The sequence below is a fragment of the Magnolia sinica genome, chromosome 18, assembly GCF_029962835.1.
Source record: "Magnolia sinica isolate HGM2019 chromosome 18, MsV1, whole genome shotgun sequence".
NCBI lineage: Eukaryota > Viridiplantae > Streptophyta > Magnoliopsida > Magnoliales > Magnoliaceae > Magnolia > Magnolia sinica.
In genome coordinates this window covers 15,716,586-15,780,994 of record NC_080590.1, presented here as the reverse complement: position 1 = coordinate 15,780,994, position 64,409 = coordinate 15,716,586, and the positions used below count along the sequence as shown (strand labels likewise).

The 64,409-nt window shown below is 39.7% G+C and overlaps 3 protein-coding genes and 1 long non-coding RNA gene across 10 annotated transcripts; 3 read left to right on the top strand and 1 right to left on the bottom strand.

Annotated features, from left to right (window-relative positions):
* Positions 1-21,631: 21,631 nt before the first annotated feature.
* Positions 21,632-30,015, top strand: LOC131233800 (LRR receptor-like serine/threonine-protein kinase SIK1). Of its 2 annotated transcripts, none has more exons than XM_058230599.1 (27): positions 21,632-22,101; positions 22,351-22,489; positions 22,577-22,648; positions 22,740-22,811; positions 22,905-22,976; positions 23,083-23,154; positions 23,404-23,475; positions 23,998-24,069; positions 24,174-24,245; positions 24,337-24,405; positions 24,699-24,770; positions 25,973-26,044; positions 26,135-26,206; positions 26,286-26,357; positions 26,452-26,523; positions 26,597-26,668; positions 26,837-26,908; positions 27,025-27,096; positions 27,191-27,262; positions 27,398-27,469; positions 27,561-27,632; positions 27,721-27,792; positions 27,904-27,977; positions 28,060-28,191; positions 28,265-28,603; positions 28,690-29,063; positions 29,160-30,015. In XM_058230599.1, exons 1-27 carry the CDS (start codon positions 22,005-22,007, stop codon positions 29,502-29,504), a joined length of 2,937 nt encoding a protein of 978 aa, XP_058086582.1. In that variant the 5' UTR covers positions 21,632-22,004; the 3' UTR covers positions 29,505-30,015. The 2 variants fall into 2 exon arrangements, with proteins under 2 accessions (XP_058086582.1, XP_058086583.1); XM_058230600.1 differs by having other exon boundaries at positions 21,634-22,101; positions 28,693-29,063.
* Positions 30,016-35,259: 5,244 nt separating this feature from the next.
* On the top strand, positions 35,260-39,475 carry LOC131233803 (guard cell S-type anion channel SLAC1). Its single transcript, XM_058230602.1, is given in 3 exon segments — positions 35,260-36,497; positions 37,431-38,236; positions 38,871-39,475. Coding segments are annotated over 3 exon segments (1,713 nt in total). The 5' UTR covers positions 35,260-35,999; the 3' UTR covers positions 39,280-39,475.
* A 987-nt stretch (positions 39,476-40,462) lies between these two features.
* Positions 40,463-54,521, bottom strand: LOC131233804 (protein TPX2-like). Of its 6 annotated transcripts, none has more exons than XM_058230606.1 (19): positions 54,105-54,509; positions 52,281-52,433; positions 50,361-50,495; positions 49,535-49,637; positions 48,981-49,089; positions 47,007-47,057; positions 46,710-46,795; positions 46,522-46,600; positions 46,368-46,430; positions 45,950-46,036; positions 45,669-45,766; positions 42,536-42,614; positions 42,388-42,453; positions 42,243-42,302; positions 42,001-42,072; positions 41,831-41,875; positions 41,558-41,664; positions 40,901-40,953; positions 40,463-40,679 (listed from the first exon to the last, which is right to left on the bottom strand). In XM_058230606.1, exons 1-18 carry the CDS (start codon positions 54,274-54,276, stop codon positions 40,935-40,937), a joined length of 1,584 nt encoding a protein of 527 aa, XP_058086589.1. In that variant the 5' UTR covers positions 54,277-54,509; the 3' UTR covers positions 40,463-40,679; positions 40,901-40,934. The 6 variants fall into 6 exon arrangements, with proteins under 6 accessions (XP_058086589.1, XP_058086588.1, XP_058086587.1 ...); XM_058230605.1 differs by having other exon boundaries at positions 40,463-40,657; XM_058230604.1 differs by having other exon boundaries at positions 40,913-40,953.
* LOC131233807 (uncharacterized) lies at positions 41,829-42,204 on the top strand. Its single transcript, XR_009165354.1, has 2 exons — positions 41,829-41,903; positions 41,992-42,204. It is a non-coding gene; the product is annotated as an uncharacterized LOC131233807 (long non-coding RNA).
* Positions 54,522-64,409: the final 9,888 nt, after the last annotated feature.

Sequence of the window (64,409 nt, the reverse complement as noted above, 5' to 3'; positions counted from 1 at the left end):
GCTGTCTTTTTCTAACTGCCCGTTTTGAAGCACTCAAAACGGTGGGACCTTTGGTTGGTAGGCGTAGTGCACTAGTGCTACAGTCAGATTGATTAGACTGTCCTGATCTCAGAGTAATGGACTGTTGTCTATTTTCCTCGTTCTTTCATTCATTCGTTTGTTCTTCTAGTCATCCCATCAGATATCAGTAACTAGAGGCTGTTATGGTTGCATCCGGTGGACTTTCTGTTATTTGATTCATCCATGATGGGCACATGACAAGTATACCATTTCTGTGATTTGTGTGTGTGGACTAACCATAATCTGCCAGAATATCCCTAATTATCTCCACAAATACATATCTATGATATGATCTGTGCGTTGATTGGCAGATGTGAATTAGCCTGGTACCGGCTCAAAAAATGAAGTCCCACCCAACTTTGGATAGGGCCATGGTCCATGGACTCCCTTTTTCTTTGAGAAAATGGAGTTAATTGGCTATGGTGCTAAGTTCATGATCAACGGCCATGTACGCTTTTGTAGACACTAGAAATACAGTCTCAAGTCCAACCGGTTGGACTACAATTTATGGTCCACCCATCAAATAACTTCCAACGTATTCATCTCCGTCTAGACATCCAACTCTTCTAGTATGTTTACCCCACTACAAGGATCGCAGTTTCCAAAAATAGTGTCTCGCTATTGATAGCCATTTCATTAAGCCACGCCATAGAAAATAGTGTCTCGCTATTGATAAATAGCAAAATACAAAATTCAGTCTACTCGGCCAGTGAATGTGGATGATTTTTTATTTTTTATACACAAGATGATCTTCATGATGCAGAAAAACCTAGAGGACTGGTTGGATGTCGATTATTTGCTGTGCGGACAGTAACTTACGATATGCAGACTTGTGGATAAAGGGTTTACGGATTCCCAGAAGGAAGCAGATGCGTTAAGTAAATCATATACATGTACAAAAATGGATAGAAATTGGGGTGTAAAAGAGCCATTCAACTTCATTATTGATCAGGCATGGGTATGGGAACATTAAGATAAGTGAGTTGACTATGTATCAGATTGATGACATTGCAAAAATGGTACGTCAAGATCATGTAGTAGTCAAAATCATTTTCTTAATTGGGAATTGAAGACTGGACAACAGAGTATCAGCCAAGATCTTGTTCTTAATTGGGACTTGAAGGGTGGACAAGTAGAGTCAAGATCATGCTCTTAACTCGGAAGTGAAGGGTGGACAACAAGTAGTAATCAAGATTATGTTTTGTTTACACCAATTTTCGGTGCCCTAACGTGAATCAATAAAAGACTACCACGTGTTGACATTACGCGGCTAGTATTGGCAGAAGTCCTACTCTCACCTGAGAGTATCTTCATTTGATTTTCCTTTAGCGTTACACATTATGTTATTAATATGAAGGTACAAACTCTTATGCCCATTGTTAGGAGAACGAATCAGCTTTGAAGTTATCTCCCATAGCCCTTTTTAAATGGGATATCTTCTTAGAGAGTTAGAGACTCTCTAACATTCGAGAAGGTTCCAAATATCTGGAAATCAAGCGATACTTAGGTGAATCTAGTTTTGGTTCAGGCCTAAGTAAAAAAAGATAGATACAACAACCAGATCAAGTCTGAGGCTACACATCAATCAGAATCAAAAAAATATGAGAGCTTAAGGACTTGATCCTGTGGCTAAGGCCCAATTAGGATCAAGAATTTGGGAGCTTATCCATGTATCCCTACTAGCACTCCAAACCATCGAAGGACAAAGACCCATGATCAAATGTAGGAGGTAGTTTGATCGGGACCATCCAACACCTCGAAGTAAAAGAGACAGAGAGACCGAAGATATGTTTACTCGCCATGATTGATTTGAGATCCGAGATTAGCTCTTGAGGCATGATCTCGAATCCATTTAGTGGGCTACGAAGATTTTCGAAACGGTATCGGCTATGAGAAGAAAATCTGAGAAGCCAACGTTTCCAAATACATCCAAAAGATTCCCATATTTAGAAAGCACGGAAAATCCAAGATTAGCAAAGAAATCCAATGAGAGTTTTTCCATCTCGATGAGCTATAAAAAGAGCAATCAGATAAGAGCTCGAGGCCTTATATTAAACACATTTATGTATTTTACATTTATCTTAACATAACCTAACCTGGTTCTAGCTTAGATTGCTATTATTTAGCAACTTCCGCTACAGTACCTTAGGAGTAGATTTAAATATCATCAACCTTATGTTATAGGATAATAATCAATTAAGTTTCGATTTAATTGACCATACTTATTTGGTCACATCCTGCTAACTACTTGTCTCTGTCGTTTGTTCCAATGAACAACTCAGGTATTTATCTTTCTCTTTCATTTATTTCATTTGGTTGATTAACATTTTGTTAATTATAAAAAGTCATACCTTTAAATATTAATAAAATTGATATTGTTTAGTCTTTTTTTATTTATTAGTACACACTTGTTTCTTTTAGAAGTATCGAGCTAAAAGTACTGATGAAAGAAAAAGTTCAAGTCTATAGGCTCATGTCTTCTAATGTCATAAGGCAAAAAAAATCTATTCAAAATGACTGACTTTTACCGTTTCATAAATCGTCTAAACACTGAGTGCAATTGGTGGTTGAGAGGATAACTGAATCCTTCCTCCAGTATCCAATCTATCCATCTCAATGCGGGAAAACACTAGCAATTTAATTAAACTTTGAGTTGAGTAAACTTTGGCACGCCTGTGCATCATAATCCAAATACAGGCCCTTGATCACACCTGGGGCCTCGTGTTTGATTGAATTGGCATCAACATGTTCTTAATTAAAAAGTGAAGGGTGGCCAATTGAATAGAAGTCAAGATCATGTTCTTAATTAGAAATTGAAGAGTCGACAACTAGTAGTCATCGAATGATTAATTTCTATTTCGTCATGTATAAACGGAATTATTTGTTTAACTATGGTTCTACCAATCCTATTATGCATTTCCTATTCATTGATTTAACCTAATCACCAGGCACAGAGCTATCTTATCATATGTGACGACATTATATGTTGATCCAAACCGTTCACCTAATGGGTCACGAGATGGACATGACACATCTGGAAATTACCAATAATCTTGAAAATGGATGGTGATCTCTGGAACCCATGTATATGTTAACTCTTCTTGGATCTTCGGTTTGTAACTTTGTATGAGTTTGGCCAATGGCTTCGTTATCCAGACCATGACCTGCTGGGTGGCACCATGGTTGGATGATACCCAAACATAAATAAATAAAAATCATTGCAAGGACAATGGAAAAAAAAACCACGAATATTTATAGGGCATGGCCCATCCATGATAGGACCTATAATACCAAGTGCAATACAACTAACCTATGATCATTCTAAGATTATACCACTTGATGGTTGACACATATAGATGTTTCAAACTTCAAACCAAGACAGTTTACAGCTTGCGATGATGAGTCTTCCTTGAAATGTTGATCCACTCTTTATGTAGTCTCCATGAGTCGTCGAAGAACACTTTCATGATTGCTTGTGATCCATTCGGAATTACGAAATTTGACAACTTTTAAGTATAAGCACTTACAATGATTCTCGTTCAACAAAAAAAACAAGGCCACAAATTGGATTGTCATTATATACGGTTCTAGGAGATTTTTGGGGATGTCCCCAGCCACATTGGTGGCCATCAGATCAACGGTCTGGATCAGTGCACAACTTGTACAAACCCACCTCTAGGAATACATATAATTCCTAAGAAAGAGAATATCATCAACTTGTACAAACCCTTGAATGCTCCTAATATATCTATTGATCAAGTGGACCACAGATGTAGACATGAAATAGACGCCTGAGAGGAACGAATCCATGTTTCTAAATTCAAGATGCATGATTGACTAGTTGAGGATGGGAACGGCATATTTGTAGGATATATAACAAATGTACATTTGAAAGCAGTTTGGGCCGGTCTGGGTTCGACTAATACGTCTTTAGCACAAACCATCCAGTAAGTTCAAACCCAAGTACGGCCACAAGCCAGGATAATGAGCCAATCTAATAGGTCTGCATTGAGCTCGTTGGGCCAGGCTGGCCACTCGGTCTGTTGTCACCCCTATCCATAAGGACAGTGCAGTTGCGAATCAGGACATCCCAACAATACGATTTGGGTTTCATTCTTCTATTCTATTAGATTTATAGACATGAAAGAAAGGGAGAAATTCAAATTTCAAGCAAGAGAGATCTAGGATAATTCCAAATCCATTATGTCTGGTCAGGCCCATTTCTTGAGTGAGGCCCAAACACGCAGGACTTAACAAGCTGAGTCTAGGTGGACTCAGCAGTAAAGTAGAAGAGAAGGTAACTAGGACCTGTCAGACCCCAGGAGACTGGGTACACTGACCTTAGAACTTTGATGGGTTATGGGTTCAACCCACCATTATGGCATCTGCAAGCCACTCTCTCAGTATTTTAATGTGAGATCTGGCTCCATCATCCGTTGGGCCATATGTGTATGTCGAATCTGGACTTTTTTTTCAAAATTTCAACCACTGTTACATGTGTTAAGATCTGTGGAGCCTTATCATCAGAAATGTACTATTCATTTAGCCAGCACTTGTACAAGCTGAGCCCTAGTGTTGAGCCTGTTGGGGTTACAAGAGCAGTGTCCTTTGCTTGGGACCTGCTTGGCCAGCTGTATTAGGTGAGATTAAGGTGGATGGAATTGTAAAAGTTACAATAAATGCATGCGTAAGGTATTGTCCTTGAATTGGATTTATCACATGTTTTCTAATAATGTGTTTGGAATGTATGCATTAAAAAATAAATCCTAAGATATACTTTCAAATTGCATTTGGATTGAACATGGATGCAACAAAAATCCATCATATGTAGGATTGGTAATCTCATCTTACACTTTCCAACACAAGGCTCATTTTTCAAAGCCTACAAAGTTAATTTTAATCCCATCTAACACTCCTTACAAACATGCTGTCCTGAATTTCAAAGTAAGATTAGTAATGCAATCTCGTTTAATACAACTTAATACCATTGTCCAAACAGGCCCTTAGGATCTAGGGCTGCAACAGCTATCTCAAAGGGCAATTTTGTAATTTGACATAAAATTTTATGTAAAGCCTAGTTCATTTGGAATAATATGCATTCTGTTGTGAGAAAGACAATCACTTTTAAGTAATATATATTATGTGATGACCTAGAAATATCATTGTATTGAAAGTTGCTTTTCTTTTACCTTTTAAGTACAGTGGATTGGTGTGATTGTGTGAATGTATTGAAAGAGAATTTATGTGGTGGTTTTGTATTTTTATTTTTCATTTTTCTTCTTTTGATTTCAATATTGGTGTGTCCTAAAAAAAAAAAAAAAATCTTTTTCTTAATTAGGTGGGTTTGTAATATAAAATAGATTACGTGTAGCCCACCCAATCACTGGGCAATCGTGATTTTCGCTTCATGGCAGGAAAATGCAAGGACCCACCAGATGAAAGGTTGTCATCTGGCGCACACACGCCGAAGTGCAGACAGCATTCCAACCCAAAATAGAACATTTGATTAAGACCGAATCGGATCTAGGGCTATCCTGTCGGGTCTTCATTATAAGTTGCGCATGGCCCCGGCCCATATATTTCCTATGCATTTAGCGGGCCTTGCCATCAACGAAATGGGCCATTTTCATATACAGGTGGAACTAACAACTTTAGAAGTGGCAAGTGGGCACATGGGATCTGTGGCTTTAAAGGCTTTTTTAGTTGGAGCTTTGCTAACACTGCATCTGTACACGTGGCCACACGCCACATATTGCAAACATCCCAGCCATCCATTAGGTGGAACCGCCGTAGATGGACTGTTTAAAAAAATCAAGCAAGTCAACTCAGCAGGTGTTGCACACAAGTACAAAAAACAATGGATGGACTACAACCTTCGACACACACGTGTTGCCCACCTGATGAGATTCGCCTGACTTTTGGATCAATGAATTATTGTAGAGAATCTATAAATTTTCTCCAAGAAAAGCTTACTTGAGTTCTCTAATACTAGTTCGGTGCCTCAGTTATTGTGCACCATGCACGTTGCAATGATCTCAACCAGCCATCCCGCGGGCCTCACCATTGGCTGGCCACTAACCCAAACTTAGCTGAATCGGAATACCCTAAGTTCCTAATTGTTGTGATTCAAGTCAGACATATGGCCATACGTGTAACCAGCTACTCAATCTTGAATAAGTGTTTGGTGTACTAAAATCGTATTTGACTCAAATTAAACTGAATGTCTTATGACCTAGGCATTGAGATAGATCATTTAAGACTTGATACGTGTAGATTGGTTAGGTGATTAAACGATTTATGAGTGAGAGGATTATTCAATTTGATTTACAAGCATCTCGCTCATTGGTTTGGACTACCTTAGTCCGAGTGTCAACGCTAAGAGCCTATTTGGCCAGCTGCATTATGTGAGATTAAGGTGAATGGAATTGTAAAAATTACAATAAATGCATGTGTAAGGTATTGTTTATCCCATGTTTTCTAATACCATGTTTGGAATGTATGCATTAAAAAATAAATCTCAAGATTTACTTTCAAATTACATTTGGATTGAACTGGCTGAAGCAAAAATTCATCATCCACGGGATTAGTAATCTCATCTCACACTTTCCAATACAAGGCTTATTTTGCAAAGCCTACGAAGTTAATTTTAATCCCATCTCATACTCCTTCCAACCATGTCACTCTAAATTTCAAAGTAGAATTAGTAATGCAATCCCATTTAGTACAACTTAATACCACTGTCCAAACAGGCCCTTACCATCAAAATAATGTACATTTTCTCATGAAATGGTAGTTGTAGCTGATTTGTAACTTTTAGCATCCACTTGTGTTTCAGTAATTAAGGTCCAAAGAGTGTGACATTTTGTCGTATGGCCCGATCACTGTTACAACGATTGAATGAACGGTTCCAATCTTGTTCAAGTACATGTGCAGCAGTGACCCGATGCCTCCTCTAACTCGAGTCTAATTACTTTTCAGTTAGTAACGATGGAGATTTGTTATATAATGCAAGACGAGTGAATCACTCATGACCCTTTAAACGCTTGCACAAGTGAAAACATCCTAGCCTTCCTTTTGCTGGGCCCCATCAAGCAGATGCCTTTTCCTACAACTCCGAAAAGGGCACAACGAGATGAATATGATGGATGGATAGACCAAGCCATGGCCACAATGCATGATAGAAATGGACAGTGGACCACCTGATGAACAGGCAGAACGTTGCATGTATGCAGGTAAGGATCTTCCTCACCCTTGGCCCGCCCATACTGGCCTAGCTTTCGACCTAGCAATGTGGCCCATGGGCTGGGCTTGGTCCTGCTAAGCATGGTCTGGTCAATTTTCAGGCTGAAATGCTTTGGAGTATTATAGGGAGTCCTATTTATAGTTATGTAACTCCAATTTTTGTTCCGAGATGAAAAAATCTGAAAACCTTCAATGCTATGAATAACTTTCGATTGAACCTTCAATGCCATCGAAACTTGTTCAGAATTGTCCAATTAATTTGGCTTGAAAAGTCATTTTCTCCCAGCCCAACCTGGCCTCACCTGACTTCTATTTCTTGTACATGTGTGGCCCACTCGATCAATGGATGGATTAGGAGTTGAGTTGAAAATAGAGATTTAATCAAATTTGGGTTGGTTTGGTGCGGCGCGAATCAAATTTTCAGGCTTGGGCTAATGCCTACTTTGATAGGTTCCTACCCGGCTTGGACCGTACGCTTGATAGTGTCAGGCCACACTGGCCCGGCTCATTACCACCCTTAGATATAGCCCACGACAGTATGAAATGAATCAATTCATCAAATTCAAAGCTTCTATCTACTACCATATAATCAATCTTTTCTGATATTTGTTGATTTTGTGCATTGATAAAATAAAATCTACACCGTAGGATGAGTACAAATTCCAGTGTGATATAAAAATTAGTGGGGTGTTTGGAGGTACCTTGAGACCATGTTACTGGCACCACCTGAAATGGAAAAGATGGATTCCACATTGATTTTGTGCTTGTTCTTGCCTCTAAAAGTCAGCCCTACCAAACTGCTATTTGATGACATCCAAACGAATTGAGAGGATGCTTGTTTTGGGCAAAATAGCATCCGAGAAAATCCAAATATGCTAGTAAATGCAGAGGTACAAAAGAATCAGCAAAGCTCAACCATCCGATTCTCTCTCATTTTTTTCTCATTTATGTGACAATATGTGGCTATCAATGTGCATTGCCATCACTTCATAGAATCGTTACAAAACACTTTTTTCCATGTTTCTTCTTTTACAGTTGGGGACAACTAAAGCTGCGTTTGGGTCACTTCATGAAATAAATAACTAAACCAGAGCATGGATTTAAGACAGGAGTGGCGAGTCGGGCCTACTCGTTTTATCACAAGTCAAGACACGATTCATCCATTCAAATCAACCTGATCATGTATATTATTGTTCGAATCTGACTGGTTAGATGTAGTTGCTTACAGAGGTATGTATACCTACAACAACAATATGTAAGAGACAATGGGTGCCGATTGCAGCCAGAAACCTTATGATGTCTAAGTCAAGGGGGCAAATTGAAAGTAGAAGCGGGACTTGAGATAGGGTTTTTTTGTTACTTACCTTCCTCCAATTATAATGAGTATACTTATAAGGTGTTTAAGCAGTTAGTGGAATCTGATGGATTCGCCGATCAATCGATCAAGTGAGCCCTAGATTATACAGATTAGTCTATGCATAATAACATGATTAATCAATTAACAAGTTCGGTCAACTGATTGAGAAAGATTGGAAAACACTTGTAAACTCTTTAGACCATTTTGAGCTTGTTGGAGTGATTAAACTCGATCGATCCATATTTAGATTGACGGCACATATAGTTTTGCGTAATTGTACAAATTGTTTCTTATTTAAAGTATTATATAAGACTAGAAAATGATTAAGAGAGTTTAGTCGTTTTAAAACAATTTCTAGAGTTTTTTGAAGAGTTTTGCACCTGGAAATGGATATATCTCTTGTAATATTATTTCACGGTGAATTTTGCTGTCGCTTTATGCTGTGATTTTTTCTTTTTTGTGAAAATTTTCCACATAAAATTCACATGTTTATCCGCATGCTTTGTTATATTTACCTTTTGTGCATTTGATTCGAATTTAGAGTTTGCCTTCACAGTGCCTCAACACATAACACATGTATGATAATTTCAAATGCATTTAGCACAAAACCTATACATGTGAAAATCTTAAATATGCATTACGACACATGGTACACATTAAATTAATGCCTGAAACATAAAAGTTGGTACGTACAGATGTACAACAACACTTGTGGTGCATCGTCTCCTATTGCATGTGTTGCATAAATATATCTCAACTAATTGTATTAATGTGAATTGTAACGGCAATAAGTAGATCCCAATCATTTTAAAGAATGAAAAAGTACTCTCTTACAACCAATAAAAAATATTAAATTGTTTTTATTATTTTTAGGTTAGACCATATAAAACAAATATTTTATATGGACAAACCAAATTAGAACTGAACATTTTTTTAATGTCCGCTTTGCATGATACATATTTGATTTTAAATGAACAGCAAGCAGTGGTTTGGTAAATGTGTTGAAGAAAGTTATACTGATCTACTTTATTCTGAGTCCGTATCATAGTTCTAACCCCATTACTTAGCCAAATACGATTGATTTCTAATAAACTAATAATAAAAGTAAAAGATTGAAGAATTTCCAACTCAAAACTTACACGGAAATAAAATCGTGTAACTTCACGAGTGTTTGGTTTGCTTCGAATCAAGAGAAGGCTAGAATTGAGTTTTCCAAATCAACGGTCGTTTCTCATTGGGAAATATCTCCACTAACTCACCTGAGGAGGGAAGCGGATTGGCTGGAGTATCACACACCACTGATGTGGCAGGTATGTTGACGTCACTTTTGTGGGGTCCCATCATGAGGTATGAGTTATTTCGAAACCGTCCGTGCACTCGGTGATTTCGTCCTAAGTCTTTAGCCGAAAAATAGAATATCCAAAAATCAAGTAAACCACACTATAAAAAGCAGTAGAGGATTAAACTCATATCATTGAAATCCTTCCGGGTCCCATAAAATTTCAGTCAATAAGATATTTGTTTTTTCTATTCATTTGGGTCTAAATGTTAAAGTGGAACCTTTGAACGTTTTAATAGTGAGAATCATTATCCCACTTCTATTTGTGATGTGGTCCACTTAAGCTTTCCATATGATTCATTTTTAGTATCATGTTCTAAAATGATCTTTCCAAATTAGTGAAAAGTGTCATTGTAATCAATATATTATTTTGGGGACATTTAACTTTGATCTCCTTTAAACCATTGGTGCAACTGGGAGCTCGATGGGACACGGATTTCTGCTAAAAAGGCTTTCCCATGAAGTTCCTACGCTGGGAGCTCATGTGGGACCCACTGCAATGTTTGTGTGAAATCCTCCCCGTCTATCTTTTTTGTGAGTTCATTTTAGGACCTAAAGTTAAAAATGAACTATATCAATGCTCAAGTGGGCCAAAAAAGTGATAATTGAATCTCCACAGTTGAAATATTCGTGGGCCAACAGAAGTTTTGAATCATGCTAATATTTATTTTTTAAGTTCATCCCAGTAGGAATGACGTTATTAACAGTATGGATGTCATGTAAACATCACTGTCGAACCCAGAGAGGTTTCAACGGTAGGAATTTACCTAACTACCTTTTCCTTGAATACAGCCCACTTAAGTCCTGCTCACTTTGTCTCTCATGCTCTAAAATGATTTTAAAAAAACGGATGAACGGAGTGGATTCTTGACAAACATCATGGTGGGCCCCACCTACGATCCCAGGCAGGAGCTTCCTGTGAAAGGCTTTCGCAAGAAATCCACGTCCGAGCTCAGGAGCCCGCATCAACTCTCATCTTAGCACGACACGTGCCCATAGGGCTGTACACAAACCGGGGTAGTTCAATTAGCTCGCTCGACTCGGCCCGAAAAAGCTTGACTCAGCTTGACCCGGAACTGAGGTCGGGTCGGGACAGGCCATTTTCTTCGGCCCGAAGCTGAGTTTGGGCCGAGTTCGGTAGGTTCAAGTTCGGTCCGACTCAGCCCGAAACAAAACTCGACATATATATATATATATATATATATATATTCCTAAATTCTTGCCCAATTAAACTAGTCGGGTTCAAGCTGGTTTGGCTGGTGATTGGGCCAGGCCAGGTTGAGCCCAGTTCGACTCAATTCAACCCGATGTACACCCCTATGTGCCCACACCAGCGTGTAGTACACGGAGGTGGATTGCGTCCTACCCTTGCCCGGGGAAACAGATTAGCTACTCCCCCTGACACCCACCCGCCAATAGCTAGTGGTCAGTGCTCTATGGGGCTCACCATGACGTATGTGTTTCATCCATGCCATCAATCTATTTTTATAATCACTTTACGGTATGAGACCAAAAATGAGGTATATCTCAATCTCAATTAGACCACATTACAGGAAAACAGTGTTGCATGAGCCTCGACTATTAAAAACATTTTGGGAGCCATAAAAATTTTGGATTAAGCTGATTTTTGTTTTTTCCTTCGTTTGGGCCTGTATGACCTAATCAACAGATTGGATGTCAAATAAATAGTGCAGTGGGCCTTAGGAGGATTTTAATGGTGGATATCTAATCACTATTTTTTTTCATGTGGTGTGATCCACCTAAGATTTATATACCTCTCATTTTTAGGATCAAGCCCTAAAATAATCTTTAAAAATGGATTAACTGAATGGATGAAACACATACATCATGGTGGGGCCCACAGAGCACCGACCACCAGCCACGGGGCTCGTGTCAGGGGGAGTAGCCAATCCGTTTCCCTTGCCCGGACGGGCAGGGCTCAGTGGAAACGACTGTAATGTAATTGTTTTATCCACGCCGTTCATTGTTTTTCTCAAATCTCAAAGACGAGGCAGGTTCACAGCTCTAGTTGACCACACCAAAGAGGGCAGAAGTGATAATGACACACACCGTTGAAACCTTTCAAAGGGTCACCTTGATGTTTTTGTACCATCCAACCTATTCATAAGGTCATGTAGACGTGGATGAAGTGAAAACACAAATATTAGCTTAATCCGAAACTTCTCTAGCCCCCGAGAAGTTTTTAACGGTGGACGTTCAATCCCCACTCTGCGGTCCACTTAAAGCCTTGCACCTGACGCATCCGTGGTACACAGACAATCCGCTTCTCTGACTAGCTGGAGATGAGCAATTCAAGTTCGAATTTGAGAGAAATTTGCTATTGCGCATGCGCATGGAAGACTCGCATTCACATGTACGTGCACGTGCAAAACGTGACACGTATGTGAGATCTAAGCTTTCCACCATTTAAATGATGCCAAAATGTTCAAATATTACTTAATATGAAGCCATTCTACGTCTCTGTTAGAACACATCATCTCAAAACATGTGAACGACTAAAAGAATGTTTTTGATAGTGTATCCACCTAAAAAATGATATTTTCTGTTTTTTCTTTTTTTTCTTTTTTTTTCTGGAGATCTACCCATTATTACCAACTTGGTGGAAAGCTCAGATCTCATACACGTTATCACATGAGCGCATGCGCCCGCTTGTGGATGTGCAAGGCTCGGCACTCGTGTGGTTTAAGCGGACCGCGGACCACACGTCACAAAGTGCCCCTTTCCCTGTCCTGCGCACACTCAGGTTTTGAAATGGCACTTTTCTTTAAAACCGCTCAAACTCTATCTTGAATCCGAGCCATTGAGGACACGCTGTGAAGATAGATATTTCCAGTATCATTGTCACACATCAAACATCGTTAACCAACTGCCTCCTGTACGTGGTGTGGCCCAAGAGCCTCTCACGTGGCAAATGCACCAAAATTCACACGTGCGACGATCCCCAAAACTCACACGATCTATATAATTACATGGGACGAAGAAAAGCTGTCCTTACTTAATTCCCACTGCGTTATTATATCGTTAAGACCCCCGGGCATTGCAATGATTTTTCCCTGCCCTTTATCTTAATAAATAAATAAATAAAACTCTTGTTACTCTGACAGACCGCTGGATGATATGCGGGCATATAGAAATTACCTAGAAATTGCGAATGTAGCATAAGGAAAATTAAATTAAACTGTCTAAATTATGTTTCCAGTTTAGATGTACCATAAGCCAAAATACTAAGTTGATTATCTCACCATCCGATTGGTGGACATTTATTGAACGGTTAAAGTGAAAGAGCTAATGGTCCTAATTCAACAAACAAGTGTTCAAGAATCAGATGTTATGATAGTTCAACCAGTCTAATTTTGTTCTAGTAACTGAAGGACCCTGAGATCAACAATTTAATCGGTTTAACTTTAGTTAATTTATGCCACGTATACAACTTATGAGTGCCTGAGTATCAAGCTCGTACGCTTTTTGAGTATCGTATAAATCCCAATATATGTATATGATATGAGGGGCCGTCACGGATACTATGATGGGTTCAATCAATCTCATCTTCATTTCAATTAAAGGTGTAGGTCCCTTCTTTGACCTTTTCTCTCTCTTCTACTTTTCGTATCTCTCTGTGATAACGTACAAGATACAACGGCTGTATCATAAGTTTTAATACAGCTCCTTCTTCCCCCCAGTATTTCCTGGTTTAGAACATCTTATCCGTATAAGAGCTAGAACATACCATGTTGAGCATCCTTGTATGAAAATTAGCTCGATCTATACCGATAGCAGAAAAAAATTAAAATAAATGGACAGCCAATGATATGTCTTAGAAGAAACCTTTGGTCTATCTGATGACTGAATGAGCATTATTTTTGTACCATATGATCATATTGGTTACATTTTTCAACGGATAGGATCTTCTGCGTATTTGGACTTTGCTGTAGAACGATGGTTGCATCTTTGATAACGATACACCGATTTCGTCAAATCATTTCTCTTATTTTATTAGAAAACCTTTCATACTCCTGTACAACGTATGGATGATATGGAGGCACTGTGAAATTGCATGCATACGTGGAATACAAATCGTAGTTCCAATTTCGGATTTCTAGTAAACCCAAAATAACATTATTTGAAGCTTTCTAACTGCAAGATTCTTGGATATATTATAGACGGTTGAAAATGGAAAAATTAGACGGTTTATTTTCACTGAGAAAGTGGCAATTAATCAAAGTTCAGACGGGTCTAATCAATCATATTTTTCTTGAAATTATGTATCTACGTTGACATAAAAATATCGGACGGTTTATTATGATTTGAGGTATCCAATATTACAATTTACTCGTGCCTGCGTATCATTCATTCCGTTCAGCTAGAGTATCAAACACTCCCCTTATTTTATACAGTGCAGTTTGGTGTATGGTCCGGAGCGTGTTCGTTACGGAGAATGTTCTTTGAGACACGTGGCGGCACCAGGAAAATTCTCGTCGCCTTTTTATTTACAATGTAATTTTCAGGTTGCGTTGGGACTTGAGTTTCTCTTCGTTGCCTTCTACTTTATATGAGGATATGACGCAATCATTAGAAACCAACCTTTAGGCAAATAATATAAAATTAAAATATCAGAGCTCAAGCTATGGTACGGTCGCTGGTTTTTACCCATGGATTTTATTCTTAGATTGATCTGAACCGTTCATTTCTTTAATACCACAATAAGAAAGCTAATAGTTAACGGCAATGCTTCATTGATGAGTCGAATAATTGAATAACTTATTTGAACGTGAGCCATTAAATATGCTATTCGTAAAAATATATAATATGGCCTCTGTTGCTTAGAATCCCAAAATGAACGGTTCAGATCATCATTTTAAAATGCAGTATGGGTTAAAAACCAGCCACCGTACCATGCTTTGGTGCGGAGCTGCCGTACACTAGCAAAACCCACGGCAGAAAATGAAGAAAAGATAAGCTAATTAATACCGATTACTGTTGAAGAAGAGTTAGTTTGTACTCAGTTGAGTGTGACGCTTGATGCGCATGCACTCAAGGTGATGTGCTACTTAAGACGACGGTAGATGAGACATATAATAAAACCTATCAACATCCGCTGCTACGCGCGTATACTTACGCACGTACTAACCTAACTCAGTTGTAGTACATCAAAGCCGTTCATCAGGTTGGACACAGCACATTAGCATGATTGAAGTTTGAGATAGACTTGTTTTTAAGCTTGGTCCTTCTAAACGGTGCGGGCACATTATAGACGGCTTGGATGCCCCGTAAACATGCTCTTCAGGCACGCCTGCCACGGGTAAGGTACTGCGAGAGGCGCTTTTCCACATGAGAACCGCGTAGGGACGGGACTGAAAAGGCATGATAGTGGAGAGTATGACCATTCATGCGCATGCATGTTTCAACTGTCGACGTGTCATGCATGGCTCCAATCCAAACAGTCCAAATTCTGGGACATACTGTAGAGCTTGCATGTTACGGAATCTAATTGATGGGTGGATAGTAAGTTCCTGCCCTTTTATTTTTATATTTTCGTTTTAATAACTTTTCATCGGAACCGTCTACTTGCTTGCTGCAAATAACAAGTTGATAATGATCGGCCAATGTCTTTTATACGTCCATGAGACATCTATTTTCAGTCTTACTATTTGAACAGTTTATGTTATTAGAAGTGTTCGCTTCGGATGCAGTCACTAAGTACCTGTTTACGGATGTTCATGTTCCATCAGAGTATAAATGTTTTATCCGCAAGGGTACGGACCTTTGATCTTCAAAGTGGATGCAGCTTTAATGGTTCCCCAGTTCATCCCTGACTGTGAGGCCCACCTTGATGTATTTTTCTTAGACCCACGCCGTCCATCCGTTTCTCCAGGTCATTTTTAGGGCTGAAACCAAAAATGCAGAATATATTAATCTCAGGTTGTACCATACCACAGGAAAAACTGTTGATAGACCATTAAAAGTTTTTAGAGGTCACAAAACAGTTTTAGATCAAGCTGACATTTTTGTAGTCCGTTCATCTAGGTCTCTGACCTTATCGAATGGTTGGATGGAAAATAAACATTCCGATGGCACCCAAGAAGTTTTTAACATTAGGCATTCAATCACCACTGTTTCCTGTGGTGTGGTCCACCTGAGACTTGGATCTATTGAATTTTTGGTTTCTGACACATAATAAGATGTGGAAACGGATGGATAGCGTGGATCTGAGAAAAATACATCATGGTTTCCCCCACAGCCAGGGATTCACCGACCTCCGTGGATCCGGGATCCACTGAAGCCGCGTCCCACGTAGTCGACTGGCGGTCCACATTTGATGTACGGATGACATGAAATGGACTTGAATCTGAACCGTTCATCATCCTACAATCTAATCTGTCCAGATAAGGAATGGCAGAACTCTCTTTTATCTGTGGCATACCCAAAATCTTTCTCTGTACAGAGGACGTACATATTCAACGGATCCGATCATCATCCATGCATGTCACAGCGAGTAGACAACAAGTTCACTCGGTAGCACGCGGACTACAAGACTGAGCCTACGGTGACGATGTGTGACGATGACGGCGTCAGGGATTTCAACTGGTAAGAGAGAGAAGACCAGCAAAGACTGACGGAGACGGCCATTGACGGCAGGAACCGGCGGAGAAAAGGCCGGTCGCCCCTGCATTGCCTCAGCTGTCATTCTGCATTAAAGAGTACTAAGATGGCGACACGTGTTCAACATTTATGAGTTTGTAGGTGCCTCGGCTAGCTAAAAGAAGAACATAGGGGGAGGCGAGGGACTGCGGAGCTTGAATGCACCATGTGTACGAAAACACCCCTGCTTTCCATGTTTAATGGCTAAGCACCGCGAGCAATTTGTCTACGAGGCACGCGTGTAAGAGATCACAGCCACCCATGGGGTTTTTTATTTATTGATCTACTGTCGACGTAATTATGTGGTCTGTCACCTGGGGTTAGACGCTTGTGGATGCGATTTGCGTCCTGCCCTCGCCTGGATGGAAATCGGTCCATGCAGGGGTCGTGGAGGCCACGGTGATGTATGGATTTTATCCACACCGTCCATCCATTTTTCTAGATTTTTTTATGGTAGGATTCTAAAAATGAGGAAGATCCAAGGCTAGACGCCCACCGTTGAAAACTTCCTAGGGCCCACGTTGTTGTTCATTGACCATCCAAACTGTTCATGCCTTCCTAGGTCACACTCACAGAGAGGGAAAATATAAATGTCATCTTGATCTAAAACTTCTTTGGCCCCAAGAAGTTTTCACCGTAGGCCTTCAATCCTCACTGTGTGGTCCATTTGAGCATTGGATCTGCCTCGTTTTTAGGCTCCCATCTTAAAATGATATGGAAAAATGGAGTAACGGCGTGGATAAAACCCATACATCAAGGTGGGCCCCACAGAGTACCTACCTGGACCGATTTTGTCCAGGCGGGGGCAGGACGCGGTTCGACTGTTCATTTGACGCGGATTACCGTACGGTAATCTTGGCCGTCAATCGCTGACTGTTCATATTCAACGAATTGATTTGCCCTTGGAATTTGGACCATTCAATTTTTTACTTCCAACGTCCATGGATAGCCACCGATTGGATGGTTAGGATTTCTTGATCGGTGTCATTAGTCATTACGTGGATACGGACGATTCGCAACGCTTTAATCCATCTCCATGGTACTGAAGGCGATGAGTCACCCTTCTTTTCAGAATGGCGGTGAATGATAGCCCGTCCCACCAGCCAGCTCAGCATATCTAGACATACGAAAGGCTACACGTGTGAGCCACACGCAAGAAATAAATTACATTTTGTCTTTTCATTGCCCAATTAGGATAATCATATCCGTCCAAATGGCTCAGAAATGCGAAAGCAGTAGCCTCTACCATGAGTACGAAAATTCGATTTTGTTGAAGACATGTACTAAAAAATAAGCAGATAAAATAACAAGAGAGTTACTATTGTACAAGCTTAAACTGGCTTTTTCTTCCATCCCCCCGTTGTTTCGGTCACGTGGAGCCTTCCGACTATTTATTTCAGCTTCATTTCATACAGAGGGTCGCCTGATGAGAGGCTTTGATTTCTCTCGCAAGTTTCTCATTTTCACGTGCGAGATCGGTGCCCTCCCAAATATCAGATTGTTTGAGCAATCTTATCTTTTGATTTGTGAACAGTTGTTTGTTAAAATAGGATTTGATTGTTTTCATTTTTAACCGTCCAATATATGTCCAACAATCTAATAGTAAGATATTCAAGTAAACATAGATTTTTGGTTCATTGTACATCCACACTAGGTACCGTAATTTTGACGGTTCAATTTGACTACTTTTCACTCCAGGCGTGCAATTTACAAGCAAATTTAAGTGCTTGTGTATCATCCATCACACTATCAGAGTATCAAAGTTTTTCTCAATTTGGTGATGTACAAAAGCAACAAGACTTTTAACCTTTAAGTCAACGGTTGTAATTATATTATTTTATAACTAGCATTGTAAATTTAATCATGTAAAGACATTTAACATAGGCTAAAACACATGTCTACCTAACAAAGTAATGATTAGCATAGTAATTATTAACAAGTGGTTATGCATGTGATTCAATCCAAATCATACCCTTATTGAATGATTCATGGACAAATTGAACAAGGTGGGTCACAAAACAAATTTAACAGATTTGGGTTAGAGGGACTGAATTCTCCGGGGCATGTTTGGGAAGCGAATTAAACCGTATTAGATGGAATTCTATTAGTAATCTCACTTTAGAAATACGGATGGCATATTTTGAACCCATGTGAGATGGGACCGAAATAAATTCGGCACTAAAACCAAGCAAAACCCCCCTCAATCACCTCACTTGACTTTTCACTACCAAAACCCCTATTGATAACCCACGGTTTTTATTATTAGGGGGTGTTAGGCACGTCGTATTGGGAAGATTAGGTGGGATGGGATTATCCCCTGCTACCATGGGATAAGGTTAATTCCTTGTTATGTTTGTAATATGATGGTACATCAAATGGGTATACTCATCATCATTTGAAGCTATTGAGAACAACATGTGTCATTTTCAGATTGTTCATTTGTTTTGCAACCTTTTTTTTATGGCATGGGCCTTAAAATGAGATAGATCCAAGAATTATGTGGCCCTAACTGTAGGTATATAATCCCTTTCTATGGTGGGGTCCACTTGAGCTTTATATCTACCTAACTTTTTGGCCTGTGCTCTAAAATGATCTCAAAAAATGGGTGGACAGTGTGGATGTAGCACACACATCATGGTGGGACCTACGCAACTTACTAACATTAAGTGAAATTGGCTTACTACCAATACAATTCCCTCTAATCTAATTTGAAGCTTTTCCATTCTTCCCAAACATTAAGTGGAGTTGGCACTCGACCAAATGCAATTTCATCCAACCTAATCCCATATAATACCGTGTGCCAAATGCACTTAGTGAAAATGAGAGTAGACTACGTGCTACATGTGGCCCGCTTTGGTGATTTTTTTTGTATATTCATATTTTCAATCCATTTCTCTAGCCCATTTTGGGAAGTGATAAAAAAATAAAGTAGATGCAAATCTCAAGTGAACCACACCATAGGAAACAATGGTGCCTTAGTCTCTCACCATTGAAAATTCCAAAGGGCCATCTTCAGGGTTTTTATTTTATTTTATTTTATTTTTTATTTTTTTATATGTTTATTTACCATTCAACCCATTGATAATGCCAATAAGATCTTGAAGAAGCGAAAATCACTTTATCCAAAACTTTTATAACCCACAAAACATTTTTAATGGTCATTTGTCACTGTTTCTAATAGTGTGGTCCACATGAGATGTTGATCTTCCTTAGGGCCTGTGTGGCCGGCTGGATTAGATGGGCTTAGGTGGGATGGAATTGCATCTGGTCCTGTGCCAATTCCACTCCATGTTTGGGAAGAGTGGAAAAGCTTGGAAGTAGGCTAGATGGCATCGTATTAGGGCCCGTGCTAATATCACTCAATGTTAGCAAGTTGTGTAGGTCCTACCATGATGTGTGGGCTATATCCACACCGTCCACCCATTTTTCGAGATCATTTTAGAGCATGGGCCAAAAAATCAAGTAGATCTAAAGCTCAAGTGGACCCCACCATAGAAACCAATGAGGATTGAATACTTACTATTGAAAACTTCTTTGGGGCCACGTAAGTTTTGGATCTGTCTCATTCTTAGGCCCATGCCATAAAATGAGGTTATAAAACAAATGAACGGTTTAGATATAACACATGTATGTTATTGTCAATAGTTTCAAATGATGGTGCGTATCTCCTTTTAATGTACCAACGTATTACAAACAAAAAAGGGAATTAAGCTTATCCCATGGTACCAGGGAACAGTCCCTGCCATGGGTAATAATGATATTTTTTGAATCCTATCCCACCTAATACCGGGGGATCGGTCCGGCCAAACAGGCCCTTAGGTTTGTGATAGTGTCAGTGAATGAGATTAAAAAGTAAATGGATAACTTAGATATACAAAAAATACATTAAAGTGGGCACCACATGGTTTAGGCAATATCCTCCAAGGGAGCGTCTAGTGAAGGGTATTGAATGTGATTAGGTGGGATAAAAATGCATTTGGTTTGTAATTCCATACAGTTTTTGGAGAGGATGGGATGGAACTGCATTTAGCCCATTAAAATTGCATATGGTCCCATGCAGGATTTTTATGAATTTTAAAATCCACCACACATATGGGCCCCACATTGTTTATTATTATTTTTAATCTATCCCGTCCATCCATATAAACTATTTACATGTGACATTCTGGTTATCTATGTATGTAAGTGGATGACATCAGTTGTGAATTTGGTCCCTTGATTATAATTCCATGGTCCACTAAAAATGATTTTGCTTAATCTAGTCTTCCTTGAGCAAAATTTTTATCCCAAACATGAAATTAGATGGCTACATTACTGTAGTAATTTCATACATGCAATTATTGTGCAATATCCATGTTAATCCCATCTAAAACAATTCAATACCATTCAATTCCACCGACAAGTGTTACCGGCGTAACAGCTAATCCGCTCCATGTGAAAATCGCCCTTTAGAAAAGCAGGCTGATCACCTGAATAGGTAGGCTGATCACCTGAATAGGTGGGCCGAACCGGTAGGTAGAGTCAGATATTGTGTTGCCCACTGATTCCAACGGTTTTTGGCCCACCTGACGAGTGGAACCGCCTATTTTTGTTCCAGGCGATCTTCATGGCAGGGCGAACGATACGCACGGTACTGTTATCCTCCACATGTGGCATATGAGGGAAAGAGATGGTAGGGTACCGCAAGTTATGGTACGTTGCCTCTTTATTTAAATAGATATTGGTGGTCCCAAGGTGAGAGTTGTGCATGAAAGCGCCGTTTCCTAACAGCTAACGTCGTCTTAAAGTAAAACGATTAGAGATATACATGCAGCTTTATACGACCCTGACTCCGTCCGTCTGCGGCCTTTTTTTTCATTGCTACACTACACTAGCCCTGCCTTCGCTATCTTCTCGCTTTTTTATCCCAATCCCCTCTCTACCGTTTATTGACTGCTCCGACTTCTGATCCGACACGCCTCGAATTTCCTTATCGGGCACGCCTTGTACGGCCACGCCACTGTAATAACCAGTCGCTTCGCTGTTTCCCTCTCCATTTCCAGATAAAAACCGACTGTACCGGTCACTAACGTCGTCTCACCGCCGTTAGCAACCAAGCATCCTCTATCACTCACTCTCTCTCTCTCGTAATAAAAACTCGTTTCCCCTCTTTTTTAACTGATCACGCCAAAAGTCCCCCTTCTATTCCATGTTCTGCTATTCTTCTCTCACTCTCTCCCTTCCCCACTCTCATTCATAGCCAGCAAATGTAGCTTTTCTTCCCTACGTTACAAAAAACCCCACTGATGCATTCCTCCTAGAAAGAGCTTATTTCGTTTTGGTGTCTTCTCTACTTTCTCTCTCTCCATGGAGGGATTCTTCCAGATGAAGCAGCTTTTCTTTCTTGCTTTCATGGCGTTGGTTTTGTCATTTTCTCCTTCCGTTTCTAGTCTCGCTGACGAAGGTAGCAATTTCACTATCTATTCCTATTTTTTCTGTTTACATTTTTGAGTCATCTCAAAATGCTTAGCGGCTAAAGCTTCTTTTCCTGTATTCTCTCATGCTTGTTTTTTCAAGAGCTTGCAAGGCTCGGGAAACCAAGGGCTGAGATGTTATGCATCAAATCCTTGCTATTTTTAGCAATGCCCTCAGCAAAAAACGATTTGGAGTTTCAGTCCTCTGTTTTAAGTGAAATGAGAGTTTTGTTTTGCAGGGAAAACACTCGTGTCCATCAAGGCGTCGTTTAGCAACGTTGCTAACGTGCTCCTCGACTGGAATGCTGATGGCAACGAAGATCACTGCTCCTGGCGCGGGGTTGCTTGCGACAATCTCTCCTTCGCCGTCGTCTCTCTGTAACTCACATACCTTCTGTTCTTTTTCTTCTTTCTTCTATCCGATTTCAACATCTAATTCGTTACAATCATGAATCATCTATGAAGGAATCTCTCGAATTTGAATCTCGGCGGGGAGATTTCGCCAGCCATTGGGGATTTACAGAGCTTACAGGCACTGTATGTTTTACTTTATTGCATCAGGATAAATATGCATTTGGATGAAATCATTTCAAGCTCAAATGCTTATGTTGGTTGCATTGATGTGCAGAGATTTGAAGGGGAATCAGCTGACCGGGTCAATCCCTGATGAGATCGGCAACTGCGTTTTGCTGAAATCTCTGTAATCTCTCTCATTTACTTGCATTCTGAAGTTATGGGATTGAGAATGTAATGGAGGATATAACTGAAATCTGTGTTGGTTTGTTTTCTGTAGGGATTTATCCGGTAACTTGCTATATGGAGATATTCCGTTCTCGACATCTAGGCTCAAACAGCTTGAGGAATTGTTAGTAGCATGTCTGCTTTTATTTGGTAGATTGGTCATTTTCACGAATCTTGCTTGCCCCTTTGTAAGGGATAGATTGGTCATTTATGGTGATGTTACTATGCAGGACATTGAAGAACAATCAGTTAACAGGGCCTATTCCTTCAACCCTTTCACAGATGCCAAATCTCAAAACTCTGTAAGGTTTCTGTCACTTATATTTGAGTTGCATGTTCTATTTTGTGGTTTATGCTTTCTAATATCTACTTGAAAACATTGAATTGTTTTTATTTATTTTTCCTTCTCATTTGGGCGTTCTCAGTTACACATTTGCATTGGGAGTTTGTCTGATAGAACATACCTGAACTACAATTGTTTGTTTCCAATGGTGTGGATTTGTGTGTACAAAGTGATTTTAATGGGTCGCTTGCTGTTTAAATTTTTATAGGGATCTTGCTCAGAATCAGCTCACTGGTGACATTCCAAGGCTGATTTACTGGAATGAAGTATTGCAGTATCTGTGAGTACTTCCTCCACTCTGTGTACTCCATGTAAATCAAAATTTATAACTCATTCTCAAAGTAGTTCTAGTTCATCGAGTAATTTGGTATGTTTTGGAGTCGCCCATTATTGTGACCACACCATGGGTTCTGTTATGTAATGTGATGGCCACTTTGATTCTTGTTATGTAAGATGGACATCAGATAAACAATAGTTGTTAGCCAAAATCAGGCTATTGTTTCCTCAATAACTGCTTCCATGTAATGTAATTGCATCCATTGCATACACTGGATGTTTTGTTTCTTCATCTAGTGGCATTATGTCATCCAATGTAACACTATTCCAATGAAAAACAGCTGTTATTTTGTGTGCCTGATGTTCTCTGTTTTCTCAATTTACCCATTTTTTGTTTTCACATGGCCTTTCCTGTTATGCAACTGTAACATCAGTTGCCTTTTCTGTGCTCAGAATTCCATTTTCTAAACCTTGCTATATTAATTTTTTTTCCTTGCGAAATGATGAATGATGCTGTTTTCTGTAGCGGGTTGCGGGGGAATTTGCTGACGGGAACACTGTCTCCTGATATGTGCCAATTGACTGGTCTATGGTACTTGTAAGTGGATTCTAATGGAACCTGCATCAATGGTTGTCTGGGAATTTATATTTGACATTTTGTTCATACCCTTGTTTCAACCATCTCTACTGGTGTTGTTGCAGTGATGTGAGGGGCAATAACCTCTCAGGAACCATACCGGATAACATTGGGAATTGTACGAGCTACGAAATCCTGTAAGATGGCTGGCATTCCTTTTGGCGTGGGTGTTGTTGTTCCTGTGCTTTCTTCAACTGTTTATGGTCTGTTGACTGTTATGACTTCCAGGGATATTTCTTACAATCAAATCACTGGAGAGATTCCTTACAACATTGGTTTCCTGCAAGTAGCTACATTGTATGTTTCCATCTCAAAGGCTCTGCTGTATCTCTTCTTTCATCTGCAAATAACTATTCGTTTCGTCTACTAATCAACCAACTAGAATCATTCAGCTACTGATATTTTTGAACTCTTCTAGTTAAACTGCTTGCTGTAGTATACTCAACTGAATCTCTATTGCAGCTGATAATCTGCAACGTTTTTTCTTTTATTTTTTGCATCCATTTGTCATCCATTCTTGTTGCATTTAATTAGGTTGTTTTTCTTGATAATGGTGTGCTGACCCTTGTGAAAAAACTTTCTATTATTAGGTCTCTTCAGGGAAATAGGCTTACTGGGAAGATTCCAGAAGTGATAGGACTCATGCAAGCTCTCGCTGTTTTGTAAGTTTTGTACTGTCTTCTCAAATTCTTTTCATTTTTTTTTTTCAAACTATCTTTTCTTCCTAAATAACTGCACGCATCTTTTCTTGGGCTGTGAAGAAAACATTCCAGCGGGTGTCACTTTTGTATTAGTATTAACCTTCAATGTTGGCTTTCCATTAAACTATCATCATTATCTTAAGCTTTCATGTAGCAATTTGGGTTGTGCTTTAAATGGTTGGCAGAAGCCCACACCACACGCTCTCTCATTTACCTGGCATTGGAATTGGCCATGGCAGAGGTGCTTGGGACAACTTTCACATATCATCTCTTAATTTATGCCCTTCAATGGTTGAGTTTCCCTCACTGTGGCCTCAATTATTGGTCGTGTTTATGAGTTGTGTGAGCTTATCTTTGAACCAGTGTTTCAAATAGCACCCGTAGCGTAGCGGTAGCGTAGCGGTAGCGTACGCTACGTAGCTTAGCGTGGCCGTAGCGCTACGTAGCGTCCCAAATAGCGTAAATCCCCTGTAGCGTACGCTACAAGGGTCGTAGCGTACGCTACAGCTACGTAGTGCGTAGCGTCCGTAGCGTAAGCTACAATCTATTTTTTTACTATTTTAGTTTTTTTTTTTAATTTTTTCACGTTTTCTTTGTTTCTAATGTTGAGCAATGTGACACTTGTATTGTACTTGATACTTTTAACCCATGGGATTTTTATTTCTTTTCATAATTGTGACTTGTGGTTTCAATTAGACATTATTAATTAAAGTGGTTGTTGATGTGATAATTATTTGATTTAGCTTATATATGTAGATTGGCTTTTGATAAATGATAACTAATAACTTTTTTGAACATGCTTATAATTGATAAAATGAATCATCTTTTAGGCATTTTTATATTTTTTTCCCTTTTTTTCCACTATTTATTATATTTATCCTATTTTTAAATTAAAAAATAGAAATATCGTGTAGCTTACGCTACACGCTACGTATTTACGCTACACGCTATAGAGGGCTGAGCGCTACGCATCACGCTACCGCTATTTAAAACACTGCTTTGAACTAGTGATTCCTAACCAGTCTCTTGGTCTCATTTCAAAGTTATATGTTCTATTTTCCTTATATTGCTTAATATATTGTTTATTGTGCAAGTCCTATTCATCAATAGTTCAGATTTGATAACAAGCATCACAAAAATCCATGCTTTTTGCATCTGTCCAGGGATTTGAGTGAGAATGAGTTAGTCGGGACAATTCCACCAATTCTAGGCAATCTGTCCTATACTGGCAAGCTGTGAGTTGGAGACTACCACATCTGGTGTATGATCTTAGCAATGTGTATATGCCATGATTGGTCATTGTGTTTTCTGTTTATTCTTCCCAGGTACCTACACAGTAACAAGCTCACTGGGCCAATTCCACCAGAATTGGGGAACATGTCCAAGCTAAGCTATCTGTGAGGGTTCCTTCTTTAAAATAAAATTTCCACTTTGGGGGTATTTGTGTAAAATATTTCTAATCCTTTACTTCCGCAGGCAATTGAACAACAATGAACTGGTAGGTAGCATTCCGGCTGAGCTTGGACAGCTGGAGGAGTTGTTTGAATTGTGAGTATTTATTTATTTATTTTTAAAACTGTCTCCTTTATTTCTATCATCTTATTTTAACCTTTTGTGGGCATATTTTAATTTATCATGCCAGGAATCTTGCCAACAACAACCTTGAAGGACCGATTCCTCGGAACATCAGTTCCTGCACTGCACTGAATCAATTGTGAGTCTTTTGATTTCAGATTTGTTTACAAGAAATTTTTGTTCATTTCTGATCCCATGATATCTTGTTTCAGTAATGTTCACGGCAACCGATTGAATGGTTCCATTCCATCTGAATTCCAGAAGCTGGAGAGTCTAACATATCTGTAAGTCTTAACCGGAAAATATTAGAGATGGGCCAGTCATCTGTCATCAATTGAACATATTCTAATTTACAATGATGTCTTTGTACAGAGGCTTGCAGTTAGTAAGTGCACATGTTTTCATTAGTATATTCATACTTTTACAAATCTGTATTTTCTTTGAAACTGCAGAAACTTCTCTTCAAACAATTTCAAAGGGTGGATCCCTGTTGAGTTAGGGCGCATAATCAATCTTGATACGCTGTAAGTTGCAATGCAAGCTTTCAATGGTTATGTTGTGGTCAATTATTTTATATGTAGGGTTTGTAGGGTTGATTTTGGTTAATAAAGTCCACTGCGATTTATGTTCTAAAAACCAGAGATCTTTCCAACAATGATTTTTCGGGACCTGTTCCAGCGTCTGTTGGCGATCTTGAGCACCTTCTTCAACTGTAAGTGACAAATTATTTTGTGATTTTGATATAGTGGAAAGTGTTCCTAAGGGCGTTCCATTTATAAATCTCAATTGTTCTGTTTGTGAAATAGAAACCTGAGCCGGAATCATCTCAATGGCCCTGTACCTGCAGAATTTGGGAATCTCAGAAGCGTTCAAGTCATGTTAGTTCTTTAAAATACTGCAACAATTTTTGTCCCTCCTGTCATGTCTCCAGCAGATTCTGCTACCAGACAGCTAAAACTGTTATTTTTCTCCCTTTTTTTTTTTTTTTTTTTTTTTTTAATTTCTTTCAACAGTGATATCTCATATAACCAACTTTCTGGTGCGATCCCTGAGGAATTGGGCCAGCTGCAGAATATAGATGCACTGTAAGCTCACCCATCATCCATCCACCAGTGTCTTCATTCGTTATTGTGGATGCAATGTTTTACCCTTCTTTCATTGGGAATTCTGATTCAGGATTTTGAACAACAACAATTTACATGGGGTTATACCTGCTCAGTTGACAAATTGTTTCAGCCTAGCCACTCTGTGAGTTCAAACCCATCTTCCCTCATTTTCCTACTTAAAAGATCTGTCTTAGTTACTAATGCAGTCTTTGCATGCTTATTTAAACCAGGAACCTCTCATATAACAACTTATCAGGAGATATTCCTCTCTCTAAAAACTTTTCAAGGTTTCCTGTTGAAAGGTTTGAAGATGACTTCACCTTTTACTTTCTTTTCTTCATTTGAAGATGACTTCACGTTTTATTTTCTTTTCTTCTGTGCGATTCTTGATTTTCATTCATTGTGTATGTCAGTTTCTTAGGAAATCCGCTATTATGCGGTAACTGGCTGGGATCCATCTGTGGAATGTATGCCCGTGAATCCAAAGGTGTCCTCATGAACGGTTAATTTTGTGCACGTGTCATTATGTGCTCATTTTATTTATCCTAACCTGGTCACTTGTCTTTCAGGTATAATCTCCCGAGCAGTGGTTGTCTGTATAACATTGGGCTGCATCACATTATTATCTGTGGTGATAGTGGCAATTTACAGATCGAACCAACCCAAACAGTACATCAAAGGCTCAAACAAAACAGTGCAAGGTGTGTATGCTCCTTCGGGTTTTCCTAACATTTATCATATCAATTTAATTTCTTAACATTATTTATTCCCCAGGTCCCCCAAAACTGGTTATCCTTCACATGGATATGGCAATTCACACATATGATGATATCATGAGAATTACTGAAAATTTGAGTGAGAAATACATTATTGGTTATGGTGCATCAAGCACCGTATATAAGTGCGTGTTGAAGAACTCGAAGCCTATTGCCATCAAGAGGCTCTACACTCAATATCCCCATAATCTGAAAGAGTTTGAAACTGAACTTGAAACCGTCGGCAGCATCAAGCACAGAAATCTTGTCAGCTTGCATGGCTACTCACTCTCCCCCAATGGCAATCTGCTCTTCTATGATTACATGGAAAATGGTTCCCTCTGGGATCTTCTTCATGGTTCGTTGTTTCTTCTGTGGCTTTTTTCCTATGTACTTGCCTGTTTCCTTTTCTATCCGAAATGATGCAAATGAATGCATCTTTAGCAGGCCCGTCAAAGAAGGTGATGCTTGACTGGGATACAAGGCTGAAAATAGCAGTGGGTGCTGCTCAAGGGCTAGCTTATCTACACCACGACTGTAATCCCAGGATCATCCATAGAGATGTCAAATCCTCAAACATTCTGCTGGACGAGAATTTTGAAGCTCACCTATCAGATTTTGGCATTGCCAAATGCATTTCCTCTTCTAAAACCCACGCCTCTACTTATGTGATGGGTACAATAGGATATATTGATCCTGAGTATGCTCGGACCTCTCGGCTAAATGAGAAGTCTGATGTTTACAGCTTCGGTATCGTACTTCTCGAGCTACTAACTGGAAAGAAGGCTGTCGACAATGAGTCCAATTTGCATCAGCTGGTAAATTTGCATATATTAGGTGGATGATAATCACGTGATGCATGTCTTCTTTTTTGGTCCCTCATTGGATGACATTATCTCCCTTCTGTATTTCAGATCCTTTCCAAAGCAGATGACAACACAGTCATGGATGCTGTTGACTCTGAGGTGTCCATAACGTGCACAGACCTCAACCTAGTGCGTAAGACCTTCCAGCTCGCATTACTATGCACAAAGAGGCACCCGTCTGATAGACCCAGCATGCATGAGGTCGCACGTGTGCTGGTCTCCCTGCTGCCCACACCTCACTCTAAACCATGCTTGACGCCAGCCAAAGTCATTGACTATACTCGCTACATTGTCGACAAGGAAGGGAAGCAGCATGGGCACCGGGAGAACAGTTCGTCTGATGCACAGTGGTTTGTGAGGTTTGGTGAAGTCATATCCAAAAGCACCCTTTGAACACTCCATCTTCCCAAGGAAGGAAAAGGTCTCCAAATTTTGTTATTATACAACAAAAAAGAGCACTAACATAGTTTTTGTTTGAACTCTCCTTGGATCGGGCTCCTCTTTCTGCCTGCGTTTGGGTTACAGGAAGTTGTCCCCGCGGTCTTTTGAACACTGGGTGTAGTTTGAACTACATGTCGGTGGGCCTGCACCAAGTTTTTGATTTGTTTTCATCTGCTGCATGTGAAATTTTACATACATTGCTAGATTGATGCTATAATGCTCTGATGATACCTTTCTACCACCTGTGATCTTTCAGCAATCCAAGTTTTATGTATGTGCTTGGCGTAGAAAATGGTACATTGATGGAGTTGTGCTTGCAATGTGCAGTTTGTCTTGAACCTTGCACATGCTTGTGGTGGTTTCAACAGTTTTGTTTCATTTGTTGGGATCACGTGGATTGTGACCATAGGCAACCAATGGAGGGATCTGTATTTATGTACTCATCTTGTGCTCATGTTATGCTGTATGGGTGTGATTTGATTATACAAATTGCTGGTGCTGATATGACCCAAAAGAATCAAGATTGGTATTCTGTCTACCATTTGTTTCTTCAAGTAGAGTGTGGAGCGTTGTATAACCAAAACGATCAAGTATATCTATATCTGGCAGTCTGATACAAAATCTAATATCGAAATCTGCAATCCAACAATGGCATTGGAAATCCGGCCCAATTTTGAAGGTTCTGCAAAGCCCTGTTTTGGAGATGTCTGCTCCCTTTTAAAAGGATTCTAAGACATGTAGTGATGTCTGCCCATTCACCTATAGAATGCCATGTTATGCTGTTGCTGCATTGGTCTGATTTTCGGGCCACCGGATGAGAGACCCATCTATGAGACAACAACTGCACACACGTGTGCACGCAATTGACAACAACCCACATGCATGGACAGTCTATTTTCTGGTGTTATTTTGAATGGCCTATGGTCCAATATTCATTCTGAAAGGATGATCAGGGCCATTAGTTTTGCTTAGTAAAATGTGAAACAATTAACAGTATCTTTTCAGTTGTCCAATTTCAGGCGTACATTACCGAATGGAAGTTCCTACTGCAGCCCATCATGGATGGTACTGATCATTGGATCGTCTCAACATGTAGGCCTTATTGCATGTTGAGAAAAAAGAACTCTCTGCATTTTGAATTTCCAGATCTATTCAAGTCAGGGAACTTACACGGTACTGATGCATCAGAATGTGATTATGTGCAATACCGCGGATTGTTGGTTATCTGTGATTGGTCCCATGAAATCAATGGTCTGGTTCAATGAACGGCAGACTTCACTACTATGAAATGGGTGCGTCTGGACGTTAAAGCAAGATTCACATACCCAGACCTCTGATTTTATGGGACCCACCATTACAAGATATTGCAACAATGAACACAAGATAAAACGAACATGATAATGGTAGAAAACACCAATCCAAATCCCCAACTGGGAAGCATTTGGCGTGTTTGGACGGACAATCCAATTAAACTGTGATAACTAGTTCGTTGGAAGTGGCACTGGCCATATTGCAGGTACATTCCCACCCCAAATTGCGATCGCATTACTTTCAAGTACTTTAAAATTGGCAACTCGAAAGCACTGTAAAATGCGATCCGAATATCACCTTCTGTTGGATATGAGCTGAGCAACCACTAGTGCGTCGGTCCAGCATAGTTTTCCCTATGAAAATTTAAATTTGAAACTTGAATCAAAGAGGTTTTGGATATGGAAGAGAGAAGGTACTGATGAAGAGTGGGGGACCACATATATAAAATGGCCATGAACCAAAAACTAACCAGTGATCCACAATCGATATCCACTTGAAGGCTACCCAAATGACTGGACTGTTCTTTAAACAATGGGAAACACATGATCATGCCCACTTGATTATTATCCTCTATATTGATTATGCACACGTGTCACATTGGCACCCGTGTGGGATTACTCACGAGTTTATGTGGACAACTAGCATTTACCTGTCTTACATCTCGGGCAATGGGCTCCTGTAACAAGCAGAATTCATGATTTAAAGAGTTGGAAACAAATATATGGTGAGCATGAATGCGGCGAACGCAGCCTGCTGTTAACGTGATCAAAGAATATCCTCTGGATATAATGCAGGGTGTTTTCACACTGGGTTCAAGTGCGGTGGCCTGTGTGAAGTTTTTTGACAACTCATCAAAGGTGATGTGACTCCAAAATCTGAACAGTCCTCGTGAAGCAGCACCTCATGAAGCCTCATGAACCCCGTGCTTAATTTTTACTTTGCTCCAAAAATTTTGTGGGCCATGAAAAATGAAAACAGTTTCCTCCCTTGATTTGTATTTCTCTTTGCTATGGCCTACCAGAATTTTAGATCAGAGTGAAAATTTTCCCCTAGGGGTTTCATGGGATTTCGCAGCACATGGACTGTGCGCATTAGACGCCCATGACACATGTGCAAAGGTGCGCACCTGCGTAGGTGTGCAAGTGATATGTAATCGAACCTATGCTTTCTGTGAGCCTTATAAATTTATAATAGGATGCTCCAAAAATAAAAATCTCTAAATTCAAGTGGTGGCCCACATAGTGGTTTAATCGTCTTGAATTTTCGGGGTTCAACTTTCAGAGGGCAAACCGTCTGGACATAAACACAACCTGATAGACCCTAATAGAGTAGTGGTGCAATCGCTCATGGTACGAGGACGTACTGAGAAACCGGCTTTTTTTCCTATCCTATAATATAGGCTGCCCTTTGGACGAGAATACAAATTCCAGAAGGACATTGCAAAGTTTGAATAGGTCTCCAACCATCTCTCTCTCTCCCTCATTTCTTCAGGACTCTAGAAACTCGGAAGAAGAGTTCATGTCAAGGTCTCCTACAAGAAGAAGAAGATAGGTAAGGTTTTTATCAATTTCTCTATCATATTGCCATTTAAGGGTTCTAGAGATTGTAAGCATACATTCCTCTACCATGATTTCAACACGCCTAGGGAGGGCCTAGAGATGTTGCACTCATAATCTCCCCCAATCTCAAGAAAGCTGGTGGGAATCCATAAAAATTTTCAGAACTTGATTTTTCAAAAGTCCATTTTAAAATGTGTTGTGAGATTCCCCACCACCATTGGATGGTGGGACAATTGCATGGACTGACATCTCTATTTCACACATTTAGCAACAAAGCTTTCTAATGAAATGAAAGATAGATCTAATAAAAGTACCATGAAACGTATTCTTTTCATCTCATCTCTCACTTGAAATGAAATGGATTCGCCTGCTCTTATCTGATTCAATCTGAGCCGCAGTATGCAAACCCGCTCTTATATCCAATAATATTTTATTGATTTTGTAGATATATCTTATTCAGATCATTTTAAAATCTAAGCATCGGTTCGAAACAGCGCAAATGGTATGCAAGTGGAATATATTAACTCAAGTTAAATTGCAAAAACCATTTGGGAAAAACCTAAAATTAGATTGGTTGAACAATCCTATTCAGAAATGTCCACCAATACAATATAGGTATGACAAAAGAATAGAGAAAATTTTATTAATGATACATGGGAATCGACTCTAAAGGTTGTGGCATTTGAAAAGTTACTGGTGAAAATGAAGTGAGATGCAAAAGAATCACTTATATAAGTTGGAAAAGAGTCCAAATTCAAATAGATTTATGAAAGGGTTTCCATGCACCTATCCCACTATATCATTTCTCTTTCATAAACACATGTTACCTATAACTCTTCCATGAATTAAATCATGAGAAAATTTGTAGTACTCTAGCAGGGTATGGATTGGATGATATACGGTCACTTGGAGATTTTCTGAAAATTGCATACTTGAATACAAATAATTCAAATTTATGAATTCTAGTTTTAGGTGTACGATAAACCAAAAATCAACAATTACTTGATTAGTTGACTATTGAATTAGTGAACACTTGACTATCGGATCCGTGAATGCCTTTTCGACCATTAAAATGATATACGCCCAAAGGTCCTATTTCAACAAAAGTGCGTAGTTTACGAATCAGAGGCTAGGATTGTTCAGTCGATCTGGTCTTATAATGGTGACCGAGGGATAGTGAGTTCCACAATTTAATCAGTTTAATATGAATTATTATATACAAGTATACAATTTCCAAGTTCCTAAAACATCATGTGCAGACATAGTATCAAATAACTCCCCTAAGATCATTTACCAAAACCCTTGAATCTGTCCTACACAGATGTCCTTGAAAACACTAAAAACAACAGGTTGGGCTAAGTTAGGGCTGGGGATAATGTGCTTTCAGATGCAACCCGTCTCGCCTAATTAATAGAGGGGCTCAAATTTTTCGCTCGAACCTAGTCATTGGGCTTTATATAGCTGCCCAAGCGAGACCAAAAACGAGAAGCCCGACAAGCCAGCCCAACTCATTGACAGCCATTCATGAATCCTATTAGTTGATTATTATTATTATTTTTTCCTCTTCAAATTGCTTATGAGTATCTTTGGTATAGGAAAATGAGCAAACAAGAAAATGAAAGACCTAAACAAGTACAGGAAGCAAAGGCGAAAGATGTAGTTAGAGATGGAAGAAATACAAAAAAAGGTAATCTGCCTCTCTCTCTCTCTCTCTCTCTCAAACAAAGTCATGTATTCACATGTAATGGTGGGGCTGGCTGTGAAAATGGGCGGGCCTGTAGAGCTGTAGACGGGTCGGGTCCCAGAATATTCGGGTCTGCATTGGATACGATCATGCCTGCCTAATTAACCATCTTTATCTGATCGGGTCTCACAGGCTTGGTTCAGGTCGGACCCAAGTCAGGTCGGCTGTCTAATTAGGGAATTTACATGGTTGGGACCATCTGATGAATGGATTAGATCGAATACAAATGGGCCCTTTTGACATATACATGGTGTTGGTGTGTACACAGGCTTTTATACATGCATGTCGCTTAGCAACTTTCCTTCAGTTTTACTTATAAAATTAACTTGACTGACCCCAACCCCACTAAACCCGAATGTAACCGGGTCCAAAATATTGAACCTGAAACCGACCCTAAATGGTTCTGGAAAAATCGACCCCTGTAAAAATCAGATCGGGTCCATTAGGTTCCAGAGGTCCGGGTTGATATCCAGTGGCCCGCTTCTTTGCTCGGGATGGATAGGTTTTGAATTTTTGACAAGTGTGCCCATGATTCACTAATCCAGACCGTTCATCATGAGTCCTACAGAAGAAGGAGAACGCCCGAAATTTTTTTGAAGGTCCTAGCAATCAATCTTAGTACCCTTTTTAAAATTGAACTTTAACCGTTGTTTTATTTCCCTTCAATCTAAAGGTTAAGATTGTCCTATCAAGAATTCTTTTGATGCATAGTCCATCCATAGCTGGACACAACAGACCAATGGTCTGAATTACCAAACGACTATCCCCACAAGTCAGAATCAAAGAATCGTGCACCCCATGCATCCGGTTCACGTATCGCGTAAAGCTGTAAAAGCAAAATCTCTATCTTGCACGCATGCAAGTTGGTTTTTTTTTAATTTTTTTTTTTTTAATTTTTTTTTTATTTTTATATAAAGGGTCCTTGCTCTTGCTCCAGCGGTGGACTCTTAGGAGTTTCAACGCCGGGTCAAGGGTTCGAGCACCCATAGGTGGTGAAATCCCAAATCCCACTAAGGCCTGAGTGTGTCGTGGTGTCTGTGCGTGTCATAAAAAAAAAAAAATGGTTTTTTTATAGCTTTTCTTTCTCTACGGTACACACCTCAAACTACGCCCGTGAAAATCATCCATACGCCCACTCCAATCTCCATTTCCTTGTAAGCTGTAACATCTCTCTTATAAATTAGTCTTCTCAAACCACACACTCTTCATTCACTCACGTGATAGTCCTCAACAACCCCTGATCTCTTTCAAAAGCCTGCCTCCTTACCCTCCATCAAACCACCACCACCAATCCCAGATACTCTTATCTCTCATGATTTCTCAATACACCCACTTAACCAAAGCTCATATGTATTGAATGTATGGCTATTAGAGTAATCATCCGGTGCACCTGCGTGTACATGGAATTTTTAAGTGCACCACTTTGCACTTTGTGGACACTTCTATCTGTACCATTCATCAGGTCCATCATGCCAATTCTTTGTGGGCCACCATGAAGAAACATAAATTTATCGGAGGATCTAAGCCATCGATCGTGTAACTAGAGCATCACTTGATTAGATTGATTCTTGATGGATATAAGCAAAGTTGGGTAGACCAAGTGGATATAGATTTATGGTTGGTTTTTCTTTGTTGATTAATGGTCCCTTGATCAGTGTATTTTTCTCATGGTGGGCCTTTAAAGTGGATTGGGCCTAATGGACGGTCCAGATCAAGATGGAACTAGAAGTTTAGCGTAGAGCTGACAGTACTGAAGCATTATTCTTCTCTATATAAACATGAAAGGTTACTTTCATAAGTTCTATGTAATTGTTTTTTCAACTTCCATCTAAAATGGCCATGAAACCAACTTCTCCAAGCTCCATACAAGGCCACTTCGTCGATGTCCATCAGATCGTCACCGACGAAGAGCGGCCCACCGCCAACGATCAGCACAAGACACCAAACCGACCCATCAGATTCAAGGAACAGAGGAGATCCAACCGTGGTTTCAGTCGGCAAGTCTCGCTGGAGACTGGATTTTCTGTGCTCAGTAGAGAATCCAAGGGTAGTAAGGATGAGAGAAGGGTTCTTGCGAGAAATGGTAAGAGTTTTGGAGGCTTTGCTACGGCTAATAGAGTTGGAGAAGGTAGGAAGGGAGATTTTAGTATGTTTAGGACGAAGTCGACTCTTCATAGGCAGAGTTCATCGTTGTTGCCTGTGAGGAAGGAGATGGAGGCAGATTCAAAGGAGGAGTCTTGCAATGGGCCAGATGAATCGGTTCATCGAACTATTCCGAATGTCGGGAGATACTTCGCCGCCTTGAGAGGAGCTGAGCTAGATCAAGTGAAGGTAATGGTGATAATCTCTTCTCTTTGTTTTCTATCATTTTACAGATGAAAATGGCTATGGTTCTTTCCTTGTCATCTATGGAATTCTGTGAGCTAAAATCATAGGCAACGCATGAATGAACAAGATCGAGACTGTTCATTGAGTGGGGACCATCATTTGAAGTCAATTGCTTAGAAAAACTTGTAGAATGGGCGATGCTGGATGTATGATTGGAGGATTTTGGCCGTTGAAAAGGGACTTTTTTTGGGTGGTTAGAGTCTGTTTCTAAGCCATTGATTGGATGGTTCGGATCATCTGATTAGTGGAATTTTTATTCAATTAATCCTCTATGGAATGGCCCACCTGATGAACGTACTGGATCTCATGCACGTGATGTATGGTTCTTGTTCAAGGACAGCTCTCTGTGCTAGTCGAGATACTGAAGACTTCCCCAAAGTCAAAGATCCTGAATTCAAGATCCTCTAATATGCCATTGGTGGATCCGTGGATCATGAGGTTTGTAAGTTGGGACCGATGAGATGTAATGATGGATCATCCATGATGACATGAAGTGGGGCCCACCAAAAAGAAACAAATCCATCTATAACATGCCTCTGGATTCTGTGGTTAGGATTTAGACCTGCTCGAGTTGGTGGGCCCATGCTTCAGTATCAAGGATCGGACCCACATCCCCAACCTAATGAGGAGAGAATTGCTATGAACTGAATTAAATCCTCCCTCTTGGGACCCCATTTCGTATCAGTGGGGCCCATGGTTTTCAGATCAGAACTGTTGATCTGATGGGACCCACGATTTTTGGGACATTCCTCATCTATAGTGGGCCCATCAGATGAATGTTTCCATACAAGGACTACAAGTGTCATTGTCGGAGATGATAATCATAATCTAATTAAAAATATAGCCGTTGTCATCCTCACCATCACCATCTTGCAGGACTCCGAAGACATTCTCCTCCCGAAAGATGAACTGTGGCCATTCCTTCTAAGATTTCCTATAGGCTGCTACGGTATCTGCCTTGGCCTAAGCAGCCAAACCATCTTATGGGGAGCGCTTGCATCTAGCCCAGCCACCCAATTCCTCCACATAACCCCACTAATCAACTTCATCCTTTGGCATCTCGCCCTCCTTGTCCTCCTCTCCGTCTCCCTTACCTACCTCTTCAAATGCACCTTCTACTTCGAAGCTGTTCGAAGGGAGTTCTACCACCCCATCCGTATCAACTTCTTCTTTGCTCCCTGGATCGTTTGCATGTTCCTCGCCATCGGTGCCCCACCCAAACTGGTGGGCCCAAAACTGCACCCAGCCGTTTGGTGTATCTTCATGGCGCCAGTTTTCTTCTTAGAGTTGAAAATCTATGGCCAATGGCTCTCGGGTGGCAAGCGGCGCCTCTCCAAGGTGGCTAACCCATCGTCACACCTGTCGGTGGTCGGGAACTTTGTGGGCGCGATCTTGGCTTGCAAGGTCGGGTGGAAGGAGGCTGCCAAGTTCTTTTGGGCTGTTGGATTGGCGCATTATGTTGTGGTGTTTGTGACACTATATCAACGGCTGCCATCGAGTGAGGCGTTGCCGAAAGAGCTGCACCCAGTGTTCTCGATGTTCATCGCGGCACCATCGTCGGCAAGCATTGCATGGGCAGCCATATATGGAGAGTTTGATGGGTTGGCAAGGACGTGTTACTTCATTGCATTGTTTCTCTACGTTTCTCTTGTGGTGCGGATCAATTTCTTCTAGGGATTCAGGTACATACATGCCCTCCCCTCTGCTATTGCATTGACTAGAAAACTTGGTAGACTGATCAACTACAACCTGGTTGTACGCTACAACCCTTTAAAAAAAAAAAATAATAATTCCTTCAGAATTTGATGCTGGTAAAAAAAAAAGGGTTGTACCGTAGTTAACCTACGGGTCCTTGTCCTCAGTGATCTGTTCTCAAACAGTGTAACACGCAGAAACAAGGCACATACATGATATTGGAACCACTCATCAGGTGATCTAAACAGTCCGATATGATCGTCAGGTGGGCCATCGCATGGACACGGCGCATGTAGGATGGGTAAATTTCTTCAAACTTAAGAGAGTGGCCCACCTGATGACAGTATCATCATGAAGTTATGCATGTTAGCGATGCCGTATCACATGATTGGTGGTTGCGATGTGCCAGTTTCCATGTTAGGCAAGTGTGCATGTGTGCAGTTGCATACAACCCTTGCAGAGGCAAATAGTCATCTACAGACGATGCAGCATGGCAATGGGCCAGGCTCAGGCCACTTGGGCAGGGCGCTGTTAGCCGTCGTCCATAGTTTTCTTGAGAGAGCACAACGATTGTTTCTAGCCCAAGCTAACTGTACCACATGGGTGCATGCCTTTGTGCAGGTTTTCAGTAGCATGGTGGTCCTACACCTTCCCAATGACGACGGCGTCATTGGCCACCATTAACTATGCTGAGCAAGTCCCCTGCTTCTTCAGCAAGGGGCTAGCTGTGACCCTCTCCCTAATGTCGTCCATGATGGTCTCCTCGCTGCTCATCTCGACTTTCCTCCATGCATTTGTGTGGCGTTCCTTGTTTCCAAACGATCTTGCCATTGCCATAACAAAGAAGAGAAACACCAGTGCCGCTGGTGGTGGGAGAACACATGCCTATGAGAAGAAGCCCTCAAAGAATGCCTTGGACATGAGACAATGGGTGAAGCAATCTCCCCTTTCCTTTGGTTCTTCCACATCCAGAAACAGCAAAACAGAAAAGAGGGAAATTGATGAAGATGACAAGGCATCACGCTCATAAATGCCCATTCAAATCAAAGAAAAGGGGGAAAAAAAGGAAAGAGAATGTTATACATAAGACCCACTTCTTTCAGTAAAGCTCGTTTGTAAGATTAGAGAAATGTACATGTTTGGAAGTGCCTTACAAAAATATTACAGAGAAGTCAGGAGAGACTGTATCATTGGTGAAATAAAATGAGAAATGTTGTGTTAGGTCATCTCAGTGCTGCTTTGGTAGGAGATGAAAACATGTATTGTATTTACTCATCATTTTCACTCTAACCCAGTCAGATGAAGTGGTGAAATTTCATTTCTAATATAAATAGGTTGGACGTTTTCCATTCAAAGTGGGAGTGTTTCAACCACAGTTTCCACATGTGGACACCACTTCCCACCTGGGTTGCTTATGACCCTACCCTTACCGGAAGTAAATCTCCCCTTTCCTTTGGCTACTGGGCCTGATTGTTAATGGATCAGGTCTCTAAAATCATCCACATAGAAAGGTGCTACAGACCCATCTTTAGACTCTTTCAGTTAAATGTGGACCTTCGATGTGCCTTGTATTGACCATCTATTCGCAGACAACAAAAGTTAAAAGGTTATGCTTCTCCTATCAAAGAGAATTGGGCATTACCCATGGGTCCCAACAGATTAATGGTCCAAAAGAAAACTGAATCATGACCCCCCAACTAGTAAGAACTGAAAGCCAGGTACTGTTTGCATATCTACAGGTCAAGGATTATCTCATTCAAAATGAAATATAGAGCATTGTGAATTATGACAATTCTCCACATCCAATGGCCATATAGAACTGTAGTAATATTTTGGGAGTGTGCGATGATGGGCCACCAGGGGGACAGCTTTGACCCATCAAGGCATGTATGGTAGGAACTATGACATGATCACCTCAGGGAGAGGAGTGGTAGTTCCATCTTTCATCCAACAGAGATTTCCCTCCTGGGCCTTGGAACTATTGTAAACAATCTTCTCTTTACATATAGCATAGATAGTATGATGTGATTTTTAGACTCCCGAGTAATTGACATAAATATAATGTGCCATACATCCAACCCAAGAACTCAATGGATCAATTTGCAAACATTTCATGCATATTCCAAAAAAAAAAAAAAAGCTTCATCGGCCAAAGTGGTAAAGAATAAAACAAGACAGCAATCACAATAACACACATGCTGGACAGGAGGAAAGGGGAAAAAACAGAAGATGAATTATGCTTTCATGTTTCTCAAAATTACAGATTTTCTGCTACATCTTCCAAGACTGCAAAAACCATCTTTCAAAGGTTTAAAGCTTTGATTCCTGTACAAGCCTGTTACATTTTTATTGTGGTGTGGTGGTTCGGTTTCAGAACGACCAATTGTACCGATGGATTCTTCTCTCCTCTCCTCTCCTCTCCTCCAAGTGCTACAACATAAAATGGTGGCTTCAAGCAGTGGCCCTACAAACTCAAGCAACAGAAGAAGCCCAACTAGTACAAATTTGTGGGAAGGCACGAGCTCAACTGATGTATGCCATCGAAAATATCATTGCACAGAGCTCTCAGTTTCACTAATAGGAAGAGTTTTGTACAGTTGGAGGCACTCCATTTCAGCAGCAAAAAACAAGCTTGAAATCTTGTAATGTACTTGAGTAAATACCAATAAAATCTCTTCATTCCTTTCAACGGATGCCCACGCTCCTGTTCACATTTGAAGTCTAATGAGTTTCCATGTCATCATTTATAACAATTAATAACAGTTTGTAGCAAACTTGTCTCTGAAATTATCACAAAGCAAGGATTTAAATGACAATGGAGCCACCAAGACTCCCAAACAAACAGCTTCATAACTATCTCATCAAGTATATACAGGGGCAAAGATAAATTTTAGCCAAAGGGCCCTAATCACTGACAACTGTTGCTATTGGAGGAGAATAAAATGGAAAACAGTTGCCATTTCACTGATAGTAAATCATTGTTAAAGGGCCTTAAGGAAACACAAAGTGACACCAACACACAAGCACTACTAGACACACCCTCGAATATGCAGGCCTGTGTGAAATGGAATTACCAAAAAAAAAAAACTGTTCACAGGTTGAAATGAATAGAAACACCATAACTAAACTGCAAAGATCCTGAGTTTAGCTCTAGGAGAAACTGAAAATCCACATATATTCCACACACAAACAAATTAGCAGTGTATGGGACTAAATTTAGAACTGGTGCAGGAACGAGAAAAAGAAAAAAGCAACAACTATTCCAACCTCAAGAAACTCTGTTTTCATCTTCGGTCTCATGTAGTTACCTGCACACGTTTGCTTGAGATCTGATTTCAGCCATTCCCCTATCGCTCCCACATTGGACCTGCTTTCCCCCAAGCCGCTGCAATGTATCCTTGCTCGTGTGGTTAATCTACAGGTTGGATTTCATGAGACTGAAAACTTACCATACAAGAATAGCATGAAATAACTAAGACAGGAATGAGGGTTGTTAAAAGAGCCAAAAGATTAAAAGAGAACATGTTCACTTGACGGCTGATGGGTATGAACACATTCGTAACATAGTTCTAGTAACATACCTTTTGTTCTTTTTGTACAGAATCAACCATATTTTCCTTCAAGCCCTTACATCAAATGATAATGCAACCACTTGTAAAAATACAGGGAAAAAAACGAAAATTGAAGCAATTGATGCACATAATGATCTAATGTACTGTTCAATTGAAGATAGTTAAAGAAGAAAGAAAACCTTAATAGGTACGGGCCGAGACATATTTGACTGAGATGCAAGCTTTTGCTTAAGTTCACATGTTAATGAGAGCTAGCATTTAAAGTCAAGACAAAAAAGAAGAAGAACAAGAAGGATAAGTCATAGGGAATTATAGTTACAGTAACGAGAAAGTTCTTCCTATCTTAAACCAAGTACTTTATTATAGCACAAAATAAAATAAAATAATAGTAATAATAATAATTTCCATACATTTGATTTACCTTCTTGAACAATTCTATTGGTGGATTCTGAAATCGCTTGTCTGTCGGGAAATTGAATTCCTGTATTTAAGCGCACAAACAGTATTGACAAGGAAATAAATACATATAGCATCTGAAGACATCTGACATAAACAAAATGAAATACCATGGGTATTGTCATTTGCCGTTTGCTAGTTCTGAAGACACCAATTTCACCTTTACTAGAAAATATCTGTAATTTTCACAATACATAAAACATTTCAAGATGTAACTATACAAGTAAAAGATCCGCAAGCAGTAAAGATAAGCATTACCTTCTTATTAAGAGGACGAGCTTTAAATTGGGGTATCTTTTCACTTTCTTCCTGCTTTCGATCATCTGTGACTTTCAATCTAAGCCAACCAATGAAAATTAGATACAGTTCGAGAGTAAGCAGCCGGTGTAATCTCAATGAGAAGTGGATGAACTCTCTCTCTCTCTCTCTCTCTCTCTCTCTCTCTCACACACACACACACACACACACACGCACAATGAATGAAGTCCCAGGCCCAGACTAAATACTATTGTCAACATATCTTACTGATGAAAACTATTCAGTCTAATAACAAACATTAGCAATATAAGATATGTAACTTTTATCAGTACCAGAATTGTCTGTTAAAAGTCATACATTTCCCAAACATGGTTCAAGTTCGGTACAATTGAAAGCCCAGGTAAAGAATAGTTGATGTCAGGTCGGCAGGCAGCCATACAACTTTTTGCCAAGAAATCACGAAAATTCTTGTTTTGAATGTGATTCGCAAAAATGATTCATAAAGCCAAGCCCAAATAGCTGGGAACAAGGCTATGAGGATGATATAGGAGGGATTGATCACCCACATTACAGGTCAATGTGTCACGTGTAGGAAATCTGGTAAGGTGGGCCCCATCAGAAGATCACATGGAGCAAAAATCATGCCAGTCTACTAATAAGCTGGAACACCTTGCAGGAAAACAATGGACGGTTTGAGTATACCACATGGCAGTCCCACTCAATATGTGCACTTGGCTCAACAGCCGTTTGCTTTTACATCAACCAAGTTCATGTGCCAATGTATACGGCGACCAAGCCGAGTAAAATGGGCCCTACCGTGAAGATCACTGTAGGACGTGGATTTTCCAGGTTCCACGTCAGTCCAGACACAACTTAGCCCCACAAACAAACAAAATACAGCAGTGTCAGCTAATAGTGTCTTCTGGGTTCCTGATATGATGTCTGGTGACAGGGGCAGTGTCCCCTGGATTCAAGCTTCATGGAATGTATGCATGCACAATGTGTTGTGATGCTTGTGTGTACAATTTTATAATGCTCGTGAAGGACATGTGGCAGGATATAACAATTGTAAGATTTCTGAAATTTGTCATATAATTGATGAACTGCCATACGATCTGGAGCAAAATGGTGTCTACAATCACCTGTTGCAAAAATGAAGCATGTGTGGTTCGACCGACATTTTAGTCAGCCAGGCCACTCTGTATGAAAACAATGGACAGAGCTTAGATCAGACCTACATGTGGTCGACTAATTAGCGCCACAACCTAATTTTTATGGAAAGTAGCTTCATGGTGTACCCACCTCATTCCATTTTTAAAAGTAAATACTAATTACTTGGAAGTAAAAGGAAAACCCAAAAATAAATAATAATGATAAAACTCAAAATCAATTATTTAAACTTTACAAATATATATATATATACATATATATATATATATATATATATATATCTATATATATATATATATATATATATATATATTGAAGACACAGGGTGTCCCTACCTCATTTTTGAAGTGAGACTAATCCCTGGGGATACACGCAATCACCCACAACCACGTGTATCGGGTAAAGCCAAGGAGGGGAATCGAACCCTCACTTATAGGGAGCAAACCTACGGGGAAGACCATTCACCCAAACCTCGTTGGGTTAATAAAAATAGAAGATATTAATAATCACACACACACACATATATAGGGAAAAGGTACTATGCGCTCGACCTCACGAGTTCGTCCCATGAGGTCGAGCTGTGTGGGCCCCACCGTGATGCGCTTCGAACATCTACCCCATCAATCAGATGCACCATTCCATCGTGGGTCTAGGTCTCAAAAATCAAGTCAATCCGTGACTTGTGTGGGCCACACCACATACAGAAGTGGGGAGGGGCCGTGCACCATTAAAACATTCATAATCATTTTTTGGGCCCACCGAGATGTGGTTTGAAAATCCAGCCTATCCATTATGTGTGTCCCACTTGGATGAGGGTTCAGACCAAGTTTCAGCAACATTCAAAACTCAGGTGGGCCCCAACAAGTGCTTTTATATGTTTTAACGGTGTCTTCACATGATTTTAGATGGTATGGCCCACCTGAATTCCGTATACGGCTGATATTTGGGATATCCCATAATTTGGAGGGGACCCATCAAATGCACGGTGTTGATGGTCAACACGCATCACGGTGGGGCCCACACAGCTCGACCTCACGGGAGCTTATCATGAGGTCGAGCGCATAGTACCTTATATATATATATATATATATATATATATATAAGAGAGTCAAGAATTTAAGCTATAATTTGTGTCCAAGAGAGCATTTTCAGAAACTAGTGTCCTTGTTACATGCATTCATGTATATCTTCTCCAAAAGTTCTGTGATTCCGCATAAGACAAGTCATACTAGTTGGATCAAACAATGATGTCAATTTTTGCATCCATGTAACATGCACCCTAATCCGTAACACCAACATAATATCATGCCATGTGGTAGTCAATGGACTCAGAAACCTCAAAATGACACCAAGATGATACAATAAAATGTAACATAGCACAGGCATTGCAACCTTATTTTCCTTGGAAAGAGCAAATTCAAAGTGGAGATGGCAGAATAGATTGGAAGTCGTAGCATTTTCTTGTGATGCTGATAAGAGGCAAAAGCCTCAAGCCATGAAAGGATGAGGGTGAAGGTGAGGGCGATTCCTCCGAGCCAGAGCCGATTCCCAATCAGGAAGCCCATCCCCGAGGGAGTTCCCGAGCATGTTTTGGATCCAGGTCGGGAAGCGATGGAGCATTCGCTCTCGGCCTATCTGAGTCAACATCATGAGGACCCAGGCTATGGGCCCTGGGTCATAGAACAGTTGAGAACCAACACAGCTCCACTCCAAAACCAGGCCATTTGAGCCTTCTACGAGGCAGAAAAATTGGCTCAGACTAAAAATGAGATTTCCGCTTCTATCAGAAGCCTCTTATCCGCAGTGGGACGGGGACCAAAGGCACTAGTCCAGACAATGAGGCTTTCCAGAATGAACAATACCCAAAAAGAAAACAACTTGGATATCTTCATGTAGTTTCAGTGAGACAGATGCATTTGAACAGAAAAGCCTGACAGAACATCTGCTCCTGGGCTGCACTTACTTTTGATGATGAGAGGAGATATTTGCATAATTTTGTAAGCTTTTGTAGTCTGGGGTACCAATTTGCCAAATGGAACTAGTCTTATGGTTTACTACAACCTGCAATGAAAACATGGCATTATTGATATGGATTGGATAGAAATAACTTACAAACATAAAAATAAAAGGAAGCGATATCTAATCTGTGGACAATGAACATAACATTGCCTATTAACTAATAAAAGAAAAGATTGTCTGATCCAATTACAAAACTGCTATGTCAAGATCAATATGGTGAGTTACTTTATCTGAATTATTGGAACATAGCAGTGGTGATGAAGCTGAAGATACATGTTGCATAGCCCTCTCAGATGTCTTTAAGCGAAATTCCTAACATGCAACCAGATCAAAAGCAGTGAATGAAATTACAAAACAAAATCATAACAAACCATGCGATCAAAAGCAATGATTGAACCTGTGAGAGGGACTCAGTTTGCAGACACAAATGTGTCATGACACAACCATGAAAAAGATATGCAAATAGAAGTAGAAAGAAACGATTGTGATTGAACTTAAAAAACAAAATCATAACAAACCATGCGATCAAAAGCAAGGATTGAACCTGTGAGAGGGACTCAGTTTCAGACGCAACTGTGTCATGACATAACCATGAAAAAGATATGCACATAGAAGAAGAAATAAAACGATTTTAACAACTTACTTGAAACTCAGGCAACCGTGGTGTGCTCTTCTGTGGCATTGGCATTGATGGAGCCTCAAGAATCTGCAGAACAAAGAAGCAAAACATCTCAGAAAAGAACCACGAAGTTGCTCATTCGAAAAACCTCGCCTTTGTAAATACTAGAGACACCAACTTTTCTGTTCAAGCGGCGTGCTTTAAATACGGGCACAGTTGAAAATGTTCGTTCCCCAACCTCCATACAGCTCTTGGCCCTGAAGTTTCAACATAAAACATGTACCAGCAGCTTATTAGAAAAAATATGCCCTCCATCTGAAAGCTTATGGAACACAGTTGCGATCGTTTTGACAAGTGTAAGTATACCTCATTCTTTGAGCCCTTCGAGCTGTTTCAAGTTCAGGTTCTCTGGGAATAGTTAGTTTTAGCCTGGACTGATCAGAATTGCCATCCTACAGAACCACCATAAACACTAAGAAAAACATCTAACAGAAAGCAATATTTTAGATACTATATCCAGTCCAACAAAGAACATTTTCAGACTGAAATAACAATGCTACAAGTGAGAGCTGGGGACAGATAAATGAAACATACATTTACAACAAATGAAAAGTGCTTTCTAATCTTAGGACCAGATGATGTTACTCCTGATAACTAAATTACCTTTTGGGGGGCCTTGTGTATCAAGCTGACTTGCTGCTTTAGATCAAGTACCTAGTTTCAAACAAATAGATATTTTTAAGGGAAGGAAATAAAAAATTACCTAATTTCAAAGAAGTAGATATTTTTAGGGGAAGGAAATAAAGATTATAGAAATCAATATGAATTAAGGATTCATAATTCAAAAGAAAATGTTAGAAAACCACGTCAAGTCCAAATACTATTTCATTAGGCAATTTTGAGAAGGTGAATGATAATTCAATATCCAGATGAAAGGTGCTTTTCATACTTCCATACAAAGGTTCATCTGGTGATAAGTTGCCTTGAAATGAAATCGCTTCCATCCGTTGAAGTAAATCATGTGATTATGTGAAGAGAATGCATTAAGAAACGAGAAAAAGTGCAGCGGCGGACAAACTTCAAACAATAACTAAAATGAAGCTCTGACACTCATGGTGTAACATAATGGTTATTATGGGATCATATCGGTTGTTATGTAACAGTAATGGTGCCAACCATTATGCATTACGAGGTGTAACAGTCCATTACCAGGCTGACACAGTTTTTCACACCCACACACACACAGAGACCGTAACGGCCGTTACAGACTGTAAACAGTAACCGTGGTAGCTATTTGACGTAGGGGAGGACGTGAGGTCGAGCACCGTCTTCCTCAAGAGGATAACTATTCTGAATCCACGGAACTTCTCTGGACTCCTCACAGAGACTTCTCGAATCCACGAGGAAAGAAAGCAGAAAATAGAAATAAATTCTAACAAATTCGAAAGTGATTAATGAATGAGTAAAAACGAGTTCACAACCCTTTAAATAGGGGTACCAAGCAATGGGAAAGAAATCAGAATCAAACTACAACTCAAACTCCTAGAATCCGCGACTTACTATAAATAGTAAACTTACTATTTATAGGCGGTCATGATGTCTACTCGTGCGCAAGGTTTTCGGCCAAAAATAGTAAGTGTCCTATTTGGCTTCACCAAACCGTTCTCCTAATTATTCTAAGCTCTTTTCATGTTGGGCGCAATTCCTAAAGCCTGACGGATGAAGAGTTATAATCAAACTAAAACTTACTATTTACAGTAAAAACGAAATTAAAATGGGGAAACAACCGTCGATCAAGGGTTTTTTCGCAATTCCGGGCTGCGCAACCCGGCATAGCTGGGTTGGTTGGCTAAAGTAGCTCGTTCTACCCCAAAATCATATATTTTACGTCAGATAACTCATTCCGGATTACGAGATACGCCCGATCTATGGTCCGATGGTCTGGATCACTTCTGTCGTCGACCGGGCCTTTTCTGATCTATCTTGGCCATGAAACTGTCCGCGACCCTCTCTACATCACTATTACAGCCATCATCTGCAAGCTACAGTAGGCTGAGTCCAGTGGAGCACTTCCATATATATAAGTAGGAGTGTCCAGTATGGATGTATGCACGTGAGTATTGGGACTTCCTCACTTCATGCGGACATTAGCAATGTCCCCAAAGCTTTTAAATGTCGTACAGAAATCAGTGGTCCAGACTTCCAAATTGTTCTGTTCCACTATCGGCAAGCCAAGTTGCAAAAATCGCACCGATCGGATGATCACAACCATCCAACCAATAGATTGAAAACAAGCAAGGCCAAGTAGAGAAAAGATCATCTAACAAAAGCCCCTAGCATGGATTGTTTGTGATTCTAAAGAAGCACTTTGGTCAGATGATGCTAACCATCTGGTCCATTGGCTTGTAAGAAAATGCACGTGGCATAACAAAATAATCAACGCTATCGTTCCGAACCAAGTTGATCTATGATTGGCCATTCCACCACATGTAAATGAAAGCTTGGGGTACACTGCTAACATCCTTGTGAACATGGGGACATTAGGTTTTCCAGAGCCATCTCATCTCTCAGTACCTTGGAAACATAAATTAAGTAAACTAGAAGCATTAATAGATGAAATCACAATCTCTAGTGCACCTTGCGCAAATGCCCGCCCTCTAGTTTTTGCCTCTTGGCAGCCTGACTTTCAATTCCTGATGTATTGTCTAAGCTTCTCTCATTTTTTAGCACCATTGGCTTTTGAAACCTAACAAATAAGGTAAGAAAGAAGTAAATGACTAGTTTCAAGATTAAAAAGAAGTGGAAGAGAGCTGAAGGGATTAATAAAAAGAAGAACTAATAGAACGAGCAGTAAGGATAGCGCAGAAAAAAGAAAAGAAAAGCATGAACCAAAGAACAATTATAATAGACCACCATATGAGTAAAGAGAAAATGTTAACAACATAGATGAATAATCGAACTGTTCGAAACAATGAGATTTCTGAATTTGCAAACATGAATCTTAAAAGAAACAAATAGCATATCATTTACAGGACTTCATATATATGGGAGAATTCACCACAACTTTTTGTCAATATAAAAAAGATGCAAGATTGCAGATAAACTATGGTAGATAATCAATTTACCACGATATCATGTCCACAATTAAAATCTCCAAACAACCTTTACACAATTTGGCACTTTCAACTTACCGTGGTGGGTTTTGCTTTGCCAACTGACTGGCAGTAGGTTTCATCAAAGTTGAGCGACTCGAGAAAGGTGGCTTGACAGACTTTGTTTTAGCTTTAGGAATATCTTCAGCCATGAGATTATAAAATGTTAGTGTTACGAAAAGAACAGAAAATATGTTTTCTCAACAATGGTAGAAAGAAAAACAAACAACATGATAAGAAAAACAAAATGTAAGGAACACATTTGAACTGATTAATAAAATTTATTCTAGAAGGACAACAGTTATCTTTCAACTAAAGGTGCGTTTGTTTTCCAATTACGAAGGTAAATGGCTGGAAATGGGTAATGATTACTTACTCTTGTACTTGTGTGGTGGCATCACCTATATTTGACTGCAATGATGAGTTGCTATCATTGTTTGTTTTACCTAGAGATCACTGTAAAAATGGTAGTTTTATAATGTAAAAATAAACTATTACAATTTCCTACTTAGACTCTAGATTTCTGAGTTGTAATTCTTATTTAAACAAACACCGTGAAATGACAATGATGGCTTAGTTACTTTGCATTACACAGGAAATTGGAAAACCAAACAAGCCCTAAAACTAATGGTAAACAGAAGTTAGCACACGCACGTTTTGGATTTTTACAGGATGAATAGAGCTTTATAGGAAAAGAAAATTCAATCTTTGTGATGAATCAAAAACCGGAAAAAAAAAGAAAAAAAAGAAAAAAAAAAAAAGGAATAGTGATCAAGTATATCAAAATTATTATCATCCAACAACATCAAAAGAAATGACATGCTAATATATATAAAGGAAAAAAAAAAAAAAGGAAACACAAAACCTTTGGTGACAGCGCCCCCTGCTTGAGAGTCAGCAACAATACTTCCAATAAAGAAATGGTCCAAAACACTTGCCATGAATGCTTGTTGTGCATATTGACCACTTTTCAGATTCAGATCCCCAACCTCTTCATGATCTAGCAACAAAACATAGAAACGTAAGGCTAGAGACAAGCCAAAACCAAATTTCGGACAACAAAGAAATGAAATCTCTTAGAAAACCATGTCTGTTTTATCATCAAAGACAGGTTTTAGCTGAAAATAAGCCCGTTATTGCAACCCAAACATTCTTTAAATATACAAATACTTGCATGGAATGCTTAAACCAATCTAGCTGGGTAACTTGTAGCTGACTATGAGACTGGATTTGTCCCTTCAAGAGCCAAGGTCTAATCAAAGTTTCTCAAGCAATTCACAATTTTTTAGATGAGCCAGAAGACTGTCGGAAAAAGTCACTTATTTTGCTGAAAAAGAATGTCACATATTAGAAGTACAAAGATTATTTGGAAGGTAATTTAGATGAACCATGAAGCAAACTAGAAAATTGAAATATTAGAAATCAAGTCCATAACTAATTACAAAAATTATTAAGTTTATCAGTGATTATTAACTAGTGATAAGAAGAGACTTGAATACTATGAAGTTAGTTATTTCTGCAACTGAAATTAGAAACCTATACACTTTAATTTTCTTCACATGCATAATAATGTTACTGACTTCATATTTTCATAAATAATGGAACTTTTCTTGGAAGCAGTTCATAAAAAACAATACTTCAAGATTGTACTGATACTGCTGATCGATAAGATTGCTAGTAGTTTTAAAAATCAAAATCTTTTGGGAGTGTTTAACAAAAAAAGTAATATTTCAAGATTGTATTGATATTTTACTGAGTAGATCAGATATGTGGAGTATTTTTTGGATGTTCAAATTGTGATTCCTCTAAACAAGCAAAAGTAGAACTAAAATTTCTCTTAGCATATAACATCAACACCCTAAAATGAATTTTTCCACATCGCATAACTGAAACTGATTATTTATTTTTATAAACACAGGAGGATCCATCTGGAATCAAAATTCCATATGTGGAGCCCCTATATACATCACGGTTTCCCTTGCGTGTGTGACTGCTGCCAGCCCTGCTTCCCTCTTAAGCAACTATCACGTCTCAAATTTATTTATTAAAAAGAAAAAGAAAAAAAAAGAAAAAGAAAAAGAGCAAATAATACATTTACTTTCCCTAATTTTCTTGTAAAGAAAGCAGAAAGCCCTCTTGTTAACACTATGATAGCAATCGTCGGCCTGGGTGGATGCTTAAAGAGCAGCTTGAAAGCATCAAGAATCATCATGGTACAATCATGTAGCACCAGGAATAGCTAACCCAGCTTTTACATTTTTCAACTCATTTAATGAAAATGTTAATTTTCAGTAAGTAGAAATAAATTGTTCTTAGAACTAGTACTGTCGGAATATGAAAGAGTATATATCCAACAGAAAAACATCCAAGTATTTCCATGGAGATTCTTTAAGGAAATTTACAATACAATCTAGGTTAGCACTCCAACCTGACCAAGTTAATCAAGGTTGAATAGTTGAGACGGGCCACACAAGCATATGTCAAAGTTCTCCAGATCAATAACCAAAAAAAAAAAAAAGGGAATAAAAGCAAATAAAAATTACGAGCAATTTTTCTATGAAAGTGTCAACATAATGACATAAAATGATTGGGCTGGAGAACATATGACGGTATCAATCACGAAAAGAAACTTGACTAAATTCAAATCTGTAAAATTGGTGTTTTGGAAGGGTCATAACACGCACATGTTTATGAAAGAAAGCATCATAGTCTACAGAAAGTTTGATATGAGTTGAAGTATTGACATGGTAATACCATTATGGCCTGAAATGACAGAAAATGGTACCTCTATAATTTTCAGCTGGTCCAGAAGAGTTGGAGCCCATGCTGACATCTGAATTGGTAATCGAATTCGTCTGTTTCACATCTTTAGGTTCTGGAAGCGTACTCGCATCTTCTACAAGGACATCTTCCCTCAAATGCAGCTTCACTATATAAGCTGAAAAGGCAGAATTGATTTATTAAAAAAAATTGAATTACTTTGTGAAAATTGAATGTACTCAGGGTAATACAAAAGCAAAAAAACAAAATCAAATTAGTAAATTACTATAATAATAGATCAACTGAACAGCATGACAAAGTCAAAGGCTTTTAGCCTTTCATAACATACAAACCCAATAACCAGTGAAAATTCCAGAGATAAAAGAATAGAAATGTTAGTCCCTTGATATACATTGATACACTATCCTCTAACAGCTCGAGCTTTTAGAGCAAGTGGTTGTTTGACATGGTATCAGAGAGGAAGGTCTTGTGTTCAAATCCCTTTTCCTTCCACCTTGCTATGAGATATAACACCTCAAACTGTGAGCTGGTCACCTTCAAAAAATAAATTGAGATGCAAGGGCAAAAACTAAACTCTCATACTAAAATCTCATTCTCCAACTCTACTAAAGAGGTGCCATGTGTAAGTGAAAGTCAAGGCCCTGTTTGGGGCTTTCTGTGAGGGCCTTTGTTTATTTTCCAATTCATGAACAAGCCCTTCAATTGGGAACAGCTTCTTGGAATATCACAAATTGGGTATCCAAAGATTGGGACCTAACCACAAAGTTAATCATTTCATTTCCTTGATTTCCAGTGAAGCTGATATTGTTGCAAATATTAAGGCAAAAGATGGTATGAAGGACCGGAGAATTGTATCAGGAGCTCTTTCCCTTTACAGTTCTCATCATCCATCAAAGGGGATCCACATTCAAACCAGCAAAGTTCACAACCACAAGATGACCAGAATTAAGGACCGGAGAATTGTATCAGGAGCTCTTTCCCTTTACAGTTCTCATCATCCATCAAAGGGGATCCACATTCAAACCAGCAAAGTTCACAACCACAAGATGACCAGAATTGTTCAGTACCAACAACTTTTGGCCAATAGCCAACCCAAAATGCAGCCCACCAGAACAAAGGGTCTTGATCACAATAAACCTCTATCGTGTGTCTGGTTGGATTAGCAGTACAAGGAGTGGAGTTTCAGGGAATTGAATAGCAGACTAGGAGTACTTCAAAAAACTCTCATGCATAGTTATTTCCATGCCCAACAAAGGTCATGACAACCCAACCCATATCACCTGACGACTCATCGGTCCCTAGATTGCACCACTTTGTGCACATTTTTCTCCGCCATCAGAATAGTGGAGCAGCAGCAGAGCTGGCAATGGGCCACACCGGGCCTGCCAAAATCGAAATCTTGATTACGCCCACCCCAAGTAGTTCAAAGATAAAAGCTGAATCAAATCCACGCCCAACTGTTGCCACCCCTAAAACATCAAGGAGGTCATCGTAGAAAACAGATTATGTCAAAAGGGCGGGCCCCACTGTACAAGGCCAATCAGAACAAACTACATTGTCAAGATTATCTCACTGTACCACTCCCCAATTCAAAATGTGATTGTTTTACATTAATCCAATCCACCAACAAAAGAGAAGGAATCCAAATTCTCAAAAAAGAAAAATAAATAAATAAAATAAATCCATCTCATCTGAAATCAAGAAAATAGCGTATTGTAGGCAAAACAAACAAGAATTCCTATCATCCGCATTCTCCAAGAAATGAATAATAATAATAAATCAGATATCGAGAAACAAAGATTAGAAACTTTCTAGGGTTTCATCTTACGTGAAGGGGGATAGCTGCCGGCGGTCTCGAACCAGAGCTCGGCTTCTCGCGCTTCGGAGAGGGATTCCCTCCGTCTGAAGTCGAAGTAACGGGAGGCGTCGAACTCGTAGTCGAGATCGATTTCAAGATACTGGAAGCATTCGTCGACGGTATCTTCCATTTTCTCGTCCATATTCTCGCAACAGAGACGATATTGTCAGAGGAAGAAACGAAGTAGAAGTGTCATGGATTTCTGGATTTTTCTTCAATCCCCTCTGCTGTAGGAAGTGCTGCTTCTACTGTTTTTATAAAGCAGTGGCGATAAATGCGGAGAGAAAGAGAGAGATTTCAACGGAGGAAATGGCGGAGTTTTCTTGAATGCGGTGCGGCGAGAAAGTATACACCGGCAGCGGAGACGCGGATTTTATACCGCCGAGGCAGCAGAAGAGTACGAAATTTGAATAGACACAAGACAGCATAAGGGAGTCGCACGCTTGGGATTGAGTATTTTCATCGCGTTGCTCGTAATAAATTTGAGTGCAACATCCGTCCATCAGGTGGGCCTCACAATCACAGTCTAGCTTGTTCAAAATTTAAAAAGTTTTTCGCCCATCACGAGGGGAAGGAGTGTACGAGAAAAATGGACGGTTTAGAAAGAAAAAGGACAATAGCAAATATTCAACTAACATGTACGGCCCATCTGATGGGAAGCGGATTGGCTAGTGTACGACACACCAGCTATACGACGAGCACTGACGCTCCTCCAGCTCCAAGTTGTACGAACGGTTCAAAGGAGATCAAAGTTACATGGACCCCACAGTGATGTATTTATTATATCTACACCGTTCATCTATTTTTAGAGATCATTTTAGAGTACTATCCAAAAAAACCATTCATATCCAAAGATCATTTGGACCATACCATAAAAACAGCAGAGATAATGATTTTCAAGGCCCTAATTTTACTAGGGCCCACCATAACGTTTATTTACCATAGAATTTGTTCATAATATTACAAAGACCTGAATAAAGAAGAAAAGCAAATTTCATATTGATCCAAAACTTTTGTGACCCCATAAAAGGTTTCAATGGTAGACGTTCAGTCTCCCACTGCATTTTGCAGTGTGGTCCACTTGATGGCTAGATTTATCTTACTTTTCGGCTCAAGCTTTTAGACAAGCTGGCCAGATGAATGAACAGTTTAGATATAACACATACCTCGTGATCGGACGCACAGAACTTGCTGACGTCAATACGACAGCTATATAGCTGATGCGAGGTACACCCGCCAATCCGGTCCCACCTTGATGAGCGTATCAGACTATTTATGGTCAACGACTTGTAACAACAAGAAGTACTTGATGAATGGCCCCGATATCACGTATGTGCTGCTGATAAAATCCACAAGCTCATGCGTGTGGGTCCTCATTCTTCAGGCGAGTGCATTTAATACTAGGGTACAATTATAGAGCTTCTGTTATGCAGCTTCCCCCGGGACATAGATCTCTTCGGCGGGCCCCAGAGAGCTTTTAACGGTGGGCGTTTCGCCACTGTTTACTGCGGTGTGGTTCATCTTAGTTTTGGATCTGCTTCGTTTTTGGCCACACGTCGTAGAATGATCTGAAAAAACAGATGGACGGCGTCGATCTAGAATATATGCATCACCGTTGCTCACAGTCGTGGATCCAGCGAATCCAGTTCCTCTGCTGGGCTTCTTACAGGATGTCAGCGCTATCCAGACCGTTCGCGCAGTGCACCCGGCATTGATCAGTCCAAGACTGAAGTAGGCCAAATAGAGTAAACCAATCTACGGTCCATGTGTAAACACGCCGTAGATGCCACACATGCCAATCTCGTGCGTTGGACATGTCACTGGTGCATAAGGGCGTGTTTGGATTCATGCATAGCACTGTGTTGCATTGTACAATTGTACGGTCACAATATGCCAGTCACTGTAGCATGGTACATATTGAAATGATGGTCAATAACTATGGTGTTTGGTTACGATTTATTAAGTCAATGTATTAGTTGCGGATAAGAGTGCCCATGTTTGGGAACAGACTCTTAGTACTGCTATCGTACATGTGTGATTATAGTGTACGTCAAATTGTTTGTTACGGTACACGGATAAATAACTACCCTTGACACTAGCCAATGGACGGTGGTGGGTTCTCTGTGGGCCCCACCATCAACTGTAGTAGTTTCTTCCATGCCGTCCATTTATCTTTATATATCATTGTACGGCAGTATACGGAAATAAAGCCATTTACCAACCCTCCGTTAGCTAGATCACATTATAGGAATCAATTTTGACTCACTATGGACCATTAATAAACACTTCCAGGGCCAAGGTGTGGATAAAGCTATTTTTTTATTTTTCCCGTCACTAGGACCGGCATGACCTAATGATCACACTCAGATATGAAATAAACAGTTCTATGGGTCTTATGAGGATTTGAACGAGGGATATCCAATCATGATTGTTTTCATATTGTCTGGACCACAGGAGATTTATATCCCTTCCAATTTTTGGCAGCAAGCTATAAGATGATCTGCAAAACATGGATGAACGGAATGGATGAAATGAATACTCTATGGATTGGCCCGCAAAGCATCGAACCCGTTAACACCAGGCCAATGACAAGGTCATCAACTCAATCCGATTTCATAGCTGCATTGAAAATGTGATAATCTGGAACCAGTAGGAACCACCATCATAGAGTACACTATAGATTCCTACGGAATGAACGATACTGTGATTGTAATTAAAATAAAATGCTGCTGACACTGTTAACTTTAATTCAGGCATTCAAAACAGATCAAACATAAGCTCTATACATATTTCAAAGTCCAAATAGAGAACACATGAAGCACGGACTATCATCTTCATGCTCCACTATTATCTTGGATCAGCTGTCATGACCTGTTGCTCCTCCCCTAAGATATATTTGCAACAATCTAAACAACTACCACATATATAAGCAATACTCCTATCACCACTTTCCATATAACAGAACCATTAGCAAACGAATTGTAGTCCTTGTTTAGGTCCGGCATTGCCGCATCCGAAACTTGCAGCCCTACAATATCTTCCTCAATTATCGCTAATTCATGATCACGTCGAGCTTCCGGCTTGAATCTCCTGGAAATTTGTTGACCACGATCATTCTGCCAATTGAACCTCAGTAATCATTACAAACTGAAATATAAATCAAAAGACAGGATTGCTGGTATGAGTTATATTAGACTTCATTGAACAACAACCTCCCAGACCGTTACTTGCCTCAGCCAGGAAACAGCCTATAACGTACTTGGAAAATTTTCCAAGCTATTCTAGCCTCATCTTATGATTTGTATGACTGGTGTCTGCATCCTAGGTATCGATCAACCTGCGCATGTGCATCCTTCCATCTGTTACACAACCCTGGAACTTTCCCACAAAGACGACATAAAACTTCTTCAGGATAGTAAAGACAAATTTGGATTTTGTATAGCTATTTAATATGGATTTTGCATAGCTATTTAAACAGGACAGTAAAGACAAATTTATTGAATGAATCACTGAATTAGTTGTTAGTTCTGTGAAGAGTAAATGGAGATCCTCCTTGACATGATTAGCTGAATAGTTTGACCTCCTCAGATTTATGAATATGAAATTTTTTGCTGTGTCAAAGATTAACACAATCACTGTTACGGATACAAGCTTCATACAAATCCACAGAAAAATATATTTATTTGAATTCATATATCAGAAAACAGAACTGGGAAGCATCACATTTCACCCTGTTCATCGCAAAACAAACTAACATATCATCACCAAATTCAGAGCACTTGCAGACCAATGAAATAACCATGATAGCCAGACTCTCCTAACAGTTGACTATTCATATACGCCAAATCAGAGGCTCTGATGTACCTGAACATATGAACCTCAAATGTAACCCCATTTTAGTCAGATAACTGAGAACACAGAATATCAAGCAGGAAATATGAAAGATGGTGTCGCCATCAGTCAGATATGTTTAAAATTCACCCATATTGCAGTCAGTTATGTACTCATTGAGTAACCAAAATTTTCACCCAAAAACCACACCAAAATATATACACCACAAAATAAAATAAAAGTTTAGTTGTTTCAGATGCCCAAGGCACTAAACCTATAACATTTTTCACTCAGGAGGATTGCGGTCGAAGAGTCTTTGCACCCACTCCTTCCTCTTTTCATGACTCATTTTGATGAAAAACCTAACATTAACTATATCTCCCTGTAACAACCGCGCTGCACGAACTTGATCCTCATAGCTGAGGCCCTCAACTTCCTCTAGTATACCCAACAACTTCTGTAGTTGGGTCATAGTTTTGCCATGTGTCATCATTATGGTAAGGGACCTAACGACCTTAGCCACTTCACTCATTTTGTCACCAATGTGCTCGCTTGGTTTACCCCTTCGGCCACGGGTCATGCCAGTTGCGATGCTTTGACTGTTTATAGACCCACGTGAGGTCTCCATAGAACCTGTGTTGACCCTTTTTGACCACTAATGTGTTCCGTCATTGGGACGAATTGCCGGACCACAATCGTCGTCACCATCTTCATCCGAAGATAGATGAATAGTATCAGTCCCATTATCATCATAATCGAGGTCAGCTCTACCGCAACGCTAGCCAGAAAGAGGATATGAGTACGCTGTGCTGGCATAAGAGCCATGAGCACAGTCATTTCCAAACATGATTTGCAAATCATTGTATCTCTCGATGTGTTGACCGCGCACTCTCTCGGCATATGGGTGAGACTGCAAGGCCACATCAGTATATCAGGACCCTATCAATATAACAACAACTGAGCACATAATGACAACTGACAAATATAGCATTAAACGGGTGATCATTGATGACTGTATTATACTTGTTACTTTATACCTCAATGTAGGCGGTTCAGACATCATCTATAGCAATCACCATTTTCTGGTCGGCATCCCAGCCAAAACCACTGGCTTCCAGCATATCCTTTACTACCCAGTAAAATCTCTTCAATATACAGAGACGGTTAGAAATATGTTTATTCTTTAACTCTACACCACATCTATTGAACATTTCAATGATGGTAGCCCTATAAGCTTCTAGTTTAAAACCCGTGTCACTTTTTCAACCCAGCGTTACTTGCTCTATTAATGCATTATCCATTAGTTCGCTCCATTGAATGCGCACTGATTTGTTACTTTGTCTACTCCTTACAGTGCGGGTATTTAGACTGATTGGGGATGGAGCTGTTTGTATCGTTGACAAGCTTCTTTTGGCCGGTGTACCGAAGATACTGCTTGGTGATACCCTTCCTGGGAGAGGATGTACATTTTGAGGGGGTGGCAGCCCGTTTCTTATCTTTCCCTATCTTGTTTGAGCTCCTTAGGAAATTCATGTTACCTATGCATGCTCATAACAGTCAATGGGTCGATAATATCATGATCCAACTAAAGTCATAAATTAAAGGTCCAGAAAACAACAGAGGGGATGAAATCAATGAGACCTGACATATAAAACATGATAAGTACTGGCATATAATGAAATCCATGTAAACTATCCAAATAAAGGTAACAAACAATCCAAACAGACTAACAATCCAAACCAGACAATATCCAAGTTTACAATATTGTTGTTACATGAACAGCACAAAACAGTCACTGAAATTACAACAAAATCAACGTCGCTATCGGGTCCGAGGAAGGCTGTCATTCCACATTTGGTTCGCAATGACATCCCTCTTTTTTGCCCATTGCTCTCTCGCGCGCTCCGTCACAATAAATCCTGCACGCTCTTCTTCTGCAGTAGTGATGTCTATAGGTGATGGTGAAATTTTCTCACCACTATCGGCAACATCCTCAACTACTTCAACAAACTCATCTTCACCACTAACACGGATAAAGTTATGCAAAACACAACACACGATAACAATTTTCACTTAGGTCTTAAATTTGAACTGTGGTTCTATACAGAGTATAGGAAATCAGCATTTTAGAAGACCAAAACACCGTTCAATTACATTTCGCAGTTGGGCATGACGATAGTTGAAGAGTTCTTTCTTATTACTAGGCCTCCTCCCTGTATGAAATTCATTCAAATGATAACGAACACCTTAATAAGGTGCCATAAATCTAGGAGTATGGGCATATCCGGCATCGACAACGTAATATTTTCCTACACAAAGCAATATGTAATTATTAAGCAACTATAAATCGCATCCTATATATCTATATTAAATTGTCAACAATCATTCTTTACCTTGAGGCATAAGAAAACAATCAGGTCGACGAGTTAAAGTATTTTGCAAGACATGAGTGTCGGAGGTAGACCCATCTCAACCCGCTAGCACATATACGAATTTCATGTCGAATGTACAGGCAGCCATTACATTTTGGGACAGGTAACCTTTTCGATTTCGAAAAGTTAAACTTGCTTCCTTGGACAAATATGTCGGTATATGGGTGCCATCGAGTGCCCCAATGTAGTCCTACAAGCCACATAGTTTTGACTTTTAGGTTGATATTCATGCAGCAACATTATCATCATTCAGTAATTGTAAAATTCGGTATTATATTACCTGAAAATATGGGCTCCATATTGGATTATCAGATATCTCTTTCGGGGTATGTAACTCAGGGAACTTGACATATTCCGAATAGAGTCCAATTACTGCATCAAGAACTCTATTAAAGTGTCGACTCACGGTTTCTCCAGAATGTGAAAACCGATTTTCAATAACACGGTTTCGCACGTTGTAGCCTACAATATGCAAGAACATGACGACTTGTTTCTCTAAACTGCATCTTCTTGTATCGGACAACAAATTTCTATCTCTTAATAAAGAACACAACTCGAAAAACTTATCACGGCCCATTCGTAGCTGTGCAAGACAGTATACGTCGCTTTTCTTTATGATTCCGTTAATAAATCTATTTCTATATATTTCACACTCTCGAGGCAATTATTTCATACAATAACGAAGATAGCATTCAGCAGATCCCATAACACTAGCAGAGGCTACAATTGCAGTTAATGCAGTTGCTATTTCAGTTTTGTTCCAATCACTATTGGAAAACCCCTCGCAGCTAGAGTCACTACTGTTAGACTCCATCGTTGAAAATGGTGTAGTCACCTGTTTCTATTTCATATTACCTTCCTTATCGAGGTGTAATAACAAGACAAAAAAGGATGGTACAGAGATATGCTACCATTCAAACATTTCCCAGTAGCACATTATTTCAAATTTGTTAAGAAATATGTATCATTCGATAATATCGAATTGAAACAATCGTTATGGGAGTAAATAACGACAAAACGGATATCACATTACAGGAACAATACAAGTAAGTTCAGCTATTTCAGATATATATAATCATTCAAGCATAGTGTAACCATTCTTACTTAAACGTAATGGAATAGATAGAGTCGATGTTACCACATACATAATCGGAGACAGTAATCGGTCAATCAACAAAAGTATTTTTAAATACCGGAAACGAAAAACAGATTAGTAGAAGATACCACATTGACCAGTTTCATGCACACCTGTTAATAGTTTTTAAGTTGAAAAGCAGAGATTACTTTGACGGTTTCGCACACCTGCGAGACTAGAATGCAGGAAAGGGCTACAATTAAACTATGTTTAATAGGAAAATGATGGTTCAGTAAGCTGGGTTGAACATGATCGTATTGTATGTGGTAGGAAGATGGGGTATTTCACTGAAAAAATAATATTACATTACAAACTTCTTAAAAATGCAGATTTCTTCTTAATAATAATACACATTTATTGCAAATTTTGCCTTCATATGTGCCAACAATGCCTTCATCATTGCCACATACGAAACATTTTTTCTTTAGAACAAGATGATCCATAATACATTTCTGTAAATTTGAGATAAGAATATTACCTCAACTGAAGTTCAACAGATGAGACTCACAAGACACCCAACAATATTTCAGAAGGAATGGGCTAATGGTGCATCACCGTTAATGAAGTTTGTCTTATATATCCATTCTCGATATGGTTCCGAGTACAGAAGCGATCGGAACTCCCAGTCCCTTTGACATGCACTAGTCATGTCATAGGTTACTGGAGGGGAATCCATTTGCTAGATTTTCTTGTAGATACGTAGTAATGAGTCAATGGCACATCAGGAGGGATAGATAATTTCAAAAGTATGGCGTGGGTTGAGGGCATCATAGTAGGGAGAGGAAATATACCATGTACTCCCCTATCAGATGTGCATGCAAGGAAAAAGTTAAAAGCAAAAATGGGTGATTCGTACAATATTTACGTGATTTCGCGGAAGAAAATGTAATTGATAAGATCCCCCCATGAACGGGAAGGAACCTGTCTTCCCCAAAGAGGCAAAGGCAGTGTTTGATTCAAACCCATCCTGAGAAACCTACGATGCACTATACCTGAACGCAGTAGGAACCTGAGCTTACGACGCTGCTGTAAAACCGACTGGATGTGGAATGACGGAAGTGTCAATGGCAAGTCGTCGATGCTACTATGCATAGATGACTCGATGACCATGACATGCAGAGAACATGCACTACCACAACCCCTTCCAATCTCTGATCTTTAGGTATCCACGCAAACTTCTCAAGCACGGACCGTGAGGATGGAGAGGCAGGGTGATGGAGAGATCACCTGAGAATGATGGTCCGCAGGAATAACAAAGTAGAAATTTCTTTTTTTTCCTTTGAAATGGCGGTGCGGTGCAATGACTCCGTTGCTCTTACCGACACACTGTACACTGATAGCAGTAACACGTGGAAGCGATTTTCTGGTTCGGCTAGTACTCGGGTCGGTCGTGTATGCCCCCTTTTTCATTCAAAATCAAACACCTGAAACGTACTATTTACGCCACTTTACATTACACTACCATATGGATCCGAAATCCAAACATGCCCTAAGGTGGCTCCCACCAAGGATGTAAGAATTCGGGACGGTCCGTCCTGGCAAATGTTTATAAACCATCCATTCTTTTTTCGTAGGGGCGGCCCACCGGGCGGGTCGGCAAATGAGACTGGTAAAGGTTTTCAACCCGCTTAATACATGCGGCAGGTTGACTTCTCGATCACGACTTTCTATCTAGTGGGTCCTAAAACGGATTGAAAGTAAATAAAGTTGAGTGATCCAAGACATCCAATCAGTGGCCTTTAAATCAATGGACGAGAAAAAAAAAACTAATGGTTAACATTACGCACGTGCTAAAAAGTGATTAGAAGGGAAAGGCTTGTATTGTGGGGGTAATAGGATTGCATGCAGAGTAACTGGTATGCAATAGTTGTTAAAGTATTTAGTTTAAGTTGTTATTGTTTTGTATTCCCTATTGATAAGGGACGTTCTTTGTGTTGAACTATTCTTTAGCAGTTGACCACGTTTATAGGATTGTTAGACGTGGGTTGTTTTGTCTGTTTTGATTTATCTTTGTAAGGCTATTTATAAGCCAGTAAGTTATGTTCAATGGATAAGAGCATTTTCCCATTCCTTGCTTTTCTATATCCAGATTTCGTAACATTTGGTATCAGAGCTACATCACTTGGCCTAACCAAAACTTGAGAAGCAGCAGACTTCTAAGCGTATAGCAGTAAGGATGGCAGCTGAAAGTAATTTTGTCCAACCAGCAATTCCAAAGCTTGATGGACACTATGATCATTGGTGTATGCTCATGGAGAATTTTTTGCGTTCAAAGGAATATTGGAGCTTGATAGAACAAGGGATACCTACAGCAGAAGCAGGGGCAGAACTCATGGAAGGACAAAAGAAGGCGATTGAAGATGCCAAACTGAAGGACTTGAAGGCTAAGAATTATCTCTTTCAGGCCATTGATCGAACAGTTCTGCAGACCATTCTAAACACGGATACAGCAAAGAGTATTTGAGACTCTTTGAAGCAGAAGTACCAGGGAATGGCACGGGTGCAGCGTGCACAACGACAAGCTCTTCGAAAAGAATTTGAGGTGCTCCACATGAAGGTAGGGGAATCTGTGAATGAGTACTTTGCTCGAACCCTCACTATAGCTAACAAGATGAGGGTTCATGGTGAGAAAATGGAGGATGTTGTGGTTATTGAGAAGATTCTGAGATCTATGACTTCTAAATTTGACTATGTTGTGTGCTCTATTGAGGAGTCCAATGATCTAGACACCTTATCAATTGATATGCTGCAAAGCAGTCTTTTGGTGCATGAACAACGCATGAATGGCCATCTTGCGGATGAACAAGCATTGAAGGTTACATATGAAGATCAATGGAGAGGAAGAGGACGAGGTCGTGGTGGATTCCAAGGACGAGG

Coding starts and splice junctions, on each gene's coding strand:
- LOC131233800 (XM_058230599.1), top strand. CDS start 22,005: ATGGAGGGATTCTTCCAGATGAAGCAGCTTTTCTTTCTTGCTTTCATG. Junction 23,155..23,403: donor ATGCCAAATCTCAAAACTCT/GTAAGGTTTCTG, acceptor AAATTTTTATAG/GGATCTTGCTCAGAATCAGC. Junction 26,358..26,451: donor CTGGAGGAGTTGTTTGAATT/GTGAGTATTTAT, acceptor TTATCATGCCAG/GAATCTTGCCAACAACAACC.
- LOC131233804 (XM_058230606.1), bottom strand. CDS start 54,276: ATGGACGAGAAAATGGAAGATACCGTCGACGAATGCTTCCAGTATCTT. Junction 52,434..54,104: donor CGGCAGCTATCCCCCTTCAC/GTAAGATGAAAC, acceptor CTGCCTTTTCAG/CTTATATAGTGAAGCTGCAT. Junction 46,601..46,709: donor CGAAGGGCTCAAAGAATGAG/GTATACTTACAC, acceptor TTGAAACTTCAG/GGCCAAGAGCTGTATGGAGG.